General features: G+C 38.7%; 1 long non-coding RNA gene across 1 annotated transcript; it reads right to left on the bottom strand.

The window, feature by feature from the left end:
- Positions 1–53317: 53317 nt before the first annotated feature.
- On the bottom strand, positions 53318–70719 carry LOC122798876. Its single transcript, XR_006364325.1, has 3 exons — positions 70588–70719; positions 53975–54087; positions 53318–53451 (listed from the first exon to the last, which is right to left on the bottom strand). It is a non-coding gene; the product is annotated as an uncharacterized LOC122798876 (long non-coding RNA).
- Positions 70720–72089: the final 1370 nt, after the last annotated feature.

Below are 72089 nucleotides of genomic sequence, written 5' to 3'. Positions count from 1 at the left end.
ATCATAGCATTCTTTAATCTTTTTATAGTTATTATATTTCAACATTATGGCTTTTTTTCTTATCTATTTCAAAATATTTCCATGTATCAATGCAATAAAATGCTTTCATATAAGTACCATTCCTTTCTATTTCTTTCATATATATTCTTTTTTACTTTCCATAACACAATTTTGTTTTAATACTCTTTCATTTCTTCATTCTCAATGCTTTTACTTCTTTTTTTTTATTTCAATTCATTCTCACGGTTCTTTGTATTTACAATATAGTGTCATTTATATCAACTTTTTATTTTCCTTTATAAATCTTTTTAATACCTTATATAAAATTAAATATGCTGCATGTACTATTGGGTTTATTAAAACCAAACCTCCTTGCTCTTCTTTCATATATAGAATCCCTCCCATGATTGCATTCAGTCTACAACCAAATATAAAAGAAAATATAATCATCATTGGTTCCTTTTCTTACTTAATAGGAATCATATAGATGTTAACAACATAAGCAATTTTAACTATTACCATGGTGTTCAATAAGGTGCTGTTTTTCTATATGAAAATCTATATGATTTCCAAAAAAATAGTTATATCCTTAACTTCTTTTGAGTACATTATCCCATTGCTATAGTCTGTATTCATGCCTTCCAAATATTATTCCTAATATATCTATATATTGTTTATTGAACTCAATACCCTCTATCATGCCTTCAAAACCCAATCCTTTACTTTTCTCAATATACTTAAACCATTTATAATTTTAAACTTAATTTTATTGTACTTCCATTCATATTTTATATTTAACAATTATTTTATTTTTTATTTATTTATTTTACATTCGTTAACCGGGTTAGTCTGGCTGAGCTTTTGGCTCATTTTCAGCAGAGACCCGGGGAGAAAAGCTCCTCAGGACTAGAAAACAATTTATTAAATTTTAGTAACATAGTAGTAACAATCAGCTATAGGATTTTACAAGCAGAGCCCTGGAGAGAAAAAAAGCTTCTCAGGTAATTCAGTTTTACAGAGTATTAACAACTGGCAGACAAGTATGTGAGTTGTTACAAACAAGGTTTTAAACAATTAGCAGAAGAAAATGTGACTAGTTACATTATTTAAGCTGCTTAGAGCAAAATAAGTTAATAGGCAGATGCTTATTTAAAGTTGGTAGGATCTAGTTGTATAGGAGTTTGGAAACAAGAAAGGAAAGTAAGAATGGCTAGTAGGAGATGTAGGGGAAGTAGATTATAGGAGACAGACTAGACAGGTATGTTGTTTTGAGACTGTAATAATTAAGAGTGGTTGGAAATAGAGGAAGGGAAGAAGTAGAAGAGGCAGGGGAATAGTGTTAGAGATACATTAAGAGTAAGGTGGTGAAATAGGTGAAAGGATGATGGTTTCAGGGTGGTTGGCTGCAGTAGCAAGACCACTTTGTTTTTAGGTATTTCCTTGTGGTTAATTTGGAACTTTTACTATGCTGGAGTGATTTTATTTCCAAGGGGAGTTGGTTCCAAGATGTAGCTGGGTTATAGTTATAGAAAAGGCAGCCTATTTTGGTTTTGGGTTTGTAGATGTCTAATAATTCTTGATTTGAGCTGTGCAACATCCTAGCAGGGGAATATTTGGATATGATAGTGGAGAGGCTGGGGCAGAAGGAGGGTAGATAGAGGATAAAGTGGATGATTTTAGTTGGTATAGTTGGAGCAGCTGAGGGAGTTCTAGACAGCCTAGTTGCTGTAGTGCTAAGCAGTGGTGTGACTTGTAGGTTTGGTTTGCTGCAAATCTGGCAGTCTTATTAAAGGTAGTTTCAAGCTTGGAAATAAGTGTAGAATTTAGGTTTGTGAATATGTGGCAGCTGTACAGGAGTGTTGGGAGTAATAAAGCCTGGGAGAGAGCTATTCTGGCAGTGTTAGTTATTTCTTGCTACGGAAAAGGTGTCCAAGTTTCTGATGAGCTCTTTTTACAGAGTTAGTAATATGGAGATCAAACTTAGGCTGATCATCTATTGTAACAGCTGGCAATTTAGTACTAGATTCAGCTGAGATTATAGTGTTTTTGCAGGATAAGATGATAAATGTACTTTTGAGTGTGGTGATGTTTTTAGGGAGGAAGAGTAGGAGCTTAGTTTTTTTTGGATTAAGTATTAGTTTGTTATCACTAAGCCAAGTCTCAATGGTGTGGACGGATGTCTGGGTAGTTGAGTGGAGGTCAGTTGGATTGTCAGCAATGGTTATAACAGTTGAGTCATCAGCATATTGCACAAGAGATGACTGGGGACAAGAGGAGTAGAGCAAGTTGGTGAAAATATTAAAGATTAGTGGTCCAAGTATGGACCCTTGGGGGACTCCCATTTGTAAAGTGAGAGGGGAGGATAGTGCAGAGAGTCATTTAACTGATTTCTGGTGGGTAGAGAGATAGCTGGAGAACCAGGAGATAGTAGGGGGAGAGAAATGTAAGTTACTGAGTTTATTTAGAAGGAGTGGATGAAAGACTGTCAAAAGCTTTAGAAAGGTCAAGGAATAGGCATGAGACAAGTTTATTGTTATCAAGCTAGGGAAACTATGTTGATGAATGATATGAGTGCAGTAGTTGTACTATGCTTGGGACGGAACCATGCTGTGTGAGTGTGAGAAGGTTTTCCTGGTGAAGGTAATGTATTACCTGCTTGTGAATGCATTTCTCTAGGATTTTTTGAGAATGGAGAGAGTATTGCAATCAGTCTGAAGTTGGATATATCTATGGAGTTGCCCCATTTGTGAATGGGTAGAGTAAAGAAATTCTTCAATACAGTGGGAACATAGGATTCAGAAATGGATCGGTTGATTAAGATGGATACAGGATAGGCAAGAGGTTCAGAGACAATCTGCAGGAAGTAAGAGGGTAGCTTGTCAACAGATGGGGAGCAAGGTTAAGTTTAGAAAGTAATGACTTTACATAGTTAGTTGATACTGCTTTCAGAGAGAAGGAGTTAGGATGGTTTGGAAAAAGAATAGAGTTTGTGGGGGTGCTAGTGTTGTTTCTGGGGGAAGAGAATTTATTATGGAGGTTATTGAGTTTATAAAATGATTGTTAAATTTGTTGGCTATGTCTTCAGGTGTTGCACTGGGACATGGGTTAGAAGACGAAGGGTTTCCTGGATGAAGAGTCTGTTTAATAGAGCTCCAGAATTTATTTGGGTCGGATTTAAGCATAGAGGGAGGATTGGCATAGAAGTTTATTTTGTCATAATGGATGATTTATTTTATTTTATTTCTGAGTTCTTTAAATTTCTGAAGAAGAGAAGGGGTCCTAGTTTTAGTCCACATTTTCCAAATCCTATACCGGTCTTTCATGAGGGTTCTCATAGATTTAGTGAGCCAGGGAGCAGTATTAGATTTGATTCTAATTGTGCGAAGAGGAGCAAGGAAGTTAAGAATGTTTAGGAATGTAATGTTGAAGGAGTGGACTTCTTCATTTAAAGGAAGAGTGGTGAGGTAAGACCAGTTAATTTTGTAGAGTTGGTGAATAAATAAGTTAGGACAGAATTGAGAAAGTGAGCGGGTGGTAATAAATTTGTTAGGTTTGGTAAGGTGGGGAGTATGTCTGGTAACTGTTATAGGGCAGTGGTCACAGAGGGCATTTGAAATGGTTTGGGAGTTATGATAGTTTTGAGGGTGGGAGACCAATATCCAGTCAAGAAGAGAGCTAGGCAGGTGAGATTTATTAATGTAGGTTGGGGTTGTGATTAGCTGCTCAAACCCATGTAGGTTTATACAGGAAGTAGTGTTGGGAGCTTGTATTGTAAGCCAATCAATATTTACATCTCCCAGTATAATTATTTCATTGTGGATGGTATGTGAGAGGTGAGATAGGGTGTTCTCAAGTATGTTATTATTATCACCAGGGGGATTATAGATTGCTGCGACAGTTATGGTGTTGAAACTGTTAAGTTTGAAGTTTGTCAGTAGGAGTTCAGCTGGTGAGAGGGAGGGTAAGTCTAGTGTGTGACTGATTTGGAAGAGACAGTTGGAGTAGAGTATGGAGGTACCTCCTCCTTTTCTTTTAGGTCGATCTAATCTCAGGATATTATAGCCAGGAGGAATGATTTCACTGTCCAGATTGTGTGGTTTTAATCATGTTTCAGTTAGGGTAACTATGTCAGGAGTATAGTTAGCTATCCATGCATGGAGTTCTTATAGGTTCATAGGTTCATACTAGGCTATCTGCCCTAGGGCATTTATAAGCCTAGCCAGAGTGTGTTTGGCTTTCACACCCATTTTAAATTAATTTTGCTATGTCCTTTTTTGAGGTTAGTATACTGTGCCTCTGTCTAACAGTGACACAGAAGTGATACCCGGGGTAAACCTACGATCTCCCATCAACTCATCAAGATTCCTCTTGAAGAGAGTCAATGAGGGACTCTGCCTAACCTGGACTGGGATTTTATTCCAGAGTGAAGGGAGCCTCTGGGTTATGAATCTGTCCCTCCAGCATGTCCTATTTATTTCAGTGCTGAGGTTCAAGTCTCTCGAGCATGTAGCTCGATGGGATTTGGATTTTCTGAGGTGCAGCATGTCCATTAATTCCGGGTTGGACATGGCTTTATACGTCAGGCACAGATTGCCTATGAGCAGGCGGTATGCCACTGAGCAGAGCTGGATTTTGTTTAACCAGGCAGCATATGGCATCTGTTTGAGCTCTTTGATCCTCTTGGTGAGGTACTTTTGGGGTCTTTCCAGTTGCTGCAGGTGTCTGGTAAGGTACATCCCAAAAGGGGCATTGTACTCAATTATGGGCCTGATGAGGGATGAGTAAAGAGGCACGATGACCTCCCCTGATCTAGATGTGAATCCCTTCATGATTAGGTGGGCTATATAAAATGTTTTTCTAACCACTTTGGCCACGTGGTTGTCAAATGAGAGATTGCTATCAACTTGGGCCCCCAGGTCCCTTATAACTTCTTCCATACTTAATGGATTACCACCTATGTGGTAATTTGTGGGCACTTTTTTTTTGCCAAAGGGGATGACTATACACTTTTTGGCGTTTAGCTTGAGGCCATGGCTCTGGCACCAGTTGTCTGTTTGTATGAGGCCCTTTTGGGGGATGCTTGTGTCAGCTGGAGAGTCGATTATGGCACCCAGTTTGCAGTCATCTGTAAACTTGGTCAGCCACAGTTCTTCCATGTTGGCCTGTACCTCTGAGAACTATATATATCGAACAAGAGAGGTCCCAGGACTGAGACTTGTGGGACACCACTTGTAACTGGTTTGGAGTCTGACATGGCTCCAGCAATTCTAACCATGTGGGTTCTGTCCTTGATCCAGTTTGCAACCCATCTAGTGACATAGGGGTTTATATTTAAGCTGGTGAGCTTATCTATAATGCCCGAGTGGGGTATTGTATTGAAGGCTTTTGCGAGGTCCAGGTAGGCTGTGTGGACCACCTTCCCCTCATCAATGGCCTTGGTGACTGTTTCAAAGAAATCAACCAGGTTTAAGAGGCAGGATCTGCCCTTAACAAAGCTGAACTGGGTAGGATCCAGTGCCTGTAGGTCCCCAATATCTTTATTTATGAGGTCCATGATGTTCCTTTCCATAGCTTTGCAGACCAAGCTAGTCAGGCTTATGGGGCAATAGTTTCCAGGACATGTTGCGGCACCACCTTTGTGGAGAGGGACCACTGTTGCTGTACGCCACTCTTTGGGTACATATCCTGTAGTAAGGCTGAGATTGAACAGTAGTTTTATGTTTGGGTTTAGCTCTTCTTGGAGTTCATGTAGGACGCAGCCCGGGACACTGTCTGGTCCCATTGATGCTGTGTTTTTTGCTTTGGAGAGGGCGGCTCTTACCTGAGCATCTGAGATGTCAGGAGGGCAACACTCTGCTGGGATAGATATTTGCCCTTTTGGTGGGGTGGGGGGGGGAGTCTGCGCTGAACCTGTCAGCTAGGATGTTGACAATGTCTGTGGGTTTGGTGTATTTTTTGTCATTTTGGACTAATTCTGAGCATATCTGGGAATTCCCACCCAGGTTCCTAACATAACTAGAGAAAGCCTTGTGATTATCCTTAGTGTTCTGTGCAATTTTTCTCTCTAGGCTGGCCTTAGACGATTTTATGAGTTCCTGTAGCTTTTTGCTAATACTGATCAGAGATGCCTTCCCTTTTTGGGATTTTTCTCTATCATTTAGTAGCTTCCTCCTTCTATTGTATAGTTTGTTTATGGCTGGGGTCCACCAGACAGGATGTCTGCCTTTGGAAGATTGGGTCTTGGTTTTATTTGGGATTGCATGATCCATGCATTCCTGAAGGTGTTCATAGAATGCATTTAGAATGGATTCTGCAGTCTAGGCTGTATTTTCCACAGGCCTGGGGGCTTTGAAGGATTCCACCTCGGTTTTGAGGAGTGTGAAATTTGCTTTAGAGAAGTTTTTCACTGTGGTTTTCTGGGCAGGGGGTGGGGTCGGGATTTGAATATCTTGAACTTTATTTACAAGGCTCCTGACATTGATAGAGCAGAATTGTACTTGTTTTTGTGGGATGGAGGGGTTGGCAGGTTTAGATACAGGGGGTTATTGTTCAGGGTAGTGTCTGGGTTAAAATTAATGTCACCAGATAGAAGTAGAGGTTTGTAATGGAGTTTTAATTTGAGTAAGTAGACTTTGTTTTTTTGTTTTAAAAGGGAAGGTTAAATTAGTACAATATCATCCACATAATTATACATTATTAGCAAATGTACTTCCTTCATCATTTTACATCCACTGCTACTTGACATTTTATTAATTTCCTTCACTATTACATTCATAGCTAATGAGAAAATTATACTACTAGCTGGGCAACCCTGCTTTATTCCACATTCTTTTATTATTTCTTCCCCAATCCAGCCATTTACATATAGTTTCACATAGTTCCTTTCATAAACTGGTTTTACTAGTAATATTTTTGCTTGCATTATATGCCTGCAAAATTCCCCATAATGATTTATATTGAATATTATTGTAGGCTTTACTTATATCCCCTATCATAACCTTCACTTTTACATTTTTATTTATGATGTCATCAATTATTTGTCTTATTATCCATAACAACTCTTGACTTCCTTTTCTTTTTCTTCTGAATATATTTTGATCATATATTCTATCCATTTTTGTAACAGTTTTGTTATCATTCTCATGAAAATGTTATAATCTATATTTTTCAATGTTGTAGGTCCCCAATTTTTTATCTTCTCTTTATTTCCTTTTTTAAATATAAATTTTATAGCTCCGGTGCATATATCTTTCTCTTTAATTACAGTTTCTAACCATTCATGCATAACTTATATAAAAATTATTTTTTCCACTCTTTTCTTTCATTATACATACTGTTTTCAATTCTGTCCAGTCCTGTTTCAGAATTCATGTCAATATCCTTTAAAATTTCATTAATTTCTTTAATTGCTATTTTTTTTCTAAATGCTCATTATTTTCATTATTTAATTTTCACCTTTATATATTTGTTCAATGTTTTCTTCTTTTTTAACAAATAATTCCAATACATATTCTTTAATTATTTCATATATTCATGTTTGCTGCCTTATTTGCTTACCTTCCTTATCCTTCAATTATATTATTATCTGTCCTTCTTTTATTATTTTATTCAAATGGTGCTACTTCTTTCTTTCCTACTAAACAATACCTTTTATGTCACAGGTTGTTAATATTAATTTGATTAATTTATATATATTTTCCATAAAAGGACATTTTCTTCTCTAATAAATCTCTGAAGGTTTGTTGACTTATTATCTTGTATCTCTCTTTTTCTTTCATTTCTTCCTTATACATTCTAAAAACACTTTATATGTCTCTTAAAATTAAGCCACCAAACAGTTTAGATCTCATCAAAGAGAAAAGACACATAGAGGAGCTCTCTGATCATGTAGCCCAGGCCGGTATAACCCTGACCTTGAGCAGCATCTTACCCTCACCTAGAATGATGCCACAGTATAAAGACAAAATGATCGATTTTAACAATTGGCTAAAATTTTGGTGTCATTCAAAGGGGAATCCAGTGTCTGTCAGCCTGGGATGACATGCTCGACAAGCCACGTTGCTTCGCTAGGGATGGCTTGCACCTGTCACCCCTGGGCTTTCTGATATTGGCAAAGGCTCTTGCCACCCCCATAGTGCCTTTCTTAGGCAAGGCTCAAAAGACAAACCCACCTCCATAGACAACACAATGAATAAGAAACTAAGGGTAATGCTGCTAAACGCCAGAAGTCTAAACCTCAAGATGCATGCACTTGAAGCCCTCCTCAGTATGGCAAACATCGATATCTGTGCAGTGACAGAAACCTGGTTCAAGGCTCCAGAGAGCACACCAGCACTACCAGGTTATACCTCATATCATGCTTTACAGCCCCAAAACTCAGACCGATCCACAAAAGGAGGGGGAGTATCCATATTCATCAAAGATACCCACACCTCCAGGTTAGTGGTGCTGCACGAAGCATCGGAGACCATTCATGTGCAACTAACAGTGGGCAAAACTGCTTTTCAGTTTGTAGCATGTTACAGACCACCCACTCAAAATCAGGAATCCCACTTGGCTTTCCTGAGAACACTGGAGAATATGAAGATCTCTTCAAACACCATTATATTGGGTGACTTCAACTACCCAAACATAGACTGGGAGCATTACTCAAGCCCCAACACCCTAGCCCAAAGGTTCCTAGAATTTATAAACGCAAATGCTATGGAACAACTAGTCACCACTCCCACAAGAGGGGAAAACATGCTTGACCTAATCATCACCAACATGGGGACTCTATGCTCCATACCAGAGGTATACCCCTCATTGGTAAGATCGGACCATAAATTAATCTCACTGGATATCCACATCGCGTCCCCACCCCCAGCCCAGAAAACCACAGTGAAAAACTTCTCAAAAGTGAACTTCACACTTCTCAAAACTGAGGTGGAATCCTTCAAGGCCCACGGGCAAGTGGAAACTATGGCCCAAACTGCAGAATCCTATATAAATGCATTCTATGGACACCTCCAGGAATGCATGGATCATGCTATCCCAAAAAAAACCAAGACCAAATCTTCCAAAGGCAGGCGTTCAGTCTGGTGAACCCCAGTCATAAATAACCTGTACAACAAAAGGAGGAAGCTACTACATGATAGAGCAAAATCCCTAAAAGGGAAGGCACCCCTGATCAGTACTAGCAAAAATCTACGATCCCTCATAAAATCCTCCAAGGCCAGCTTTGAGAGAAAAATTGCACAGGAAACTAAAGATAATCACAAGGCCTTCTTCAGTTATGTTAGGAACCTGGCATGCAACTCCCAGATAATCTCAGAGTTGATCCAAAATGACAAAAAAATACACTGAACCTACGGACATTGCCAACATCCTGGCAGACAGGTTCAGTGCAAACTCCCCCCCCTCCCAAAAGAGCAAATATCTATAACAGCAGAGTGCTGCCTCCCTAACATCTCAGATGCTCAGGTGAAAATCGCCCTCTCCAAAGCAAAAAGCACAGCATCAATGGGACCAGACGATGTCCCGGGTTGCGTCCTACATGAACTCCAAGAAGAACTAACCCTCACGTAAAGCTGTTGTACAATCTCAGCCTTACTACAGGATATGTGCCCAAAGAATGGCGTACAGCAACAGTGGACCTACTCCACAAAGGTGGTGCTTCTACAGATCCCGGAAACTATCACCCCATAAGCCTGACTAGCCTAGCCTGCAAAGCTATGGAGAAGATCATCATGGAATTCATAAACAAAGACATTGGGGACCTACAGACACTAGATCCTACCCAGTTTGGCTTTGTTAAGAGCAGATCCTGCCTCTTGAACCTGGTCAACTTCTTTGACACTGTCACCAGGGCCATGGATGATGGGAAGGTAGTCCACACAGCCTACCTGGATCTCGCAAAAGCATTCAACACAATAACCCACTCGGGCATCATAGATAAGCTATCCAGCTTAAATATAAACCCCTATGTCACGAGATGGGTTGCAAACTGGCTCAAAGACAGAACCCACAGAGTCAGAATTGCTGAAGCCATGTCAGACTCGAAACCAGTTACAAGTGGCGTCCCACTTGAGGTACAGGCTAACACTGGAGGACTGTGGCTGACCAAGTTCGCAGATGACTGCAAACTGGGCACCATAATAGACTCTCCAGCTGACATGAGCATCCTTCAAAAGGGTCTCACAGAGACGGATAACTGGTGCCAGAGCCATGGCCTAAAGCTAAACACCAAAAAATGTATAGTCATACCCTTTGGCAAAAACAAAGTGCCCACACATTACCACATAGGTGGTAACCCATTAAGTACGGAGGAAGTAATTAGGGACCCAAGTCAATAGTAATCTCTCCTTCGACAACCACATTGCCAAAGTGGTTAGAAAGACCTTCTATATAGCCCACCTTATCATGAAAGGTTTCACATCTAGATCAAGAGAGGGCATCGTACCCCTTTATTCATCCCTCATCAGGCTCATAATAGAATACAATGCCCCATTTGGGATGTACCTTACCCGACACCTGCAGCAACTAGAAAGACCCCAAAAGTACCTCACAAAGAGGATCAAGAGACTCAAACAGATGTCATATGATGCTTGGTTAAAGAAACTCCAGCTCTACTCAGTTGCATACCGCCTACTTAGAGGCGATCTATGCCTGACGTATAAAGCTATATCCAACCCGGAATTAATGAACATGCTCCACCTCAGAAAATCCAAATCCCTTATAGCTATGCACTCGAGGGACTTGAACCTCAGACCAGAAATAAATAGGGCATGCTGGAGGGACAGATTCATAACCCAGGGGCTCCCTTCACTCTGGAATAAAATCCCAGTACATGTTAGGCAGAGCCCCTCACTGACTCTCTTCAAGAGGAATCTTGACGAGTGGATGGGAGATCATAGGTTTACCCCGGGGATTACTTCTGTGTCATTACTAGACAGAGGCACAGTAAACTAACCTTAAAAAGGGCACAGTAAGCTCAATTCAAAGGGTGGTGAAAGCCAAACACACTCTGGCTAGTCTTGTAAATGCCCTAGGGCAGAAGGCCTAGTATGATCCTATGAACCTATGAATCTATGAACTATCCCATATTCATATGATGTTTCCAAAACTCCTTGAGTTCTTTTTTCTCTTCTAAAGCTAATTCATTTTCATTAATTCACTTCATTCCCTTTCCTATTCTTATATATGCCTAATTTTCCTGTGCGTTAACCCATATAGCCATGTGACCCAAATATCCACCGTACCTAATTCCTTTTTCTTTAACTTTTAAACTATCAGATATTAAAAAAATAAATCAGTTTCTGTCCTAATTTCATTCCTTTTGTAGCTCCAGTGGTTATTCTCCCATGCACTTAACTTTCCATTTCTCATAATTTCTTTAACCATTTTAACATTACAATTGCTCTTATTTTTTTCTTAAATTACAATTAAAAATCACCCACCATTATAATGTCCATATTTACACAAATATAGTCAATAATATTTTTAAACATAAATTCTCTCTGTTGTTGTTACATATGTATATAAAGCTATATTTCTATACACGTATCTTTCCCATCTCAAGTCTATTACCTTAATTCATCCTAGTTACACTCAGGCTCACTCTGCTCCCCTACCCTACCCCTAGTTCCCACCCACCCCCACTACACCTACACTTAATTCACACTAGCCACACACACCCAGCTCTCCTAGCCAATCAAAAACACAGGACTAGACCATCTGTCATACACAGGACTACCAACACCCATCTAATTATTATACTATCTGCACTATACTCTTCTCATTTCCTCTCCTATCCACACCCCTACAACACTCCTTCTTAACTCTTACTTTCCCAGTACACTTCAACCTGCCCATTCACATTAAACTAACCATATACCATTCATTACATTCCAAGCTAGCATATCACAACATGCTACTACTACATATAGCTTCTCTAATCACGTTATCATCGCTCTCCCTGCTAACCTCATACCACACCCACCTACAAGAAGCTTTACCCTTCTATTCTGAACTCCTAAACCTATCTACACTAACCTTCACTACTTATTTATCTTCTCTGCTATTTTCAATCCCTCTCCCATCAACTACAATCCTTTTTTAATACTACCTTATCATACCCACACTCTCTCTTCAATATGACAGACATAATACTAAAGACTATTATTCACATAGCATCCAGACTAACATGTTGTGGTGACATCCATCCAAACCCCGGACCATCAACATCTTTAAACACCCCCCTCCCAAATTCCCAAACACCCTATTAACTTACTTCATCTCCCCAGGAAATCTACCAACCTACTCTTATTTAACATCAATATTAGAAGCATCTCCAATAAAATTCATACCCTTCATGCCTGACTATAACTATACTCCCCAGATATAGCTGCTATAACAGAGACATGGCTTACACCCCACATCACAGATAATGAAATTATCCCACCAGGACATAATATTTCAAGAAAAGATTGAACTAACAAGAAAGGTGGAGGTATAGCTATTTTATATAAAAATCACCTCAAAGTAGAGGCTTTAAATATAATACATCCTGACCTATACAAAGCAGAGACACTCTTTGCCCAACTAAAAATCAATCCAAACAAGTTAATCAATTTGATTGGTTGCTATATACCACCAGGAAACAATATAGCCATTCTCAAGAACCTACTCCAGTGTTCCTCCACCACACTTCAACATGAAACTTTCATCCTGGAAGACTTTAACATTGATTGGCTAACATGCAATTCTCGTGTTCCCACAAACCATATTAACCTTCATGGTTTTACAAAGACTATCTAATCTCCAACCAGATTATACAAAACAACTAACAGGGAATCAATCCATGACTGGATACTAGCAAACAGACCAGTCCACCCCTCTCATACAGGTTGCCTACCTGATGGTCTAAGTGACCATCTAACAACCTTCCTGCTCAAACAGCTTTTCCACCACAACAAGGGAACTGTCTACCAAATAATTAGAAATAAAAAGAATCTTAACCCCAACAACCTTATCACTGACCTAAAACACTGTAACTGGACACCATTAAAATATCTTGACTTAAACAAAACTTTCAATTTCTTTTTAATTCCACCTTTTTTAGCATTCTGAATCTACATGCCCGACCCAGAACTATCAGAATCAAAGTTAACAGTGCTCATTGGCTAAGAAAGGAAACCAGAGCCCTCCTCAAAACCAGGGACACAGCTTGGAACCACTGGTACAAAACCAGATCCCAAGCCACCAAACAAACCTACCTAGAGCTCAGAAATAAAGCTATAAAACTGGTAAAACTTGATAAAGCTAGCTACTCCCATACTCTACAAATAAAGTATTGACATAATCCTCAAAAGTTCTGGGCAGCCATTAACAACATTCTCTCACTGGGTAAAAGTAGTACTCCCTTCTCTACCACTGAAAACACATAAGAAACAATAGCCACACAATTTAACAAATTCTTCACTGACACATTTCTAGCCTTATCCAACCAACAAAACACCTCTAACAACCCTACCCTACTGAAACCTATATATCACCTCACAATGACAACCTCTTCCATTTCCAGCCCATCTCCACCAAAAGGATTAAAAAATACCTAAGAAAAACTTAAGCCCACAACACTAGCAACTGACAACTTACCAGCAGAATTCCTACAAACAGCAGCTGATGACATTGCCTACCCTATACTCATCCTTTTTAACAGATCCCTGTCTGAAGCCCTTGTCCCTGAAATATGGAAAATATCACATATAATCCTTCTTCATAAAGGAAGGAAATCCACAGAACTGACAAACTACCGCCCAATAGCTATCCTATCCCCCATATCCATACTCCTGGAGAGATGTATACACACACAAATTATGGACTACTTGCATACACATAAACTCCTATCAGTTACTGAACATGGCTTTCGCCCCTATCACAGCACCACCACAGCTATTATGTCTTTCACCAACACAGTTAACTACCACAGAAATAATGGCAGATTTGAATCAGCCACCTTCCTCGACCTGTCAAAAGCCTTTGACATGGTTAGACATAGTATATCAAAATTCTCTCCAGTATAGGCCTTAGTGACTCCTCCCTAGCCTGATTCCAAAGTTACCTAACCAGCCACCAACAAGCAGTGCTATGGTAGCACAAACTCTCTCCACTGCTCCTAGTCACTCTTAGCATGCCACAAAGCTCCATTCTAGGTCCATTACTGTTTTCTCTGTAGACTAACAACCTCTACTCTTCAGTCCCTCAGACATCTGTCAAACAATATGTAGATGATTCAACTCTAATCTTTTCAGCCTCTTCCTTACACGAACTGCAATTACTTACTCAACTATCCTTACTAGCAGTTGAAAACTCCTATCTGCATCCAACTTATTTTAAATCCTAACAAAACTAAACTGCTTCTTTTCAAACCAACCAGATCCACCTCCTTAGACCCCACCTTTAATATCACATCCACTAACAATACTATAACTTCCCTCATAGCTCACACAAAACTTCTCGGTGTTGAGATTGACAACAACTTGAGATTTAAGATACACATTGCCCACACTATTAAGAAAGATCACAAGAAAATGGGAACCCTCTATTGGAACAGACAGTATCTTACCAATCGAAAGCCACCATATCACATACCCACCTCCTTTCTACCCTACTATATGCCTCCCCATTCCTCACCAATCTTAGAAAGACTGATTTTACAAAAGTTGAATCCTGCTATAACAACATCACCAGGTTTGCTACTGACTCCCCATATAGAAGACATCACTGTTTGGCATTAAAATAGCTTAACTGGCTAGAATTTCCTCATCTCATGCAATACAACCAACTTACGCTAGCTCATAAAATTCCGCATTTACCCAGAGAAAACCCCTTCCCTACAAACCTTACTGCAACCATACTCAAGTAACAGGATGCTGTGCTGAAACAACAAATTCCTTCTTGAAGTAACTAAACCTCTCAGCGCAGCACAGGAATCACTCTCCTCTAGCTATGTATCCAAACTATGGAACTATTTAACTACATACATATCGTCTATCCTACCATTAACACAGTTTATAGCTATGTATCCAAACTATGGAACTCCTTAACTACACACATATCTTTTACCTACCATTAACACAGTTTATAGCTATGTATCCAAACTATGGAACTCCTTAACTACACACATATCTTCTACCTACCATTAACACAGTTTAAAAAGACACTAAGAACTCACTTTACCTCTAATTGGCACTGTTCCTGTACTGGTCCAGGGTAGCTTCCATCTCCAGTTCCGCTATACTCTGTACAGAACTGTTAACAACTCTCTGCTGTCTATAGGGCTATAACTTAAGGCTATTACATAACCAAACTAGTCAAATGTATATTATGTTTTATTTTTTAATGTATCTATTCAATTATGTTTTATCATGCTGTTAATTTCTGCTCATACTTTATATATCGTGTTTATGATAACTGTTTTGTATATAATGTACTGCATTCATTCATACTGTTGTTTATTTGTGGAACTTATTTCCTCGGGCCTCCACTGAAAACGGGCATGTGTCCAATGGACTTTCCTGGTTAACAAATGTAAAATAAAAATAAATAAATAATAGTTCCACTATGGTTACATCTAATATTTTAATGCATTCTTGACATAATGAGCACATTTCTTTCCTCCTTTTCCAAAGTACCACACCATTCCATTCAGTTTGTGTTCTTTCTTCCTTTGTTAATAATCGAATATTTTCTAAAACAATAATATGTGCATCTACTGCAGCACACCACTGTAATGGGGTCTATATCATATAAGCAAATCTCACAAATTGTGAACGCTCATAATATTGAAAGTATCGGATCTCAAACTTCCTATTGCAGGGGGCTGTGCCCCCCACACCCCCCACTAGATATATATTCCAACTCCGAGATCGCACTACAGTAAGGAAAGGGCAAATATCCCATTCTTCACTGTACCACAATCTCAGAAAAAGCACTTAAAGGTCCGGTGCTTTTGATATTATGACTGTTCACAAATTGTGCGATTCACTCATATGATATAGACCCCGTAATATACCTATTCTCCTGTTAAGATTTTCATAATGTTCACATTTAAAGCTAACATTTTCAACTTTTAAGAACAGTTAGTATAATAAAATGTCTATCCCTTTCCTTTCTTCTTTTCTCTAAGCATGATATTTTTTTAATTTTATTTTCCTTTCCTTAACTCTTTTCCCTATTGAATTTGTTTTATTTCTTACTGTACACCAGGCAGCATCTTCCTCATATGTCTACTTTGTTCTTTTTCCTTGTTACTTTCTTCAGCTTCATGTACAATCTCTTTATTAGTCACATCTTTTGTACATTTTCTTGTATAACACATTCTTCTATCTCTTTCCCCTGTATAACTTCATTTTCATTTTATTGCATACTCATTTTACATTCTAGCCATGAATGACCAGCATTTCCATATTTTTCACTTTAAATCACACTTTTTTGCATTATGCCTTGTTTTGCCACATAACTAGTATCTTTTTATCAAATTCATTGATTAAATTATCATTTTGTGCAAAAAATATGTCTTTGGCTGACTCCTGTATTACACAAACCCCTATTACCAGGATCATTAATAATACTAGGTACGTGCATAACATTATCATTTTCCATTTTCAGTATTACACCACAGTCCTATCCCCCAGTCCATAGTCCTCTTTCATCATATATTTTTTGTAGTGCTCATTACTTCTTTACATATAGTTAACAAATGTTTTTTCAGTTATTTTGCCCAGTGGCCTAATGGATAAGGCATCAGCCTCCGGAGATGTGGATTGTGGGTTCAAATCCCCCCTGGGTTGCTAATTCTTTCTACCATGTTACCACCATTGTACAGAAAGCTTTCTGCATGGGCCACTTCATTAGTAAGGGTATCTCATCCAGGGACAAAGTGTTCATAACATCCCTGTATTCTTCCCATATAAGACCCAGTATTGAGTACAATGCCCCTTTGACCATAAACCTCACAAAGCGCATGCAGCAGCTGGAGAGACCACAGAGTTCCCTCATCTGGAGAATCCAGGGCCTCAAACATCTTCCTTAAACAGATAGGATAAAAGCCCTGTCCCTCTACTCAGTCTCCTACAGACTCCTCAGAGGTAACCTCTGGCATACAAAGAAATCTCAGACCCCACCCTGATGGGACTGCTGCATATCCGCAAGTCAAGCTCCACTCAAGTAAACCACATGTGTGACCTCAGTCTGGTCTGTGACATCAATAGGGCTTGTTGGTGGGACAGATTTGTGTCCCACAGACTCCCCCTTTTGTGGAATAGACTCCCTCTCTACGTAAAGCAGATACCTCATTAGCCCTTTTTAAGCACAACCTGGATAACTTGATGGGGAACAGACACCCCTGGGATTCCACCTGTGTCCCTGCTGGACAGTGGCATATGGTGCTGACTTGTTGGAGCATGGGCTAACATTTGTCACTACTTCCGAAATATCTCTCACTGTCTTCGGAAGTCTCTCCCTCACCCTAATTCCCACAACATTTCTAGCCTGTCTTCCTCCTGAGTAACAGAGTATGCACCTCAAACCTGACATGGCAGACGTTCTGTGATCCATGTTCTCTTATATTGAGGATACTGCACATTACAGTTAATGCCCAAGCAGTTGTTCTATACAGCTCTTCCCAAATAGAGCTCCATTTTGGGGAAGTCTAAGGTGAAAACACTCAGCATATTTTTGGGACATGTTAGAAACCTTCAGAGATCAAGGGAGAACATGCAGATCACACATTTGACATGTGTAGAATGGCATACTATAATGTGATGAACATACATCTGTGACACACATAGCAGAATGTAGCTGCAAGAGGACTTGCTATGGATGTGTAATACATCTGAATGTTTTAAGCAACAATGTGACTATTTAGCCTGACAAAAAATGTCAACAGGTGCAAGTTGTGTTAAAAAAAGTTACAATGTAACTCTTGCATAATGTACTCATTATCTGGATGTGTGGAACCCTAACAGTGTACAAACCTGAGGATGTATGCAACAGTTAAGATATTCTCTATTATTGCAATCCAGCAGTGATCAATGGGGCCACAAACACACACACAGTCATGTTAAGCTGCATGCACCTGCAATATTACACTGTGCAGGCTGACAGAATGCCTAGAATTGTGGACAATGCAATCCATGGGGAAGCAAAACATAGTGTTGTGATTCAATATACAAGAACTGGAGGCTTACACAGGGGTACAAGAAAGCTGCACATACATGGTCAATATGTCATTGCTGCACATATTAGCACAACTACCACAGTAGAGCCCTTACCTCCAGTGTGCATTCGATCCAACAAAGAGACTCACTGCAGAAAAGGGAAGGAAAAATCCCATGTAAAGCATTGTCATTACTACAGACACATATGCTAGTATTACAGTATTATACAAAAAAAAGCTGTACCACACCCTATCAGCATCTCCATTCCTCAGATACATATATACTGTCAATAGGGCAGGCAGGAGTAAAGGGAGAAATTATGCTTCTGTGTTCAGCTATTACCAAATAGCACCTCAACATAAATACAGCAAGAAGCAGACACATGTGGTATTACTGTACTCTTGTTGATAAACAACACAGTACCAGTTGTTGTTCCTCTTTTGGCTTTTCCTGGTTAAGGGTCGCCACAGCGGAACTCCGATCCGCTAATGATATATATATATATATATATATATATATATATATATATATATATATATATATATATATATATATAGATGTGGGTAAACTACTTGAATAGATGTGTGCCTAACTCAAAATTGCACGAAATATGTTGACCTAAAATGCAAGTGATCGACAACACATCTGTTTGAAATTATTTGATCGTATCACATTTTAATGGACACATGGTAAGTAATGACAGATACACTCAGGAAATATGCTGCATGGAACATACTCAGGAAATATGTTATATGGAACATAACGTAGACAAATAGAATGCTTTAAGTAGTGCAACCTAGAGACATGTCTGTCCAGCACATAGTAGATATTAATAATTTTCCATTGTAAATTTCTGCTTGGATAATGTCTAAGTGTGCACTGACAGTGATTATCTGGTTTTGAGAGAGTCCCCTGTCTTAAAATTGGTGTTACCATGGATTATTTTGTGGGGTGGGGGCTTGTCCCCCACATTGAGGGGTGCAGAGTGGCTCACCCCCATGAAAAAAACGAAGTCAACTTTTTTGTTATTTCACAAACTCAGCATTTTTTCTTTTTGATTAGTCTGCTGTTGATTTTTTTTCTCCTTTCGGGCATATTGTGTTTAGAACACACTTTTTCAGTTTAGTGTACTGTCAAGAAGTTGTTTTTAGGTAAGTTTGGTTAGGTGAATATGCATCAGAAAAATGTCTAGTCAAGCAATTTATCCGTGTCCTTGTATAAGATTATATTACAATATTAGATTGACTGAGTGAGACCACAGTTTATGCATAGCAGTGTCATTGTCACATAACACTTTTATTGTGGATAATGCAGGATCAACATAGCAGTAAACAACTTTCTTGATGAAACATCAGTTAGCCTGCACAATATATTGTGTTACAAAACGGAGAGTAGAAATTGACACATATATCTAATACCTATATGTGTACTATGACATTCCACATTTAACAAATCAACAAATGCAACAAAATCATATCGATGTCTGAATAAAGGCCAATAGAATGACTAGGCAGGGCCATGAAGAACTTAGCAAAACACAAACAGCAAGAGTTTTATGTGTTGTTCAATCTAATTACAAGCAATGTCAGGATTTCACTGCACACACTATCTATTCACTGTTGATATAGTGGCTTAGCAAAACCAGTGAACAAAACAAAAAATGCAATTCACAGATACATACATACACACATATATATATATATATATATATATATATATATATATATATATATATATATATATATATATATATATATATATATATATATATATAAAACTGTAGTCGTGTTGGTCAAATGTTTGAAATAATAAACATTCCTTTTCAGATTTAAGAGAGTGCATTCTCTTGATGCCAGCTTTTGTTTGCTTAAGATCACGGTTCAGCAAGGAGAGGGAATATCTCTCCCTCCACTGTTGTGTGATCTCAGATATGGTATACATAAGTAACAATGGGCATGGGGGAGCCCAGACCTTATGTGGTGTCTGCAGGGAGGTTTGTCTCCATGCATAAAATAGTTTATTAGTTTTTTGCTAACTTTTGTTTCAGACTTTCGTGATAACTTTTTTCATTGCTTTGTCTTTTCAGTATCTCATTATACACTGATATATCTATCTATCTCTCTTTATATATATATATAACCCATACATATTTGTAACAAAACTACACATATACACCCCTATATATATTTTTTTATTTTTTGATTTCTTTTGTTTTAGTCTTTTATGATCACTTTTTTCATTATTTTGTCTTTTCAATGTTTAATTATACACTAATATATATGAGAGAGAGTGTGAAAGAGAGATAGAGAGAGAAAGAGAAAATGGGGTGTAAATTCATACATACTTGTAGCAAAACTACACATATACACCCCTATAGATATATATATATATTTGGGAAAAAACATGTACCCGTGAATTACCACATAGGTGGCAGTACACTAAACACTGAAAGTGTGATAAGAGACTTAGGGACACAGGTGGACAGTGGTCTCACTTTCGATAACCACATCACCACAACAGTCAGGAAATCCTTCTATGTGGCACACCTCATCACTAAGGGCTTTTCATCCAGAAAAAAGAGGTCATTGTCCCACTGTACTCATCCCTCATTTGGCCCATTATAGAATATAATGCCCCATTTGATATGTACCTCTTAAGACATCTGCAACAACTGGATAGGCTGCAGAAATACCTCACTAAAAGAATCACAGGCCTAAAGCAGATGCCGTATGCTGACCATCTAAAAAAACTCCAGCTATACTCTGTCACATATCATCAACTCAGAGGCGATCTCTGCTTAACATACAAGGCCATGTCAATCCCAGAGCTGTTGGATATGCTACATTTAAAGAAATCCCAGTCCCTCAGAACCACATGCTCCAGAGATCTAAACCTTGTCATCACAATGAACAAAACATGCTGGAGGGATAGGTTCCTGACCCAGAGACTCCCCAGGCTCTGGAATAGACTGGCCATACATGTCAAGCAGAACGCCTCTTTGGCCTTCTTCAAAAGGAACTATGGGGATTGGATGGGAGATAGGAAATTCACCCCTGGGGATCATGTCAGTCACCCTGCTAGACAGGGGTTTAGGGAAGTAAATATATTGTGGGAAGAAATAGCCAGGAAATTGCTATGTCTAGGCTTGTACAGGCCCTAGGGCCAATAGCCTAGTACCAGCCTATGTACCTTATAAAGGTAGTTGTTTAGCAATTTCTTTAATTGTATTGGGTTGGTAATGTTAGAATATGTTGGGGAACTATGTTCCAAATTTTGGAGACATAGTGGGAGTAGAGGGTGTTACCACCTTTGTTGTAGCTTTTGGAAAAGCTACAACAAGATGTTGTGTAATTTTATGTAGTTATTACCACATGCTATGTGCATGCTGCATCAAGACGCAATGTACATACTTCTGTAGCATAGAATGTCACTTCTGGTGTACTGTATGCCTTGTATATTTTTTGTATAATTTTTTGTATAATTTCTTGTATAATTTCTTGTATAAGTTTTTGTATAATCTCTGTATGTAGTTTTCTCCCCGGGCCACTGCTGAAAATGGGTCTTATCCCAGTCAGACTTTCCTGGTAAACAAATGTAAAATAAATAAATAAATAAATATAATAAATATTGGATGTATTATGTTACCCATGTACAAATCACTGGTGGAATACTATGGCTGTCAAAAGTGGTATTGGTGTTCAGTCATCAATAGGGTACACACTGCATGTTTGTGTGTATGCATGTGTTCATCTTGCATGTCAAGACTCCAAGTGCTGAGCCAGATGTTATATTTTGTCTGAGCCAGCATACATAGTAAAGTCTTCATCACCCATACCTGAAAGCCCTTTCTGTTATGCCATCCTGACCATCTTATGAAGCAGCTGATAGCTCCTCTTCACATATCTAAGGTTCATAGGGTAAATCTCCAACACTTTGGACTGGCAGGCCACCATGCATGGAAGCACTCATCTTGTGTAACATGGCACACACAGTGAACATTTGAAAGTCTTTTCTGATATGTACTGCAGTGCACCCTGGATGTGTCCATACTTCTAAATTGTGGTTTTAGCATGCCAATCACTCAGAGGTGTTTCATGTTGTGATGTGAGAGTTCATGCAACTTTAAAGATGTTAGTATTTAATGAGAAATCATTTTAAGCCATGCATTGAAGAAGATTGTGAGAAAAACACCCTTGTAGCCTGAGTGTTAAAATAAAGTAATAGTATTTGTGAGTGTGAGATATTAACTATAAAGGTTGGAAAAAAATATTGTTTGAACTAAGCACAGAGAAACAGGAAAAAAGGAAATGCTGTGATGTTTATCAAGTTATAAACACAGTTCTGACAGCTCATATATAAGAGAAACAAAGGAGTCAGTCTGTTCCAGATGAGAACAAAAACACAGTAACTGTATTATGTGAGAAAAACTGGCAGAGATAAATTTATCCTGACTCTGGGTTGTAGTATCCAGTATCTACTTGCACTATTATGCTGTGGTTGTTGTTTAAAAAAAATGTTAATAAAGTTCTACAGGATAACTAAACTGAAGAGAATTTCACAGAGAAGCATCTTGACACCTATAGCATTAAATTCTGACAGAAAAATATCAGAATTGCATATTACTCAGTTCCCACTTTGCTGAGCTCTGTTAAAGTCATAATATCAATTAATATAACTTCACATGGTGGAATATGTGACAATATCTGTCTCTTGTTGCTTGCTTGCCTTTGTTTGCTAGTCATACAGTATCATCATGGTCATCTAGTGGAATAAACTTTGGGTTCTAACATGGATCTTCATCTTGAAATTGTAAACAGACACTTTGTGGGGAGTAGGATGCTGTTGGCCTTTTTTCCAGTATCTTTAACTTGAATAGTTTGAGAGAAAAGTCATAATCCAACATGAAATATCATACAAATGGATGTTCCCTGCCTAAGTGAGGTACCTCAGGTATTGAATCAATGACTTCACCTTTAGGTAGGACTTGTACTCCTTTGGCCTTTGCTAGAACTTTCTTATGTTGTTATTTAGTGCTAAGACCATATGGAACAAGTGTCCACTTGGAAGATATTATGTTGACCTCACTAAATAAGAGCTTTGAATTGCATGTAAAACTACATTTAAAAGTTCCATGTTTTCAGTCCTTCATGGAATGTAAAGCTCTCCAGTCCTTCATGGAATGTAAAGCCCTAAAGACTGTTATACCAATAGTGGATGTTCAGTATGCTTTAAAGTGCAGCTTGAAATGATCCAAGTAGATTGTGGATATACCACTTATTTGGAGTATGGCCTTGTAGCAAGACTAAATTGCAAAATCCCTGTGTTATATCATACTATAGGTACTTAGTGAGATGTCTACATGTCTTTGCAGATCTCCTCATCAGCATGATGCAGAATCATACTCGATGGGCAGGGTCTTGAGTGAGCTCAATTCGTATGTTAAGATAAACATACAGAACTTGCTGTAGAACTTCTCTGGGTTATGGAAAGCTTCAGATTTACTCAAGTTGTTTCTTCTAATGTTTATATTTGAAGGCAGTCTTTGGATTCAGTCTTTTCTCTTTGTCATGTTGCCATGGATTTTTGTTAGAACTTTCTCCTGAACCATTACTTGGTTCAGTTCAAGCTCTTACTCCAACCAATCTTGCTCCATTATAATGATTTGAGAAATACCCCTAGTGAGATTGTGATGCCTTTGATGAAGAAGCAGTAATCGGAGGCATGTTCTAATGATTGCATTTCATTATCTGAGAACTACAACCAGGCTACTTCTTGTTGCAATAAAGCAGGTATGTCCCATGCTTTTTTGGGGATCATGAACCCTGGCTTGACTATGCAATCTAAGATCAATGCAGTGAGAGGCACAGGCAAAAACACACATGGAGAGCATGAATGGATGAAAATAAGCTTTGGCTGAGTACACACAATGATGTTTACAACTTAAAAATCTCATGTACGAAAGTAATGATCTTGACAGTAAGGTTTCTGTGATATCAAATTGTGTACCTCTGCATTTTTGTGTTTGAAAGCTTTTACTACCTAGTATGTGTTAAACCCTGAAATGGTCTTTTACACTCAGGATACAAGGAAGGTGAAATATTTTTAATCAATAAAGTTGCCAATATCAGGTCAATCCTCCTCCTATTTGCATTCGAAATCTCTGGCGACATCTACATGACTACATTTTTCTGTATCGACTAAGAAATCCTCATCAATGTATTTCAGTTTTGTGAACTGCCTTCTGAATTCTCGAATGACCAAGGTAGTGAAATCTTCAATAAACTCCTTGCTATCCAGGCAAATACTAAACTGGGCATTTGTCCTTGTGGATAGTTTTTCCATCTACTCTTAAAAAGATTTGCTGAATGCTATTCTCAGAAAGCCTTTGTTTGATATGTGCAGTCTGGTTAAATTCCACCAACTCCCTCTCTTAACATTCATAACTGAAGTTCTGGACAAAGGGAAAGATTCCAAAACACCTGCTCTAAGTCAGACCTCAGTGAAAGTGATAATTTTCACAGAGAGCAGGTCTTTTGGAATTCGGGCAAAGTGTTTTCTTTAATCCCATTTTTCCTAGCTTACATTGTATTATATGTTTGACACATTTCATTCTGTTTTCATATCATGACATAGTACTGAAATTCCACTTTTTTTGAGTGGTCAGTGGCTATGTAACATTGGGAGATTGCTGGCACTATTTGAGCTTTACACACTTTAATCACTTAGCTGCATTTGACACAATGTCTTGGTCAGCTTCCTGTACCTTTACTGTGGCATTGATTCCACATTTTTTAAGCATACCTCTCAACCTCCTGGAGCAAGAAATCAGGAGAAATCCTTAAACAATGGGGGAATAAGGGACAAAATAATAGTGATAGACTTTAAATATTGGTCTAATAAACTTAGGACATTGTTAGACTAACAGGATTTGTGTTGGCATGCATTTTCTAAACGATATGAAATCCGAAACTGAAATGTACGTTATTATTTAGTGACTTCAATCCTCAGTGATTTGCCAGAAAAGCACACATTTTATGATGAACAGACCAAAAATGTGAGGCAAAATGTAAACATTCTGTAAAAATCTAACACTTGAGAGGTATGCTTTTGAGCACTTTTTTTTCTTACTACCCTGGTTTCACTTGGTGGGTTAGTACTGCAGGGATCAGTCTTAGTAACTTGTAATTAATTATATATATATATATATATATATATATATATATATATATATATATATATATATATATATATATGTATACATATGTGTATATATATATATATATATATATATATATATATATATATATACAGAGAGAGAGACATATGTACATTGGTATATATACACACATAAACACACACACACACTCACACACACACGCACACACACATACCCCATTACAAGACATTACTAGAACTGCGGTGGTGGTGCTGTGATAGCGTTGTCGCCTCACAGTAAGACGTTGTCCTGTTCAATTCTCAGCTAGAGCGTCTTCTGTGTGGAGACATGTGTGAATGGGCATACTTTCATTGAAGGTTTTGCGTCAGAGCCGGCAACTCGGTACATAAAAATCTACTGCCAATCATTAGCGGACCTGAGTTCCGCTGTGGCGACCCCTAACCGGGAAAAACCGAATGACACAACAACAACTAAAGGTAGTTATTACCATTGCTGTACTGATGACATTCAGCTTTTACCTGTCCTTTTTAAAGAAACACACATATGATTTTACTCCCAGAAGGAATGCTGGCACCTCCTACAATGTATCCTACTCCCTCACCTTTCTTCTGTCATTTTTTTACAGTGAGAATTAATTGGAGTTTGTGTCTCTGTGCAAAATCTGAAGGAGATTTTGAACAAATTTTTAACACTCAAGGATCAGATGCATGCAGTTTCCACACCAACATATTATTATCTAAGTGTATTCCCCAGATTAAGTATTTACTGACAGCTCTGATCCTTGACCTGGTGATGTATGCCCTTATATCTTCCCATTTCAGTTACAGCATCGTGCTGTATCTCAGGGTTATAGACAATGAACTCACACACCTGCACACAATACAGACTTCTACAGAAAGTGTATCTGCTTACTGCCTCTCTTACCACACACCTTGGTGCTTTAATGGGTGTCTACTCTTCTTTTGCTGTCATACAAAGCTTAGCTTTAAGGTATTGGTTTTAATTTTCTATTACCTACACAGTCTGAGTCCTGCTTATATACAAGAGGTCTTTTTAATTTAATGCCATGCTTGCCTCAAACAACTCATATTATCAGTAGAGGAATGCCAACATTTCCTAAGACTGGATATATGTTCACAGGCAGGAATTGATTTCAATAAATGTGACCAGTCCTTTGGAATCAGTTATTTCCCATCACTTGAGTGAGACTTAGGTCTCATTCAGAAGGCCCCTTAAGGAGTAGAGCAGTTCTTCTAAATCCCAATGGAAAGCCTTTACATTAATCAGCTTATCTGTTTTTAATATGTTTTTCATGATAAATGTTTTGTTGGATGTATTTATTGTACAGTGCTTATACTTTTGACCACCATAATAATCTATGGTTAAATATTAATGATTTAACTAAAAATGTTTACATCTGCTGAGAATAGCATGTATAGTTCGGAGTCCCCTACAGTTTCACAGGTGCAGATAATAAAGCAGTATAGTAACTCCATGGTGAACATCCTGAAAACCTGTAAGGACTATGGCACACACAAATGCATGCGCAGTCGGTTCAAAACTAGATACCCTCAATTTGTCAAAAACTAAGCAACATGTCAAATACACTACAACACACACCCTAAAGTTACTCCTGCTGCCAGCAAGTAAGAACTAAGGGAACAAAACGTATCCAAATTTAAAATCGATGTCTTTTTCATTGCTACTGACCATGCGCTTAAACGAGATCAGAACAATGAAAAGCTAGATAAAGGAATAACTACAGAAGGGGAGGAATTATATCACTCATCATTTACCTGTTGCTTAGATAAAGGATGACTGGAAAAAAAACATAAAAGCAGATGGACTATCAGATAGACAGAATCTGCATCAACATATGCGTGCTTTTCTTTTACATGTAAATTGTAGGATTAAGAACTGCTTTAAAATAGCATTGGGTTAGGCATTTGATAGCTACAGATTCCTTACAAGTCTTCCTCATAGATCATTTTCCTGGTCAAGATATCTTTTTATCTTAGACAGGGAATGGAATCTAGTGTAGAAAATGCAAGCAGCTCTAGACATGAATTGTTTGGCTTGATGTCAGAATACTAATGCATCATGGTGACCCAAAATAGCCATGTATGGTACACAAGTACAAAACAGGCCCTTAAAGACAACTCATATGATCTGCTCATTCGGAGGTGTGCTAGACAATGTAATGTGAATATTAGATAAAAGCAAGCAAAACACCAGAAACTAGTTGCTATGTTTTGCATCTTACAGGATTATTTAATTTGACAAACTGCACCAGGAAGTTTCCATAGCTTGGATTAATTATATGACATGCTGCAAATAAGAATTCTGAACCCAGATGATTTTCTTGCTCAGCTCTCATATGTTAACTGAAGAAGTTGCAGTTTTGAAATTCTTGCCTTAAATCTCTTACTGTCAGTGTAAATGACAAGTGCTGACAGCCTGAAAGAGTTGAGTTTAGTGGAAGAGAATACAGACAGTGTGCTGCCTAATATGTTATATTTGCAGTATGACCTAATCTGAAACAAAGTCTTTAGGCTGAAGTCTATATGAAGTGTACACCATTCAAAGCAGGTTTCTCAGATTTTATGCCTTACTCAAACTGGAATGTAAGGGCTATGGATACACTTTCAAATAGAGCAACAGAGAAAATAAGCTTAAAAATACTTAGAATGTAGTATCTTCATGAAAATAGCCAGTGAGATTTAATAACTTAATTAAAGACTAAATTTATTCGCTCATCACTCAAGAGTGCACTCTTAATGAAAGTGACCTAATCAGATGCACTACTCATCATACGGGATACAAAATTAAATCAAAGTGTAAGGAAAAATAAATGATTGCTTAAGCACCATCCCCCTTTCTATCCATAGGCATGTTTGTGCCTTGTGTAACCTTTTGTTAGGAATTCCAATTATGTACCCTGAATTACTGATGTCAGTGGTGATGAGGAATCTATTTATGTCACTCACATTTCAATCTTTTATTTCTAAGAAGTGGTCTCTTAACATGAAGATTTTATTTGCTTGACTGCAGAATAAATGCATTGATGATAATGGACCACTTATCCGAATAATAAAGGACTCTTCATCTGGAATACCAGCATGATCATTTTGCTTGAAAAAACATTCCGCATTATTTCTTTTTTCAAGCACCGAACTGTGATGTGAGGTGAAAATGAAATGTTATGATTATGCACAATGAAGTTGTCACTAAATGCTGTGGGGAACAGATATGAAATGTCATATGTAGTATGCATGATCCATCACACACAGTTTTTTGTACAAAGCCTTTTGAAGTCAAGGATCCATAGTTACCTCAGTTTTCTGCATCTTTTTAATGTCATACTAAGGCTCTAACAGACATTATTCCATTTTGCATTCTAAGAGAAAGACAGGAAATGTATTTCCACCATCTAGGCACAGCATTGCGGATTTACCATTCCAAGTTTCTGACAGTGCTATAAACATTGACTTATAATTTAAAGTTATTAAGTATGCAATTCACAAGTTTCTTGTTGAGGTCTTGTCTCCTGACTGCAATGATAGAGGTCATTCCTGTATGTATGAGATGATACAATGCACAGACTATTCCGCCTAATGCCAACAATGCTCATCTAACGTGTTGCAGCTATACCCACCTGGGACTTTAATATGAGTGGATATTGTGCAATGACTGCACAGACAATTAGTTTTGGCTACCATCTCAAGAAAGAGAGAAGATATTCAGAAGATGATGTCATGTTACCACTACCAATATGGAGTGCGACAAGATAGTGATGATAACAGTATGACAAATAAAGCATGTCATGAAAATCTTACTTGTAATTCCTACAGGTTTTAAACATTATCTTAAGTATAGTGAATAAATGCAGAGGATACTGTTCCTACTGACCAAAGCATGGCCCAGTTATGAAGTCAAATCCAGATCTTAAGTGCCTTTGCTCTAATTTCAAAACCTCCTTTAGAGCAAGTCACTTTTCTATCAAATAGCACAAAGTTGCCTACAAATGCAGGAACATGGATAACAGTGACATAGGGATATAGCTGGGCATATTCTGTCAGCTTTTTAGGTCACAGTACTCATTAAATTTTATACACTGATAGTACTGTGTGAACATGGGCTTGGGCATGTTTTCAGGTGAGTGTGCAGGCACTTTTAAAATAGAAGAGTTCTGTGTTTGCTTGAGAGAAAAGGCATCAGATTCCAGAGTTTAGCCACATTATATGAGAAGAGTATGTCTCCATGACAGTTAGGATACTTGTTTTGATAGTCAAAGGGAGAGTTCCTATATCTCAGATGGGGAGTTCCATTTGTGGACTATTGTTAAGGCTGGGCATTTTAACTGCTGGTAAAGAATAAAGTGGACAGATTTTAGTTGTGCATATTTAAAGTAATTTGGAAACTTCATCCAGTTCTGGCTTTTTTTTTTCAAAACAGGTTTATTGTTTTAACATATAAGAGAAATATCATAACAATTTTATACAAGTAATTAAAAATAGGTATTATTATAATATTCAACAAAACAACTAAAGTATTTGCAAAGACATCCACTACAATCAGATCAATTAATTAAACTAAAATACCATGCTATTGAAATTAAAATTTTTTAACAAATTTTGTAAATTATCCCATACAATATAATAAGATGTTTTTCTATTTGTTCTTGTCCTAATTGTGTTTATTTCCATATGGCACACTATATTCATAACATTTTTAAATTCATTGAACGAAGGAGGTGTATCTGAAATCCAATTTCTAGTTATTATTTTCCTAGCCACTGCTAGAATAGACCATAACAAGGGAAGCTTAACCTTTTTAACACTTTGAGGTACAGGTGTGTTGAATAATATAAGAGATTTAGAAATAATGAAATTATCTGTAAAAAGAGCCTGCAAAAATTCATTAATTGACTTCCAGTATTCTTTCAATTTTATACAGTCATAAAAGATATGAGCCCAGTCAGCATTAATTTCTACATTACATCTCTTACATAAATTATCTTTAATCCCGTTCTGGCTTTTGACTGCAGTGCAATGGTGTGCCGTATTGGAGTGGACAGTAACAAATGTTGCTATTTTGTAAGAGCATGGAGTGGAGTATTAACTGGCGAATACTGGAACTGCATAAAGTAGGTTAGGAAGCACGTTGGCAGTGACATGGTTGGTCAAGTCATATATGGCTTTGCATGTGGCCTCTAGTTTTACATGTGCTCATTTTAATACTGATATGTGGCACAAATAAAGATTATTGTTGATGGTGACACTTAGTAAACTGGCATTTGAGATTATATCTAGAATTATTGTCCCTGAGGATAGTGCAGCAACATTAGATTGATCAGGAGATACGGTTTTGGGCAGATGAAGCCAGAGTAATTGACTGAAGCTCAATTAGAGAATGGACTAAGAAAATGTATGTAAAATTATTGGCATACTGAATGATGGTAGATATGCCTGCTGCAATGTGCATGTCATTAGTGAATATATTGAATAATAAAAGTCTAAGTATATATATATATATATATATATATATATATATATATATATATATATATATATATATATCCTAAAGGAAAACTTATTTTCATGAGGAGAAAGGTTGAGTACATGATTTGCCATCAGATGCATTGAATTCTTTCCCTAGCATATCTTTTGAATGACAAATTGATCTCATCAGACTGGTGGAGGTATTTGATGATTTGAAGCAATAATGCATGGAAAACTGTCAAATACTTTGGAAACATCTTGGAAGGTTGTTGAGTCTAGTTGGTTGTTGTCACAATGTGAGTTAATAGTGATTAGAAAGGAGAGGAAAATGGCTGTTGCACTAAAGTTTGTTCAGTGCCCCTATTTTGTGGCATTTACATCTTGGAAATTAAAGCCAATACTAAAGGGGCTCTGGCTAATCAAGTTTGCAGATGACTATAGGCTTGGTGCAGTTATCGAATCTGCAAGAGAATTACCCATCCTGCACCAATGGCTAGGAGTAAATGTTCAACCACCACTGGCAAGGTCACCACATCTACACACACAAGTAAGGACTCAGAGGGGGAACCTTCAGCTGCTATGGGTGCATGGAGACATAGGTGGGCAAAATATGTCCTCTCCCTTGCCAAGAGGCAACAGATAGCATGGATGCTGACCACCTAAGAAGTACATATTTCATCCTATCACATGCATACAGTAAAACTGATGCCAGGCAATGCTCACAAATTTTACTTAACATGTAATGGCTGTGTACTGCTAGCATCAGACAGAGTCAGCTCCAAATGACAAAAGCTGTAAAATCTGTAACTGAAGGACTATCAAGTTAAGTGTTGAACCTGTAAAAGAAAAATAAATGTGTAAGAACATGAATGGATGGCAGATACCTGCATACTGTTACTTATGTGTACCTAAGTAGAATGAATGTACATGTGTTGCCCAGCAATGACATCAATATGTGATGTGACTAACTTCAGTAATATATATTTATGCAGTTTAACAACTAACATGCCTCATCCGCCTAAAATACCCAGTGTAGAAAAGGCAATATAAACTCTACTTATCCCGACATTCTCACAAGTGGAGAAATAAGTATGAATGCTGTATCTATGATTTCAAGGTAGGAATCGCAAAAATAAATGCTGTAATAATTCTGAAAAAAATATCATTGATATATATCCTAAGCACTCAGCTATCCCACTTGTGCATCAGACATATAACATATGCAACCCTGTATCCAAAAGACAGAAACAAAGTGATGGTGCAGTTATCATCATTTACACAGGTTGGGGGGTAGGAAGCCAATGCTGACACCAAGGTAGTGAGTGAATCCGAATATGAAACACAGGCAGACAGGCAGAAATGTAGATAATATCAAATGGCCACTGAGAGGGGATGACCTACAACCCTCAATAATGTCAAATGTAGCTTTTATATGTGGGGGTCGGTATGGGTACTCTATGTGAAATGTATGTGTGAGTGTCTGCATGAACATAGCCAAGCTCTGTGCTAGCATTACATCCTGGCATGCTGGACAGACACAAGCCGTGTATTGCAGAAGTATCAGTTCAATGTTGTCACCCCCGACCATGAGAACTGGCCCTGCCAGAAGTTGGACAGACACATCAACGGCCATAGTCAGATGTGTTGGTACTACCTGAATGTGAGCAATGTCTGCTGGACAAGATGTCCTCACAACTGCACCATGACATGCATGCATTCATGATAGCTTATTTCACCTAGGTTGCTAGGATGTACAGTATTTATATGTCTTTTTCCAAACTGCACTCACACAGTCATATCACAAGTTCTGGAACAAGGCTCATAACAATATATGTTATCTGTGATATTATAATGATAATGTAATTCCCAATAGAGTGCACTCTAAGAGCATTAGGTCCAACTTCTATGGTGGCATGAACATTAAGTGCTGTGTTCTACAAATTATGTAATTAGATCGGTAGTGGTTCTATGCTCACAACAGCCAATTTGTGTGTGTAGTCAGACCAGCATGAGTCCAGGTGCTGCCTCCCTTACTCAAGTAGCATTCACAAGATATTTTTACACTGGGGCATGATTCCACAGCAATGTCATATAGCCCTCCCAACATCCTATTTTCAACAGACACTGATGATATCATCTCCTCTAAAGTGCACTGTGACAGCTTTAAAATCAGACTTCTGTAGTGGTGCAAGCATTAAATGCTGTGTTATATCTCTTGTGTAATTCGAGACATATGGGATTCTAATCTTACACAGTCAACTTGTGTGTGTAATCAGAGTAGCATGAGTCCAGGTCCTACCACACTCACTCAAGTAACATTCAGAATATATCTTTACACTGTTACATGACTCCATAGCATTTTCATATAGCCCTCCCAACATCCTCTTCTCAACCTACACTGATGGTGTCATTCTCTGACATTGTTAAAGTAAGACTTCTGCAATGGTGTGAGTGTTAAGTATTGTGTTCTCTAGATTATGTAATTAGATAGGTAGGGGTTCTGTTTTTGCAACAATAAACTTGAGTGTGTGTGTGTTTTCCTTCAACTATCAGTCTCAAGACCATTTTACACCAGGATGTGAGTCCACAGATATGTCAGTCACTCCTGCAAACATCTCTGCATACAATGATGATGTCTTCTTCTATGACATGTAATCTGATAATCTTAAAGATATACCTGTGTGATGGTGCTAGTGTTACATACTGTGTTATCTAGATTTTGTAATTAGATAGGTAGGGGCTCTGTTTTCACAGCAATCAACTTGACTGTGTGTGTGTGTGTGTGTGTGTGTGTGTGTGTGTGTGTGTGTGTGTGTGTGTGTGTGTGTGTGTGTGTGTGTGTGTTTTCCTTCAACTATCAGTCTCAAGACCATTTTACACAAGGATGTGCATCCACAGATATGTCAGACACTCATGCAAACATCTTCTCTGCGTACACTGATGATGTCTTATTCTATGACATGGAATCTGACAATGAGACTTGTGTGATGATGCTAGTGTTAAGTACTGTGCTCGATAGGTAATGTAATTAGATAGGTAGTTGTTCTAATCTCACAGCAATCATCTTGAGTGTATGAGTTCATTCAAGTGTTAGTTTGGAGGCAATTTTACACCAGGATGCGAGTCCACAACTATGTCAGATACTCCTGTCCAAACATCTTCTACTCACCATACAGTGATATGTTATCCTCTATAAAGTGCAGTCTGATAGTGTTACAATCAGACATCTGTGGTGGTGCTAGTCTTATGTTGTACAGAATACAGCTTCTATACCTATACAGGTGTAGTCTTCAAATTTGACCTCAGTCAGCTGGTGTATGTGTGCAGTTGGTGTTACATTATGGCTATTGTAAATTGTTTTAATCTGTTTTTATTTTACTCACACTCAGGAGAACCTTTTACATAGATCCCTGAATCAAACATCCCATTTTCCCTCTGTTGTCCACATAAAATTCATTCTGTGGAATACTGTGAATGTCATCTTCACAAAAATGCATGCACACATCTTGAAGCAGAGTCACTCCATGACCGTCTGCAAGCCACCTCCAGACTACTGGAGTTGTGGTTGCTAATTCTGTCATGTGGTCATGCACATGTCACATATGAACAGAGGCAGTCTGTATTAAATCGAAAACATGCACACATACACACATACCCATACTATCTTCTATCCCATACATATAGCATTTTTGTTTAAATGGTATAATAATGGCTAGGATTTTATTTGCTCTTGGCCAGTAGCCTAGTAATGTCCTATGGCCCACTGAACATTATAATTGTCAATGTTGTTGTCATCCACATATGCTATGTTGAGGTATAGATGTACTGCATCCCTACAACAGTGTATTCCAATAAGTGATTTGAGTGATCATACTGATGACCATTGCTGCCATTTGGTTACATGTTCCTTCCAAAACAGCTGTAATGTGCCTCTTGAAGACTGTTGACAATGGATGATGCTTTATGTTTATTGTTAGCTTACTAATACATGTGATCATGTACTGCAGTATGTCAACATTCTACACAGTTGACATGCAACATTCACAGTGACAGATGCAGTATGGCATAGGTGTGCATGTGTGTACCTAGCATCTGGAAATGCTATCTGACATACAGCAGTATTGTGTCATATTGATTACATAGGCACATACACCTGGGTTCATCCATACGTTGTAATGCTGTTATATAGAAAAACATATAACATGTTGGGGTTCACTTGCAACCATTGTATGAAGTATTGTGCTGTTATTCTTGAGGATTATACAGGTGTTTCCCAGCATCATTGTGTGACTGTCAACATTTGTGTCATTAACTGTTCTGCATGAGCTGCATCCATCTCATTTGTAATGTGTCCATATATGTTGTCAGGGCCCTCACCTACACATGTCCATTGAAAAACAGATAGGAATATGATGTACAGTTGATGTAATGACATGAAATGGGCAGACTTGTATGACTGTGTTAAGAGTTCCACTGTGTCTCATGCGATTCAGATTAAATATTATATTTGGAGGTGATAACTGTAGCAAAGGTACAGCTGTAGTATGACTGTACTGCATCATGGATATACCATTGCATCGCATCAGTATTATCACTTGATAGTTTTCATGAACACATATGAATGTATGTCATGACTTTATGGCAGTATAACATTTTCACTGGCAATATCAGGGAGATAGTGATCATGTGACACATGTGCTGAGTGTTGACAAACGTATAGAGGATTCTCCATGTATTGTTTGGTGTGAGTACAATATCACAGTGATGGCTTCTTCACTCATTGACACTAGACTTTGCACTGCTGTACTTTCTGTGCACATTAGCATGGTTGATGCATGACAATGAATCTCACATTCTGCTGTACCATTCATTCTAGTGAACCACTTCTTAATTCACACATCAATTTCAGATGCTTCAGATAATCTCCATTTCCATTACATGTGGCAGATGCATGCAATACACAGCTGTGTGCAGGGAATCCAATCATAACAGTGCATTGTTTGCAAGTGTTGTTATCCGTATGGCTGATACCTATGTCGGCCGGGGATGCTTCAGTCATCACATTTGTCACAGTGAGCTCACACACATTTTGTCAGCCATAAAGAACTATCCTTTGGGATGCATACTTATTATGATCTGACAGTGCAGACTTAACTTCAAGGTGTTCTACTAGATGCATGTGTGATATGTCTTTCTGTGTTGTACCCAGTAAATACATTGGTCAGTGGCAACATTGATGACATGAGTTTCATTCTTGCAGGTGTGGATTGTGGTTCTTGTGTCAGCAAACCTCTCAAATATCCAGAATTTCCACCAATATCCACTCCAGGTTTAACACTCTCCCTTGTAACCCCTCCAAAATAAGTGGTCATTTTTGGGAAGGGGTGGTGAATTCCCCTTATAGAATATTGACAACAATTGTAGTTTTACACTTATGGTTTTTGCAGAACATTTACAATAAGTTACACTGAGATAGACTGTCAGTGCCACAGATTAGTGGTCATAATATTTTAAAACTGTCCATGACTATGCCTGTTATTGTCTACATTTGTCCATGAGTCTGTTGCTATGTGTCCATGATCATTTCAGAGGTATGCTGACATGTCAGTCATATTCCAGTAAGTCATTTTGCAGATCTTCACCCTATGCATATACCCCCTGTTGTGCATACCATTCTTACTAAATATCCTCTCCAGTGAGCATGTTACTAATGTTTATATCACAACCATTCATCTCCACAGACATGTAACCTTGTGTGATCGCCACACACACACACACACACACACACACACACACACACATATATACAATCATGTGTGAAGATATAATATACTCACTTGTGATGTGTAGACAGCAGTACATACTGTGCTATCTGCATATGTGCTTATTCTAATGCTACTGACTTATCTTGGAAGTGTACATACATTACCATAGCTTATCTTGTGGACATTGCCATATTTACAATACCCTCTTCCTTTTTCCTCATGCCTATCATTCATGTCCATGCCCAGAATAATCAAGACAATTTCCCTGCCTAGTGCGCATTTCATTTCATTTGCCATTGCTGTTGCCTCCCTCAATTATTTCATTTTGCAAATAATTGTTGTAATGTACTTTGCACTCAGTACACTTTTCTTTACTATGTTAATACTGCTGTCAGTGCAGTATTTTCACCTCTGATATTCATTGTGGCTATCCACGCAATCTCACCAAGCAGGTTTGCTCAAACAAACTTGAGTATCACTTGTTTCTGTGGCCATGCTGCTCTACATGGTTTCCTAGCAACAGCGCTGTTGTTGGCCAGAAACTGTGCTTGTATATTTGTAAGCGATGAGCAGCATGAATATGTGATTAACTCTGCTGCTCATCATGCTAAAATGTGAACTCTGTGTAGGCTTTGCGCAAAGCCTACATGGAGTTTATTGAATTCCTGGGATAGTGGGGAGACAAGATCAAGTTGATGAAATTTTTTTAAAGCTATTGAGCATAATAGAAAAAAATATATAGATACATAAGATGTGACAGTGTAAATACATAGAAATTGATAAACTGTGCAGTTTCTAATTTTTTTTCTCAGCAAAACAGATTATAGATATATTTACAAAATCTTATGCAGAGCAGTTTGGCTCCACAAAGGAGTTGTGACAAATTGTCCTACTAATGTCCAGGTAATCTTAGATACTGAAATCAAATTGGATTACCTGAAAATTGGTAAACTGATTACATGTGTTACAGATGGGTGTGTCTGCAAAAGAATTTGAAGAACTTGGCCATTTGGGCACAGAAGAATAATATGCTGATAAATGCATCAAAAACCAAGCATATGAATTTTGGGAGATCTAAACTGAAACATGAATAATTAATCCAGCACACAGTGATTGAAACTGTAGATTCATTTAAGAGCCTGGCTATATGGGTATATGGGTATTTCTAGATTTAAGCTGTTCTTATCATTTCAATCAATTGGATAATGATAGTTGTAGAACTGTAGACTATAATATTACAGTTGAGTAGAGTTTTTGCTTTCTTTCATTTCAGAGCTTGTAGTCACTGCATCTGACCTTGAAACTGCGGAAGCTCTGCCACAAGGTGCTACTCCTACAAGATTATTGAGAGTTATCTCATTGTATAATGTAAGCACATTTACCAAGAAGAAGCTTGCTGTATATTAACTTTAATCAGTCAAATGCATGCCTGCTCTATGACTGAAAGTCTCCATGAAATAATCCATACACTCTTAGGACCTCTTACTAAATTGGCCACTGTCCCCTGTTTCTTGACAGTAGACTAAAATGCATATGCCAGTTATTTAGCCTCAGGAAATTACAGAAAACCTGTTTTACTTTGTATCTCTTTGTTAATTGTTTTATATTGGCTATAAACTAATTGCTGTCAATTATAATTTGACCTGAGGGCAGGAAGCTGCCTCGCTATGCTCTTCTTTGCTTTACTTCCCTACACTACCCCAAATTCTTACCCACCCCTTCTTACTCTAACAATATACTTCTTACATACACATTTCACTTATGACTCTTATTCTAAGACCTACTACTTTTAAACATACACGTCTGTTTATTGTTTCTTACTTCCCTATCTCCATTTAAATTTCAGTCCCATTCCCAACTATCTTTCTCCCTTCCATATTGCTTTGCACTATATACATTCATAATCACAACCCTCCCTATTAGAACCTACCCATTCCACACTGTATGTTTTACTTTTCCAAAATAAACCCTCATTTCTTATTATTTTGACTGCATCATTATACATTAGCCTTTCATACCCCTCTATTTCTTACATCCCAGAGAAGATACTAGGACAACCTAACTCTCTTCTTTTATAGAAAATACTTCTCTCCTTACATATCATCTCCCAACTTTCAGAATCCACCATCACTGAATCTCCTCCTGTTCTGCAACTTCTTGCTTACTTCTTCATTGTTACCTGACAGCTATAAAATACAGATTTCTGTACTTAATTATGTTACTCTTCAGCTTATCCTCTACTCTTATTCTCTTACTTGGCCAGCTTCATCTAACCATTTCTCAATAATATGTCTCAACATCTCTCCATCACTGTCCCAACCACCTACCCATACTTCCTCTTTACATTCAGCACACATTGTCCCTCACCTTTATTCCAAATATAGACTGATTAACTGCACCTCAACTCAAACCAAAACAAAATTAATTGCAAGAATCCAAAAACAAGTATGTATAATTCCCCAATATACTAAAATCCTTCTAGGAGGAGATATACACCCTAATCATGGCTACACCTATCAAAATGAACACAAAGATAATTCTCTCACACACACTTCTGTATATTAACAACAGCCAATCCCCAAATCTAATTTTTGTTGCAGTAAATGTTAGAAGCAAAAGAAATAAAACTGCTAAACTACATGCCTGGATTATCATATGCTCTTGCTGTAACTGAAATTTGGTTTTAACCCAGCATAAACGACTCTGAAGTTATACCTCCTTGCTACATCATCTGTAATGCCCATATAAAGAGGAAAGGTGGTAGTATTGCTTTAATATTTCACACCACCTATCACATTTCTCCTTACAGCAAACGAATACTAAAATTCAGGTCAGCAGAGCTTCTTATTGCTTTCCTCAAAAAAAAATTATAAATAAATATGTATTACTGTCCTTTGCATCCCTCCTGGTGACAATACAGCTATTCTGGAAGACATCCTACGTTGGATATCCATAACATTTCCACAAGAAAAATACTACCAGGCAATGCCAGTCTCAGTTGGTTGGACATAAACTCTACTCCCCTACATCTAGCTTGAACTTATATTGTTTCACACAACTAAATAATATCGCCGCACATTATGGCAAAACATAAAATTCCCTATTAGACTGGATCTCAGTATCAGACCCTCGCAAATACACCACCATAAGTTCAATATCAGACTCACTCAATGATCGTCTCCCAATCTATATCACCAAACATCTCACACATCCAGTTAAACAGCATATTTGTAAAAACAACATACAACCTTTCCAAGTTTAACCCAGAAATGTTCATTACTATGCTATCATATATTGACTGGAACTTCCTAAAAATCCTCCCCTTAGATGATGCTGTACATTAATTCAGTACAACTTTTCTAAATTTCCTAAATAGCATTGCTTCTTCTAAAAGAAAGAGACTGAAAACAAATACAATTGGCTATCCTAAAAGAAGACTATGCTTATGCATGGTAGAGAAAAATTGTGGAAAGAATGGCAAAAATATAAAACACCTCAATATCTTGAAAACTTTAGAATGCTTCACAATCATGGTAAAAAGCAAATACATGAACATATGCTGTACTATAATAACTTTCAGAATAATACTAAACACAACCTCAAAAGATTTGGACATCTATTAAAGAAATCTTACACCCTGGCCAAAAATTCAACCCAAACCCCTCTCCTGATATCTAATCACTCGAAACTGCAACACATTTCAACTCTTTTTTTTAGATAGTATAGCATTTCTAATCAAGGATTCCTCAACATGTAATTCGAACCCTACCCAATAGCCACACATCACCACATCCACTTTCACTTTCAAACCAGTGCTCACATCCTGTATAAAACTTCTCTTAAACAGACTTAAACCATGCTCATCTTCAGCTGATGACCTGCCAAGTGAGTACCTAAAATTAACAGCCAATAGAATTACCTATCTGTCTCAATCTTTATAAATAAGTCAATCCAGAAATCCCACATTCCCTGTCTCTGGAAAAAAGTCTCACGTTATCCCTCTACACAAAGGATGAAATTCAACAGGCATTAATATCTTAAGACCTACAGCAATCTTTTCTCCCCTCACCAAAATACTTGAAAAATGTATTAAGAAAACAATTGCAAGACTATCTCATGCAGGAAGAATCCCTGTCCCCTACATGACATGGCTTCTGTCCATCCCATAGTACTAGTGCTGCCCTTCTAACCTATATAGATACTGTCAATAAAGTTAGAGATAATGACAAACTAATCTCCTCCTTATTTCTGGATTTGTCTAAAGTCTTTGACACAATTCATCACAGCAAACTTCTACTTTAAATGTCTTTACTAGGTCTCTCTCAGCCCACCCTTCTGTGGTTCAAAAGCTACCTGTCCAATAAGTATCAGTCAGTAAAATGACATTCCACACTCTTCTTACATTTCAGTCTCTAATGGTGTACCACAAGGATCTATCCTTGGTGTCCTCTTCTTTAACATTTTCACCAACACCCCCTATGCATTCACACAACAGGCCACCCTACTATGATACACAGATGATTCCACTCTCATTTGCTTATCTGACAGCATCCAAAAAATTACTCAGGAAGCTTTAGTAGGTACTGAAACATGGCTTCATAACTCACAAATCATGATCAACCCAAAAAAAGACCAAACTACTACTTTTTTCCTACAAACCCCTCTCTCATAAAAAATAAAATTTGAAGTCCTCTCTCGATAATACAACCATTGAAGTCACTTCTCATAGCAAATTATTAGGAATGATAGTGTATGAAAATCTTACAGTTGACCTACATATACAAAATTGCATAAGAAAAATACATAAAAAACTAGGGATGCTTTACAGAGCCAAAGATTTCTAAATTCACACTGGACCCCTCCTATGTATAATTTTCATGTGAAACATGCTCTATAGACATGAACAAGGAGGCTGGAAATATTATAAATGGCCTTTGGCTGTGCCTGTGCAGTGTCTGCACATGGAGTGTCTATTATTGCATGTCACCCAATCAGCAATCAGCCTAACAGCAGAGTGTGCTCAAAATTATAGTAAGTTAATGAATTTTCCACTATAATCCTGGAATCTTATTTTATTTGACAGAACCAGAATTAAGCAGCATTCACACTATGACTGACAGAATCAAAGCCTAAATCTGAGGATGGAGTAGTCCAATTCTCTTTGCCATACTGGACACTATTATCTGTTATCCATCTCTGCATCTTCTGGTGCATGGGGCCATACATAAGTGGTAAAAGTGTTGGGCAAATCAGATTTATGATTCACTTTACTTGTAGACCTAGTAAAAAAGTAATGATCACATTAAATGTATGTGCCTGTTCACTGTGTTAGTGGATATGGTGGCTTATTATTAATTTCTTGAATAAATATTAGGCTATGAAAATAATTTTCTAAGAAAAGGCTTTACGTAGGTTGCATATTCTTATTGTTGAAGATCATGTATCAATTAGTTTGCATAAAACATGGACATACAGCCATGGCAGGGCTAGCCACCGAGTGGTATAAACCTTGGTTCTAGATGATTGTCACTGTTGAAGTGACACCCCAACCCCATGTGCAGAAATGAGAAAAAGGGGTTGTGGTTGGATGGATGGATAGACATAAGGCATCAGCTATGGTAGGACTTTGTAATACTAAACAGAACACAGTTTAGATAAAATACTACACTTATTTATCTGTCTGTTTCAGTTTTTGTTTGTTTTTTGCTTGCTTATTGAAAATTCTTCTTTATTGATCTTTCAGCCAACTTTTAGCAAACATTTACACAAAACATCAAGATAGGATCCATAGCTCTTAAACAAACGAAAGAACATAATTTATCTTTTGAAAATAACATAATTTTATTTCTTATAATCAGTAGTTTTGACACACAATGTAATCCTGAATCCTAAGTGCAGCTGTATGCTTTATGCAGCCTCTGTAGAGTACATAATCTTTTAATCGAAATAGCATCATGTTGTACTTTCTTTCTCACCTCTGTAATAATAAGTTATATTATAATACCTACTTTCTTTGATGGAACATTTTCTGATAATCTCATCTCAGTTTTACCTAGCCTGATTTGTATCCCATAACCTTTTGAACAGTTATATCTTCATATTAAATATCACTCATAATCTTGAATAATTACTGTAAGTTTACTGATTTCTGCCATCTCCCTTTAAAACCCTCAATTAGCCTCTGATAATGGTACCTGGGTTGATCTGTCAGGGGATGAAGAGTGTGCCCCACATAGGTTCATAGGTTCATAGGTTCATACTAGGCTATCTGCCCTAGGGCATTTATAAGCCTAGCCAGAATGTGTTTGGTTTTCGCCACCCATTTTAAATTTATTTTGCTATGCCCTTTTTCGAGGTTAGTATACTGTGCCTCTGTCTAACAGTGACACAGAAGTGATACCCGGGGTAAACCTATGATCTCCCATCCACTCATCAAGATTCCTCTTGAAGAGAGCCAATGAGGGACTCTGCCTAACCTGGACTGGGATTTTATTCCAGAGTGAAGGGAGCCTCTGGGTTATGAATCTGTCCCTCCAGCATGTCCTATTTATTTCAGTGCTGAGGTTCAAGTCTCTCGAGCACGTAGCTCGATGGGATTTGGATTTTCTGAGGTGCAGCATGTCCATTAATTCCGGGTTGGACATGGCTTTATACGTCAGGCACAGATCGCCTCTGAACAGGCGGTATGCCACTGAGTAGACCTGGAGTTTCTTTAACCGGGCAGCATATGGCATCTGTTTGAGCCCTTTGATCTTCTTGGTGAGGTACTTTTGGGGTCTTTCCAGTTGCTGCAGGTGTCTGGTAAGGTACATCCCAAAAGGGCATTGTACTCAATTATGGGCCTGATGAGGGATGAGTAAAGAGTCACGATGACGCCCCTGATCTAGATGTGAATCCTTCATGATTAGGTGGGCTATATAAAATGTTTTTCTAACCACTTTGGCCACGTGGTTGTCAAATGAGAGATTGTTATCAACTTGGGTCCCCAGGTCCCTAATTACTTCTTCTGTACTTAATGGATTACCACCTATGTGGTAATTTGTGGGCACTTTGTTTTTGCCAAAGGGGATGACTATACACTTTTGGCATTTAGCTTGAGGCCATGGCTCTGGCACCAGTTGTCTGTTTCTATGAGGCCCTTTGGAGGATGCTTGTGTCGGCTGGAGGTCCCCAATATCTTTATTTATGAGGTCCCTGATGATCCTTTCCATAGCTTTGCAGACCAAGCTAGTCAGGCTTATGGGGCGATAGTTTCCAGGATCCATTGAGGCACCACCTTTATGGAGAGGGACCACTGTTGCTGTATGCCTCTCTTTGGGTACATATCCTGTAGTAAGGCTGAGATTGAACAGTAGTTTTATGTTTGGGTTTAGCTCTTCTTGGAGTTCATGTAGGACGCAGCCCGGGACACCGTCCTGGTCCCATTGATGCTGTGTTTTTGCTTTGGAGAGGCGGCTCTTACCTAAGCATCTGAGATGTCAGGGGGGCAGCACTCTGCTGGGATAGATATTTGCCCTTTTGGTAGGTTGGGGGGGAGAAGTTTGCACTGAACCTGTCAGCTAGGATGTTGGCAATGTCTGTGGGTTCAGTGTATTTTTGTCATTTTGGACTAATTCTGAGCATATCTGGGAATTACCACCCAGGTTCCTAACATAACTAAAGAAAGCCTTGTGATTATCCTTAGTGTCCTGTGCAATTTTTCTTTCGAAGCTGGCCTTAGACAATTTTATGTGTGCTCGTAGTTTTTTGCTAATACTGATCAGTGATGCCTTCCCTTTTTGGGATTTTGCATAATTTAGTAGCTTCCTCCTGCTATTGTGTAGTTTGTTTATGGCTGGGGTCCACCAGACAGGACGTCTGCCTTTGGAGGATTGGGTCTTGGTTTTATTTGGGATCGCATGATTCATGCATTCCTGAAGGTGTTCATAGAATGCGTTTATAAAGGATTCTGTGGTCTGGGCCGTATTTTCCACAGGCCCGGGGGCTTTGAAGGATTCCACCTCAGTTTTGAGGAGTGTAAAATTTGTTTTAGAGAAGTTTTTCACTGTGGTTTTCTGGGCAGGGGGTGGGGTCAGGATGTGACTATCCAGTGAGATTAGTTTATGGTCTGATCTTACCATTGAGGGATACACTTCTGGTCTGGAGCATAGAATCCCCATGTTGGTGATGATCAGGTCCAGTATGTTTTCCCCTCTTGTGGGAGTGGTAACAAGTTGTTCCAAAGCATTTGAGTTTATAAATTCAAGGAACCTTTGGGATAGGGTGTTGGAGCTAGAGTAATGCTCCCAGTCTATGTTTGGGTAGTTGAAGTCGCCCAATATAATGGTGTTTGGAGAGACCTTCATATTTTCCAGTGTTCTCAGGAAGGCCGAGTGGGGTTCCTGGGTCTGGGAGGGTGGTCTGTAGCAGGCTATAAACTGGAAGGCAGTTTTACCCACTGTTAGTTGCACATGGATAGTCTCTGATGCTTCTTGCTTTGCCACCAACCTGGAGGTGTGGGTATCTTTGATGAATATCGATACTCCCCCTCCTTTTGTGGTTCGGTCCAGGTTTTGGGGCCGAAAAGCATGGTATGAGGTATAACCTGGTAGTGGTGGGGTGCTCTCAGGAGCCCTGAACCAGGTTTCTGTTACTGCACAGATATCGATGTTCTCCATGCTAAGGAGAGTTTAGAGTGTGTGCATCTTGAGGTTTAGACTTCTGGCGTTGAGTAGCATTACTCTTAGTTTCTTATCCCTTGTGATACCTATGGAGGTGGGTTTGTCTTTTGAGCCTTGCCTAAAAAAGGCACTATGGGGGTAGCAAGAGCCTTTGCCAATATCCGAAAGCCCAGGGGTGACAGGTGCAAGCCGTCCCTAGTGAAGCATCGTGGCTTGTCGAGCATATCATCCCAAGCTGACAGGCATTGGATCCCCTTTGAATGACACCAGTACTTAAGCCAATTGTTGAAATTGATCATCTTGTCTTCATATTGTGGCATCATTCTTGGTGAGGGTAAGATGCTACTCAAGGTCAGGGTCATACCGGCCTGGGCTACATGCTCAGAGAGCTCCTTTATGTCTCTTTTCATGTAGTCCAGGGAGGTACATCTCAGGTCATTCACACCAGCATGGACAATGACTGAGTCATATTTGTACTTGCCTTGGAGTGTCCTGAGTGCCTCTGTTATGTGGCGGATCCTAGCACCCAACAGGCTGCTCACCATGACCCCCTCCTTGTTCAGCCTGGTGAGCGGGACGTCAGTGTGCCTGACGATAGAGTCACCTATTACAAGTGTATCAAGTGTGTTGTTTAGTTTTAAGGGCTGTAACTGTTTGGCACACTGGCTTTGTGAGATATGTGTTGCATGTGTTTTGTCCCCTTCACACAGTATGTATGCAGTTTCTATGCCTGTGCATACCCAGGGTACACTACCATCTAATAGTGGGCAGGTTGATGGTGATATTGTTGATCACAGAAGTGTGCCTGCCCCAGTAGAGAGATGTCTGAATCTGACCCTATTACTTGTGGGAAAGGAGGGTCTACACAGATGGTAGGAAGTAATGCTTATTGTCAGAAATATGGCTACTGCCCCCACTAAGATTGTATCAATAGCTACCACCCAGTGCAGGTGTAGGGCAATCATGGAAGCACAGCATAGTTCCACTAGAGCCATGACAGATGTAGTTAGAGTGACCCAATCTCTGCGTGCTGGCCTACAAAAGTGCATGGTCTTTGTGTGTGTGTGTGTGTGTGCGTGTGTGTGTGTGTGTGTGTGTGTGTGTGTGTGTGTGTGTGTGTGTGTGTGTGTGTGTGTGTGTGTGTGTGTGATTCATTTGGCAGACTAAGTAATACATTGGACCACACAGTGTCTTCTCTGGGACATCTCTCAAATGTGAGGGGCCATTGTTGAGGCTGGTCATCTAAGCCCTGAGATGTTAGCCAACCTGGCTGTTGATGATGAAGATCTTGAGACCACAATGCTATTTCTTCAGCAGTAACATCAATTGTGGATGTGCCTACACCCAGGAGAGTTGGTCTTGGCCTTGTTGGCACATCTTCCAGCAGATGTTGATCATGGTCAAGTAGCATACCAGTATCTAGCCTTGGTCCATAATACAGTCAGTGCAACTCATGGCATAGTCAGCTCTTTAGGGTGGCGGCTTGCGTGGGAAGCTGAACCTGCATGGTCTGGACCTCTCTAGTAAGCCAAGGTTCAGTACTAAACCACATGTTGAGGATGCATCCCTGCACACACACACACACACACACACACACACACACACACACACACACACACACACACACACACACACACACACACACACAGACATACACAGTACACCCACAGGCCTTACACACATCCATCAAGCCTGGCCCTTCTACACATTTACCATTTTAATCTAGTTATTATAAAACCTATAGGCACTTTTTATTTCACTACAGCTAAGCTGACATATACACATTTCCCTGTGAAAGAGTGCTCTCCTATATTGCCTTGCCTAGCTGTGCAAGTAGATCCATAGGTGTTTACTAAGTTAATGATCACAAGGGCCTTTTTAAGCCTAGTCTTGCATCCCAAATACCCTTGATAAGTGTAAGCATGGGTTTGGGAGAAGAAACATTTACAAGCAGGGCCCTGGAGATGAACCATTTACAGTCTCCCTGTGTCCATTAAAGACATAGGTGCCAAACCAGGATGAATTTCCTGTTCCTCATCAAAGTGTTCACGTTACCCTTGAATTTGGTTAGGGAGGAACTCTGTCTCACATCGAGGAGGACCGTGACTTCAACAGCCTAAACACACATTCTGTAAAGCTTCTGGTTTGTGATAGTGCACGATTATACCCATGGTCGGTTTTATTATATGGATTTCTAATTGGTGTCATGAGCCAGGGTTCTAGGACATATCCAGCATGATGTACAAGATTCTCTTGTAGGAAGTCACCCTTCAAAAAACATTGTTAGAGATCATGTTGAAGATGGATGGATGGATGGATGGATGGATGGATGGATGGATGGATGGATGTGTCCTAAATGTGGCAGTCATGAAAACTGCATTGGTGGCATCCACACGCATTGCAGAGGATACCCTGTGCATTACAGACAACCTAAACCAACAGAAAACATGGCACTTGATCTGGCTCCAGATGTCCATTAAAAAGATAAAAAACAAACCACGCTACTATAACATACTCAAACTCTACTAGATAAATAAATTAAAAGTAAGTGCTTTGTTTTGTTTAATACAAAACTTTCTCAGACAATGACTATACAGTGAAATCATTATTTAAATCCCCCATGATCACATGACTGATTAGGGAACAATGAGATATTCATAATAATACACCCCCCCCCAAGAAAATGCATTAAAACATTCAAAAAAACCTGCATTTAATCAAATATAAAAGCAATGTTTGATTCCATAACACCCAACTAGTAAATATTTCAACACAACCCTGAACATAGTAGGGGTCCTAGGTGCCTCTTTCATAATTTTTTATTTGTTTTGACTTAAATAACAGTCAGGAGACAATTACTAGCAGTTTCTGAGTAGTTTTCTTAAACTTTTTATTCATTACTTATCCTGGACTATTCCTGTCTTGTAAACTTCTGTGTCCCTTTTTTAAGAAGGCCACTGTCTTGTACTGTTATTGATGCAATTGTTAACATGTTTTAGAATGATAAGGCTTCTGGATTCCAAAAATGTAAACAGTATAGTCACAAGATCCCTCCCTAATACCCCCATGAGTTTGCATAGTATGTCATGGGGTTAGGCATCTCGACTCAAGAGTATCCAATATATAACAATTTTACATCTAGGACTCTGCTTGAAAGGAGAAGTATGCTGGGCTTAAAAGGTTTCCTTAAGGGTTAGTCTACACAAGAAAAGGAAAAGGAAAGAAGAAAAGTAGAGTGACAAGGACAAAATGGACTGTCCAGAAAAAAAGAAAGAAAAGAAGAATAGAGGACACAGGTTCTTCACTTTTGGAGAAGATTTACCCACCAAAGATCCTAAGGATATTGGTCAGTTACTCACCTCATCCAGGGCTGTCCTCTATTCCTTTGCATCCTTTTCTACTCCAAGAAGAATCAAGACAACAAGACACACAGGTTCCTATCCAAGGAGAAGAACAGGAAGCTTCTTCTCAGAGCAGGAACTATCAATGTTTCTTTCATCCCATCCTGTTTCATCTGCATCCTTCCACTTTCCTAGTGCCCCTTGGAGTACCATGCAGTTGGACTGGGACACGATGATGATTATCTTTGTGAAGGCTAACTTTACCTTGTTGTTCTTTTGGTAACCTTGGTGTCTAAGATGGTAAGCAAAGATGCACAGGCCTCTTTCACTGATGTTCCTGCCCCAGGCACAGTTTAGATACCAAGAGTATCAGAACTGTGATCAGTCCTGTGCCTGTGCTTTTGGCACCCAAGGATTATACTTCCTCATCATTGATGCTCAGAAACAGTGTAGGTGTTGGCCCCAACTGTGTAGGCAACAAACTTCACTAGGTCCAAAATAGTTGTCTCTGAGGACCTGGTGCTGACTCTGGTACTGATGTTTCTGGGGCTGCTTCTCATGTTGACATTCCTGATGTTCAGATCTTTGACAATGAAGACCTTCTTGGTTGTCTCAGAACCAGAGTAATCGGACCAGTGGTCAGTACCAGTGTTTATCCCCCACTGCATCAACATCAACATCAGTCTGGTCAGAATTGTTGGCTTTACCCCTATGTACATCAGTGGAATGTTCAGTGCAAAGGTGATCAGCCTGATTACCCAGTACAAACATGCAGGTTTCACCCTTAAGCACCCATTGAAGCAGAGCCTTCTCAGGAAAGAGGATGTCAGAGAGATAGATACCCCAAATCCTGACTACCTTCTTAACAGGATAACTCAGATGAGTCACCCCAAGCCCAGTTGGAAAAAGGCAGTGAAAGAGGAAGCACATAGATTTCTCTTCAGTGTTCCTCTCTGCACATGGATCAGGACAAGGAGGAAGCCTCAGACTTAGCCATTCCAGAGGACACAAAATTCAATAAAATCCTTTAAATTTTGATGGTGTGAAGATGGCAGCGGCCTCTCCTGCTCCTGTGTGCACTTTTTTGTTTTTATAGTGTAGTGCAGTGTTTCTTCATGATTTATTACTTGGTGGTCTGTTGGTCTATCGAGTGCATGGTTGACTATAGCGATGGTGCCTGTGGAGTCTTTGTTGGAATTTTGCTTGTTTTTTTTTTTTTTGCTGGAAAGCTGGATTATGGAAGTTTGGACCTGCAGTGATAACTGTTAGAAAAATATGTATTAATGTGTGTATGCTTAATGCTAATTAGTAGTTAAAAGAGTTAACATGTTTTTCATTCTATTTTATATGAACTGTTTTATATACAAATTAAGTTTCATATGAGAACTGAAAAAGATGCTTTTTGAAACTGCAGTGTGCTTTCTGAAACTTGCAAGATGCCCTCTGACCTAGTAATTGCTAGCACAGCAATATTCATGTTTATGCCTTTTGGAAATGTACTTGAGAAGCAGGTGCTTATCTGCTAGGTCAGGAACAAATGAAGGAACAATGCTATATTCTGTAAATGTAATGATTCTAAACAATCAGCTCTGTTTGAAGTATGAGAACATGTACAGCTGCAGAAGGTTAGAGATAATGTAGACAAAGGATTATTAGAGAAATGAACTGCTAGCTTTGTGCTTGAATTAGCCATAGTACCTTGAATGGTAACATAACATGTATCTAACCGGTGGTAACCAAGGCCACATTGTTTTCCTTAGGAAGTTTCTCATAAAAATTGATAAATCAGCAGAAATTCATGAGACTGTTGGTCAACAAGTGATGATGAAAAGACTTGTAATTTGCTATGTCAGCTTGGTAGGCAATGTCTTATTAGAAAGTGTATAAAAATGAAAGTACTTCCTGTTTCTAGTTAGACAAACTCTGTAATAGCATGTTTTTGTCTCCTTGCTGCAAGATTAAAGTGCCTTAACCTGAACATACCGTGTTTTGATCATTTTTAAAGTATATTTTTCCTTTGACAGTTTGGTCCTTCGGACCGGAAAGTAAATCTCGCTCTAGGCCTAGGTCAGAATTGGGCCCCGGTGGCATGTATCCGTATGGAGAAGAGGCCAAATCGGCTCTTCTGTTTTGAAAGACCGCCGACTGAATTGTCGTTCGAAAGAGGCCAGCCACTGTTTCTGATCTGGGATTGGAGGACGAGTCAACGATCCAGTGGATCAATTCATGGAGGGTCAGGTAAGGAGGAATTTACCTTCTTCTGTTTTAGATCAGGGACTAGTTGCAGAACTGTTTTTTGTCAGGAGGATTTGCATGTGCAGATCAGGGACAAAAAGGTTACTGTCTTGTCATAGATCAGGGAAACAGAATAGGTAGACAGTTATTCTAGATAAATTGTAAAAAGGTGTACAACTGTGGTACCACGTGATAAGAAGGGTTACATAACAATTTACAGCTTAGCTAAGGCAACATGGGAAATCAGTGCACAAAAAGTTCCCGAGACACGCCCCTAACCGAAGATGCGAAACATATGCAATTACAGCGTGCCGATAATGTTAAGTACTATACGAAATGGGTTGATAAATACAAATTTGATGGTAATTTAGATAAACCTGCACTTATCAGTTGTCACTCGGGGACATTCATAAACAGTAAGCTACCCAGGGAATCACTATCAGCTCCATCTTCTTGCTGTTCATGCATAAGTTAATCAACACAGTAGAAAGAGCAGCCAGACTGACTGGATCAGACTTTGCAATGCAGCATCTGGTCTGGCTACACCTTACAGGTTTTGTCGAACACTTCAGTGTAACTTCCATCAATGTCCCTTTTGATGTACTCTCTTTTTTTCTGTGCAGAAGGTAAAGAATAAACTGTTGCAACTTAGAGGGTAAGATATTCACAGCTGTTGCAGTCACATTCTTGGCACCTCTGACATCATTTCAAAGAAATCCGAAGGGTGCCAAGAAAATATAGTTACTGAAATCTCAACAGCCTCAGCATCACAGCAGTATGGTAGATGTTTCCAAGGTCGATGAAATTTGTTTGTTAACAACTTCTAAAGAAGCAGAGGTTGACCACACCAACAAGGGTTCCAAGGGCCTTCTTCAGGTTTCCAGTGGTATGAACCCTGAATGGCTGTCTGACTGTTCCACTTTGAAGACCATTGGAAGATAACCTTCAATGTATCTGCTTGTGTGGCTAGCCCTCATGCAATACAAATGGAAAAGGGAAATCCAATGGATACTAATTACCATTTTCAGAACTGCCAGGTCAACTACCCCTTCCACTCACCCTTAGTGTCACTTTGTTACAGGAGAGCAACCAAGCAGGAAATATAAATCTGCTGTTTGAAATAGCCATCCAAGAGGTTCTATCAGACCAGAGAGTGCCCAAATTTTACTCATGATTCTTCTCGGTGCTTAAGAAAACTCAGGACATCAGAATGATTCTAGACCTTAGTTGGTTGAATCAATGCATGAAGAAGGAGTAAAGTAAAATTCAACGCACCACGTTCACAGGCAGGAAATTGAATGTGTTCTTTGGATATCCAGGACATATATCTCCACATCAAAATATCAAAACCATATAGGATAGTCTTACATTTTCAGGTGAGAACCCAATAATTTCTGGTTCTGAGCCCTGCTTTTTGATCTTACCACAGCCTGCTCCTGATGTTCACTAAGTGCATGACTCCATTTACAGCCCACATGTGTCTTCTTGGGATAATGATTTTTTCCTATGTAGATGAATAGCTTATAACTGCATCTACATGAGAAGAAGTCTAAGATGACATAGTTACTTAGTTTAGCAGAAGCATTTTTGCATCAGGCAGGAAGGAATGTCAAACAAAGTAGATAAAAATCAGACAGCAACCGAATGTGCCAAAACAAACAAAAAATACGATATAAGGAAATGGATCAGATGAGAAGGATAGAAAATTGCAAAGGCCACTAATATAGTGATAAGTACAGAGACTTCATATGGACCAAGATTTGATGCAGGAATGGTTAAGGAGATGTGAAAAAAAAAACAAAATGAAAGGCTAATAATGGTGACCCAAGACAGAGGATTATGTACATTTTAATTAAAAAAAAAAACAATATATATATATATATATATATATATATAGATATAGATATAGATATCGGTAAGACAATGTTTACTCCAGCTATGTGTGTCCTTCGGGATCCCAGGCAGACTTGCAAAATCTCAGCTTGAACCCTTCAATTTTTTGACTTTCACTGGATGCCAGTTGGTCACAGTGAGACTTTTTACCCCTGGACATGATATATGCAATAATTAAAGCTGTACTAAACTTCACACAACACCCAAAGAACAATGCAGCTTCAGCTGTCAGCAGTGCAGTTAAGTTACCACAGTCATAATCACTTATGTCAATAAAACAAGCTCTGAATGTCTAATCCACAAATGTATATGTTATTATATTGTTTAAAAACATGACAATGCACAAATATAATTTACAATTCAATGTATGTAGTTAATTATTTTAGGTCATATATGCCAGTCCCATTAATGTACATACTCAGATTTAACAGTTTTGAACAATTGTTTTTATTGAGAACAACATTCTCTAATTATAAAAGTAGTTTATATTTGCAGATGCACTCATGAATGAATGTGCTATCCTAGTTGTAGAAATGCAAAATTATTGCTATGTGAGAAACCAATAGCTGTAGTATTATTTGCGGTTACTTAATTTGATATTGATTCTATGAGAAAGGCTGCTGAAATATAAAATCCTGAGTGGTTTTGCTTCTCTGTTCAGTTTTCAAGTGGAATGCTGTAAAAAAAAGAAAAAAAATTACATTAGCAGTCCAAATGGAGAGGTAAAGCAGAATTTCTAATAAGACTGGTATTTCTCCCCTCTAGCATTTATATGTCACTGGCCCCCAGCCATAATGAATGCACGCTTCAGTGGTAAGGAACATTATTCACTAACCAGTCCCTAATTTGAGATACACATGGAAATCAATATAGGCCATGTCCATTAACATGCAGAGTTTGACTTTTTGTCTTGTGAATGCAATTAGCACTTCTGATAAATATTGGTACAGCAGTTCACATCAGTGTTTGACAGTAAATCATTAAAGTTCAGAAACTAGAACACAAGCTACAGACTTTGGCCTTGCTGCAGGAAGGTTTCAGAGTAGTTAGAAGATGGCCTACAGAATGTCAGCCTGTCTGCTAACAGCAGTTTTGAGGAATGAGAATAGCATGTAATTTAACATTTCCTTTGCAAATTTTTTGCTGCCTTTAGGTGTTATTGAATTATTCACATGCACATTTAAATTGTTTAGCCATACCTGTTAGAAACTGGCAGAACTGTAGTTAATGGCAGTGCTTTGTTGTTCTGAGGTTCAGTAGCCTTTGCTGCCTATTTTGGTGCTAAACAGTTTTGGTGGACTAACCCTGTCACCTGTTAAACAAATAAATACAGAAAATATAATGTTAATAATTAAGTATATTTTAGTTTGTTTTTGCAGCTGATCATTTATTTTTAAATAGATCACAAAACAGAACTGAAAAAGTGACCAGTTTTCCAGCATACACCTAGAAAACATGTGCCTGACAGTGTTACTTGGTAAGGAAATCTGTATAAAAATAGAGGATGCTCATAAAGCGTGTGTACCACTATCAAGGAAAGCCATTCTTTCATGCAATGGCTTTGCCAATACTTTCCATTTAAATATGTGTGGCATCTGAGTTACTCCAAGTAGATTTTTTTTTTCAGCAGAAAGCAAATAAGGAAGTTTAATACAAAATGATGTTCTGCATATTGATTCCCAGCAAATGCTCAAGGGGAAATTGCTCGAGTGTCAGTAGCTCGCAGAAAAAACAAGATGGACGGCATAATTCTAAGAACTGTTTCCCAAAGGAAATCATTGCAGGTGATCACACCAGCAATGATTCACTTTGTTAGGGAGGTTTCTCCATACTTCAAGTTAATGAGTCCAAGGGGCTGGTATGAAGCATGAGGGACTTGCCATCCACATTGGGGAGTGCACCCCTAACCCTCCTGCAAAAAGAATGTATTTTTTTGGCCATTGTTTTTTTTTTTTTTTGGGAATGTTGACTTTCAGGAAGTTGGAGTTTTATAAAAGAGCTGCTGAATACCTTGTCTGTTGCATATTGTCTCCGGGAGGAGAGGAATTTTGTCTTGACTCAGGCTTATGTCTCAGCAGTTGGAGCTGCTTCAGTTCCTGTGAGCAATTTTCTCATTGTTGTAGATAAAGATGTGTGATGGAAAAGTGACGAATAGCTATGTATCATGGAATGATAACTTAGCTTTAAGGTTTCTGAAATCAGGAATCTAATTTAATTCTGCAATAAGCCTTTTGGTGATATAAGATTTGAAATCCATGGTTTATTCTTAACGTTTATAGATTTATTGAATGATAAATAGGGCATAGTATACTATTACTTCAGTGACCTTGCACATGAGTTGAGGGATGAATTTGCAATCTAAGATTGCTGATTTGACTGGAAACAGCATTATTTGTTATTATTTGTTATTTAAAATGTGTGTGTGCTCCTGTTTTCATGTTAACATTTTTGATGAAGCAGATGTAATTAAAAATTACAAGGGTGTCCTTTGCTACTGCAGGCAACCTAGTTTTTTCTTTTCTTAGGAAGTTGGATCATCTTATGCAAGGCTGTCTTGTGTTTGTTATGGGAAAAGTGGCATATCGGCAGGGAAGGTATTTTAAAATGCTCTAATTACCTTAGGGTCACTTGTGGTGTGACTGTAACCACTTCTGGTGGGGGGAGAACAGTGCAAGTTGCATTACCGTTATGAGTGATATAATGTGTTGCTTGTGATTCTTCTGCTTTACCGATTATATAGGCCCTTGTTGTGGATAATGCTCTTTCTATCAGTTCAGTGCAGATGTTAGTTGCAGCTTTGTCAGGTACCGTTCATCTGTCTGCAGAGTTTAACATGGGTATTAGTGATAATTTAACTGTTTTTAAAGAGGAAGGAAAGGAATTGGATACCATGAATTACTGCAATATGGAGGACAGGCTGAAGGGTGATCTACGAGTAAAAACATAAGGAGGATCTGAGAAAGCAGGTATGAGTTAAAAATTAGGGGCAATGACCATTCTCCATGCTTTTCTTGAATGTCAGATTTACATAATGGTGTTGGAAGGCTAGTGCTTTATCAGTGTTGCAAGGATAGGACTGAAGATATATTTTATGAAAAGAAAATGCTTGATATATTTTATTGGTTCAGCTGATCAGTCTGAGATATTGAGCAATGGTAAGGTGCTTTGATATTTTGGAGGAGATAGGTATTAAGGAAATGTAGTACTTTTTCATAACAGGCAGGTACTGGTTTTGGATGTTCATAGGTTCATATGTTCATAGGTTCATACTAGGCTATCTTCCCTAGGGCATTGATAAGCCTAGCCAGAGTGTGTTTGGCTTTCGCCACCCATTTTAAATTAATTTTGCTATGCCCTTTTTCGAGGTTAGTATACTGTGCCTCTGTCTAACAGTGACACAGAAGTGATACCTGGGGTAACCCTACAATCTCCCATCCAATCATCAAGATTCCTCTTGAAGAGAGTCAATGAGGGACTCTGTCTAACCTGGACTGGGATTTTATTCCAGAGTGAAGGGAGCCTCTGGGTTATGAATCTGTCCCTCCAGCATATCCTATTTATTTCAGTGCTGAGGTTCAAGTCTCTCGAGCACGTAGCTCGATGGGATATGGATTTTCTGAGGTGCAGCATATCCATTAATTCCGGGTTGGACATGGCTTTATACGTCAGGCACAGATCACCTCTGAGCAGGCAGTATGACACGGAGTAGAGCTGGAGTTTCTTTAACCGGGCAGCATATCGCATCTGTTTGAGTCCTTTGATCCTCTTGGTGAGGTACTTTTGGGGTCTTTCCAGTTGCTACAGGTGTCTTGTAAGGTACTTCCCAAAAGGGGCATTGTACTCAATTATGGGCCTGATGGGGGATGAGTAAAGAGGTACGATGACCTCCCCTGATCTAGATGTGAATCCCTTCATGATTAGGTGGGCTATATAAAATGTTTTTCTAACCACTTTGGCCACGTGGTTGTCAAATGAGAGATTGCTATCAACTTGGGTCCCCAGGTCCCTAATTACTTCTTCTGTACTTAATGGATTACCACCTATGTGGTAATTTGTGGGCACTTTGTTTTGCCAAAGGGATGACTATACACTTTTTGGCATTTAGCTTGAAGCCATGGCTCTGGCACCAGTTGTCTGTTTCTATGAGGCCCTTTTGGAGGATGCTTGTGTCGGCTGGAGAGTCAATTATGGCACCCAGTTTGCAGTCATCTGCGAACTTGGTCAGCCACAGTCCTTCCGTGTTGGCCTGTACCTCAGAGAAATATATACAGAACAAGAGAGGTCCCAGGACTGAGCCTTGTGGGATGCCACTTGTAACTGGTTTGGAGTCTGACATGGCTCAAGCAATTACAACCATGTGGGTTCTGCCTTGTGCCAGTTTGCAACCCATCTAGTGACATAGGGGTTTATATTTAAGCTTGTGAGCTTATCTATAATGCCCAAATGGGGTATTGTATCTAAAGCTTTTGTGAGGTGCAGGTAGGCTGTGTGGACCACTTTCCCCTCGGCAATGGCCTTGGTGACTGTTTCAAAGAAATCAACCAGGTTTAAGAGGCAGGATCTGCCCTTAACAAAGCTGAACTGGGTAGGATCCAGTGTCTGTAGGTCCCCAATATCTTTATTTATGAGGTCCATGATGACCCTTTCCATAGCTTTGCAGACCAAGCTAGTCAGGCTTATGGGGCGATAGTTTCCAGGATCCATTGAGGCACCACCTTTGTGGAGAGGGACCACTGTTGCTGTACACCAATCTTTGGGTACATATCCTGTAGTAAGGCTGAGATTGAACAGTAGTTTTATGTTTGGGTTTAGCTCTTCTTGGAGTTCATGTAGGATGCAGCCCGGGACACCATCTGGTCCCATTGACGCTGTGTTTTTTGCTTTGGAGAAGGCGGCTCTTACCTGAGCATCTGAGATGTCAGGGGGGCAGCACTCTGCTGGGATAGATATTTGCCCTTTTGGTGGGGAGGGGGGGGGAAGAAGTTTGCGCTGAACCTGTCAGCTAGGATGTTGGCAATGTCTGTGGGTTCTGTGTATTTTTTGTTATTTTGGACTAATTCTGAGCATATCTGGGAATTCCCACAAAGGTTCCTAACATAACTAAAGAAAGCCTTGTGATTATCCTTAGTGTCCTGTGCAATTTTTCTCTCGAAGCTGGCCTTAGACGGTTTTATGAGTGCCCATAGTTTTTTGCTAATACTGATCAGAGATGCCTTCCCTTTTTGGGATTTTGCTCTACAATGTACTAGCTTCCTCCTTCTGTTGTATAGTTTGTTTATGGCTGGGGTCCACCAGACAGGACGTCTGCCTTTGGAGGATTGGGTCTTGGTTTTATTTGGGATTGCATGATCCATGCATTCCTGAAGGTGTTCATAGAATGCGTTTATAAAGGATTTTGCGGTCTGGGCCGTATTTTCCACAGGCCCGGGGGCTTTGAAGGATTCCACCTCAGTTTTGAGAGGTGTGAAATTTGCTTTAGAGAAGTTTTTCACTATGGTTTTCTGGGCAGGGGGTGGGGGACGGGATGTGAATATCCAGTGAGATTAGTTTATGGTCTGATCTTACCAGTGAGGGATACACTTCTGGTCTGGAGCATAGAGTCCCCATGTTGGTGATGATCAGGTCCAGTATGTGTTCCCCTCTTGTGGGAGTGGTAACAAGTTGTTCCATAGCATTTGAGTTTATAAATTCTAGGAACCTTTGGGCTAGTGTGTTGGAGCTAGAGTAATGCTCCCAGTCTATGTTTGGGAAGTTGAAGTCACCCAATAAAATGGTGTTTGGAGAGACCTTCATATTTTCCAGTGTTCTCAGGAAGGTCGAGTGGGTTTCCTGGGTTTGGGAGGGTGGTCTGTAGCAGGTTATATAAACTGGAAGGCAGTTTTACCCACTTTTAGTTGCACATGGAGAGTCTCTGATGCTTCGTGCTGTGCCACCAACCTGGAGGTGTGGGTATCTTTGATGAATATTGATACTCTCTCTCCTTTTGTGGTTCGGTCCAAGCTTTGGGGCTGAAAAGCATGGTATGAGGTATAACCTGGTAGTGCTGGGGTGCTCTCGGGAGCCTTGAACCAGGTTTCTGTTACTGCACAGATATCGATGTTCTCCATGCTAAGGAGAGCTTTGAGTGCGTGCATCTTGAGGTTTAGACTTCTGGCGTTGAGTAGCATTACTCTTAGTTTCTTATCCCTTGTGATACCTATGGAGGTGGGTTTCTCTTTTGAACCTTGCCTAAAAAAGGCACTATGGGGGTAGCAAGAGCCTTTGCCAATATCCAAAAGCCCAGGGGTGACAGGTGCAAGCCGTCCCTAGCGAAGCATCGTGGCTTGTCGGGCATGTCATCCCAGGCTGACAGGCATTGGATCCCCTTTGAATGACACCAATACTTAAGCCAATTGCTGAAATTGATCATCTTGTCTTCATATTGTTGCATCATTCTTGGTGAGGGTAAGATGCTACTCAAGGTCAGGGTCATACCGGCCTGGGCTACATGCTTTGCCAGGTAGCGGTATGGTAGAAGCTGATTAATTAAATGTCTTGGGTCCTCTCCTAGTTGGCGCATATTTCTCAGACCTTCAGGCAAGCACTTCTGGCCCCCTGGTTATCTAAGTTTGCAGATGATTATAAATTGGGTGTTGTTATTAGATCTTCAACTGAATCACAATTGCTCTAACATGGCTTAGACCACGTTAACAACTGGTAAAAGGACAATGGTCTGAAATTAAATATACAAAAATGTGGCAGAGTTTATTTTGGTAAACAAAACTGTTTCACTTACCATGTAGGTGATGTACCCCTGCACTCAGACACTGTCATAAGGGACCCAGGGACTCTTGTTGATATCATTTGACCATCATGTCTCCACAGCAGTTTGGAAAGTTTTTATCTGGCCCTATAAAAAATTTCCAAAGGCATCTCTACTACATACAAAGAAGTCTTAATTCCACCTTACTTATACCTTATCAGACCAATTTTTAAATATGATACACCTTTTGACATGTATTTAATAAAGCATATCACATAACTTGAGCAGTTGCAAACATTCATAACTAAAACGTGCAGTGACCTTAAAATTCTTAGTTATCAGGAGAGACTGGCAGCCCCTTTTCTGTACTCAGTCTCTTACAGACTCCTTCATGGAGATCTATGTCTAGTCTTTTGTGCCTTGGATAATCCAACCCTATTTGATGTCCTCTTCCTTCACAGAGCTAATGGTACATCAAATACTCAGTTAAAAGAACTAAACTTGCATCAGCAGATAAATAAGACAGATTGGAATGATAGAACCATATCCCAATGTACCTCACCTCTGGAACAAATACCCACTACATGTCAAGCAGAATAGCACCCTTGTTACTTTTAGGGAAACTTAGATAACTATATGGACAGCCTCAAATTTTCTGCTGGTGTGTCTTGTCTTGCCCTCCTCGGGGGAAATTTTGATTTTTTTTTTTTTGGCTAGGTTTGAAATGGTCTGCAAATGGATTGCCTACTACTTGCCTTTTATAGGATCATAAGAGGTTACTAGGCTAATAGCCCCAGGGCCCTTACAAGCAAAGCCAAGTTGAAACTTGTCCCCAACTTGCTGGTTCAAGCAGACATTAAATCAGCACCAATTGCCCCTGTACACCAGAGACACAGAAGGAACCTCCAGGGTGAATTTCTGGTTACCTATCCAATAATCTAAATTGATCTTAAATATGGACAATGAGGGGCTTTGTTTAACATGAACATGAAGCTTGTTCCAAAGGTGTGGCAACCTCTGTGAGACAAATCTGTCTCTCCAGCAAGTTCTGTTGATGTCACATACCAGGTTAAGGTCCTTCGAGCGAGTGACCTGTGTGCATTTGACTTGTGAATGTGCAGCATTTCCATTAAAGCTGGGTCAGAGATTGCTCTATATGCAAGACACAGGTCACCTATGAGTATTATGTATTATACAGAGTAAAGTGGGAATGATTTCAGTCTATCTGCATAAGACAGACCTTGAAGACCTTGAATTTTCTTTATAAGGAACCTTTGCAGTCTCTCCAGTTGCTGCAGGTGTTTGGAAAGGGACATACCAAAGGGAGCATTGCACTCTATTATTGGCCTGATGAGGTAAGAGTAAAGGGGAGTTATAACCTCTTTTTTTTCTGGAGGAGATGCCCTATTATGAGATGAGCAATATGAAATGCCCTTCTTACCATTCTGGAGAAATAGTGATCGGAGTTAAGGTTGCTGTCCAACTGTGTGCCCAGATCTCTCACCAGTGATTGTGTGCTTACGGTATTGCTATTGATGTGTTAGTTTGCTAGAACATCACTCTTGCAGAAGGGAATGATAATGCATTTTTGTCTGTTAAGTTTAAGACCATGACTTTGCACCAGTCATTAGTCTGCGTAACACCTTCTTGCAGGATGTTGACATAGCTAGGTGTTTCAATGATCGCTCTCAGTTTGCAGTCATCAGCAAACTTTGTCAGCTAAAGTTCTTTAGTTTTAGCCTGTACTTTGAAGAAGTAGATTCAGAACAGTATGGGTCCCAGAAGCGATCTCTGTGGAACACCACTGGTTACAGGTCTGCTGGGTGAGGTAGAGTCCCCTATTTTGACTGTATGAGTTCTATCAGTGAGCCAGTTTGCAACCCACCTGACAATATATGGGTTGATACCCAGCTAAGTGAGTTTATCAATGATGCCTTAATGGGGGATTGTGTCAAAGGTCTTGGCTAAGTTTAGGTAGGCCATATGCAGAGGTTTACCCTCATCTAGGGCTTTGGTGACTAAGTCGAAGATGTCCACCAAGTTTAACAGGCATGATTTCCCCTTGACAAAGCCAAACTGAGTGGGGTTGAGCATTTGGAGATTTCTTATATCTTTGTTAATAAGGTCCATGATGATTCGTTCCATGGCCTTACAAATAAATCTGGTCAATGGGTCTATAGTTCCCGGGGTCCGTGGATGCACCCCCTTTGTGCAAAGGGATGACGGTAGCTATTTTCCATTCCACAGGGACGAAGTCAGTGCTTAGGCTGTGATTTAAAAGCCTGCTCAATAAGGAATGTCTTTACAGCTTTACCCGGTTAGAGGTCGCCACAGCAGATCACCGGTTCGCTAATGATTGGCAGTGGATTTTTACGGTGCCGAGGTGCCAGCCCGATGCCCAACCTTCAGTGAAGGCAAACCCACATGCACCTACCTGCATGTCTTTATTGTTTATGCAGCCGCAGGGAGGCCATGCAGACTCCATACGGAAGGAACTCCACCTGAGAATCGAACAGAAGAACCTCTTGCTGTGAGGCAGCAATGCTAACTGCTGCAAAACCACGGCCTGGTATTGAAAAGCCTGCTCAATGGTGATGCTAACTCCTGTTTTAACCCATGCAGAACTCAGCCTGGATGTTGTCTGGTCCCATAGAGGCTGTGTTTTTGGCCTTGGAGAGAGCAATTATGACCTGCTTCTCGGAGATACTAGCCAGGGGACAGGTGTTAGGGATGCTTTGGGGTATATGTGACAGGGACAGGGGAGTGAAGTTTTCCCTGAACCTGTCAGCCAGCAGATTTGCTATATCCACAAGTTCTGTATGTGTAGAGTTCAGCACAAATCTGGGCCTTACATTTGAGGTTATGGATGTAATTAAAGAATGCCTTGTGGTTATCCTTAGTTAGGGAAGCTAATTTGGATTCAAAGTGAGCTTTGGAGGACTTCACTAGGAGTCTTATTTGTTTGTTTAAAGTTGAGGAGGGAGTGTTTCCAGTTTTGAAACCATTCCTTCCTACTCTTAGATAGCAATTTCTTTCTCCTTTTGTTTAACCTATTAATGGCAGTTTTCCACCAGGCAAGTTTATTTTTCCTTGAAAATCTTGCTTTGGTTCTATCAGGTATGGCAGAGTAAATGCAATTGTACAGGTGCTTGTATAAAGCATAGGTGTATAATTCAGCACAGGTGTCTGTTCCATCAGTGGGGGGAGGGGCTTCAAGCTATTTATGTCATCACGTAAGGGGTTGTAATTGGCCTTGGAGAAGGTTATTAGTCTAGTTGTTGCTAAAGGGGAAGGGGGTGTGTTACAGTAACTTCTAGTGAGTCTGATTTGTGGTCAGATCTCACCAGGGATGGCCACACACTGGGGGTGGTGCAGTGGCCCGCCATGTTGGTGAGCACCAGGTCCAGGATGTTTGAGTGCCTTGTGGGTGTGTCAACCAGCTAGTCTAGGGCATTGGAGTTAACAAAGTCCAGGAACCTTTCAGTAAGTGAGTTAGAACACATATAATTTACCTAGTGTATGGGCAGGTAATTAAAGTCTCCCAAAACCAGGGTGTTTGGTTTTATCTTGACTGACTCAAGTAAATCCCAGTAGTGGATGTGCTGATTCATGAAGAGGGTTCTATAGCTGGCAATGACCTGAAGAGGGATCTTATCCTCAGTCAATTGCACCTGAAGAAATTCAAGGGAATCGCGCTGTTTAACCAACCTAAGGGTAGCACGAACCTAAAGATAGCATGTAGGGATTCAAAGTTATGTAGACATTTTACAAAATGTGCAGTTGTATGACCTTTTTGCTTGTTAATATGAATAGTAATGTACCTGGGTTGTGAGGTTGCTCTGCTATATATATATATATATATATATATATATATATATATATATATATTTGTAGAGGCATAACAGGTAGGATCATAACATTTGTAAAGAATTGTAATCTGTTAGGGATTTGCAGCTGGGTCACAGGTGCGATTTCACATATACAAATTCATTGCATATCAAGACTGATTATATTATCCTTTCTTAATTGCTTATAGAGGTGGATGGTGTGAGACTTTTAATTGGCTTTTCTGATCTTTTCACCACATGAGACATGGATAGTCCTGGTCTGACATCAATTTGAATAGGTAAAGTCAAAGTCCAGCTTTATGGGTAAATGTAGATGACCGTAAGAAGTCAATGAAACAACTATGGTAAGATTATAGAAATACAAAGCCACTTTTGTTATTCTAGTGCTAGATGGAGGGTTGCTTTTAAATCTAAGTAAAGGTAAGAGTAACAGGCTTTGCTCAGAATATGTCATTATGTATCTTACTATTCAGTTCATCAAACCTATAATCCTTACTCCTTAATTTTAGTATTATTAGGTGTTCATTTCATCAAAACCATAATCCTTAAGCATGACAGTTTAGCATTCTCTGTGTTGTGCATTGTATTAAAACACTGTTGTCTGTAAAGATATTGGACATACAGAAAAGAATACCTCCAATAAGCTCAGAATGATCCAAAGTAGTATGGTAAAACATGTGCCCAAACATTGTTTCTCCTCTCTGCAACAGAGGCAAAGCAGAAAGGTTTCCCACGCAATGCACATGTCTTTTTATAGCAGCTGCTGGCATCATCAAGACAGAGAACTGCCCATGTCTATTGTGGGTGGTACCTGACATCTAAAAATGAAAGATTTTTCCTTTGTCTATGCTATGTTAAGCAGATGCAGACAAATTTCTCTGCCAAAGCATATGTGAAGTTTAGATTTGAAAATGTGTTTCTGCTTTTTCTTTCCTTTGCTTTGATTTTAGGACAAGGAAATGAAAGTTTTATAAAGTGCAGGTAGGTTTCGAGCAATTAAGCCATACTGGAACTATAGGGAGAAATGAAATTTAAGGTTGCTTAAAACTGCAGGTGACGGTGGACTATTCCTTTATCTTCCTTCTCTGTCTCTTTGCTGGTATAATATCAATTATATACCACTTATAGAAATAGCTCTTAAACATGGCTGTTTTAATCCTAAAGCAACTCAACTGCAATTACTACTTCACAAACTAAAAAACATTTTATCTTGCTGCTGCATTAAAATGTTAACAGCTGGATTTTTAAACATATAAATGTAAAAAATATACTTCTAATTTGAGACCAGAAGCAGTCTATATATATAAAGAAGCAAACTAAGATCTGGTTTTCTCAGTTTTTAAGGAAGTTCAGTCATGTCTATGTAATACTTTGGTATTAATGGCATAACTTACAAATTCATCCAATACAGATGATATCTCAACTTCCTGATATTTGCCAGTTCATCCATCAAGGTAAAAAGGGCTGTTAAACAATGGAGATATTTAATAAAGGTAAAAAAAATGCATTGTTAAAAATTTCTAGTATATAAACGCAAAAGTCACTGGGAGATTGTGAATGAAGCAGGATTTACTCTGCACAGCAAAATTTACACTCTCAGTCTTCACCCTGGTGAGCAAACTATACCAGTTACTGTAAATCTTGTTTCATCCATGGTTGGGTGGTGATTATTAGTAAAATATCTGTTGCTTACCTCTGTTTTTTGCCTCTTCATTTCATTTAAAGGCATGGCGTTTTGCCGTTGAATGCTGAACAGTAGAATAAATAAGGTTCAATCCTCAGTTTCAGTGATAGAATGTACTTGGCTGAGAACACGTGCTTTTCTACAAGCTGAGGGCTCAGTTAATAGGGAGAAAGGATTCAATGAGCAAAAAGGCAATGATTTTCAAGTATCAGTAAAGAAATTGCTGTGCTAAAATTTCTAAACAGTGTGCCGTTTCTTATTCATCTGTGCATCCAGGAAAAGAGAGGCTTCAGCAAAACATGCACGGTTAAGCATTACATTTTATGCAAGGAAATATTTTAGGGTGTGCCTAAAGATTTTATTTTGCTGCAAAAGTATAGGATGCATGTTTTTGTGTATGAGCAGTTCTCTGAAAGGCATAATATCAGTTTGTAGCAAAAGTCTGTGACAGAAACTTATTTTTCTTTTTTATCTATGCATTTGACAAATCTGATGTACAACGTAAAACACTCTAAAATCAGCTGGAACTGATCCATAATGGCAACAATACTATTAAACTATAGCCAATGCTCGGACGAGTGAAAAAAAAAAACGTTTATTCAGTAATACATTAACAATACGTTAAGCGCTTTCATCCACTGGACAGTGGACTTCATCAGTCTGATATATATATATATGTATTGTATATATAGCTTGCTAAGAGAAATAGCTAGGCATGGTTTAATGAGTGAATTATAATGTGGAGAAGGTAATCATGGTATTTTACAGTATACATAATTACTTTCTATAATTTGTTTTCCCATAAATGGAAAATATATAGTGCAAACTAGGGTAACATATCACTGCATTACTTGTACTATGATATAATTTTATGTACTGCATCTAAATACTTTGGGTCTAAGTTGTAATAGTTGTTATTCATTGAAACAGGGCTGATATGCAATTTATCTCCATAACAAAATCCAGAGAAATTAATAAAGATATGGACACAATGGGACACCGCCATGTGCACTATATTAGTATTGCTCACCATGCATGAAGTACATATGAAAACAACCCTACCCCCGGTTATATGCAATTCATGAAGCCAGCACAATTCCAGCAAAGGCTGGTCCTAAAAGGGTAGGTAACCTGCAGGACAGCAGCTGCTTGCAGGACAATGATCCTGTGCTTCCACAAAGGGATCTCCCTCTGTTGCTAATACTTTCCTCAGGAGGCAGTGCCACCAAAGAGATCAGAATTAAGCAATTTTTTTCATAATGCCAGTATGAATAATGATATAAAACTTGAAAGAAAATCTGGATGAGAACTCTTGAGCAGCAGTCAGACTGCTGGCTCAATTTTAATTATAACTTTTGGAAACTGCTCAAATGAAGCCATCAAACTCAGGGACAAATGTGTCTTCTGCACATGAGAGAGACATCAAAATACTCTTGTTGCATGGCAGGTCAAATCTGGGTGAGCAGCATAGTTCCCCTACTTTCAACCAAACCTTCTATCTCACAAGCCCTTGTCCCTCCTCACCCAATGATGCCGGTGAGGTCACACCAATAGAAGCTTGCACAGCAGCAAACCCTCTTTAACATAATATGGCAATGACCTCCACTCTTCCATCAGGCATAATGGCTGTAATTTCTTTATAAATTATAGTCAGTCATGATGTGAAAGAACAGTGCAGCAACACACTGCCTTGCATACTTTACTACATTGTAGTGCTCTGTGTACAATACTCTTCTGTATGTAGTTTATAAAGTACAGGGACTACAGTACACGGCCAATATGGACCAGGTGAAATTGCAATTAAGAATGGCAGCAAAGGCTAGATATAATGATTAGTGGGCTCATACACTCCTGCACACTATGTCTGTGTATAGAACAGTTTGTCTTCAAACCCAGTAATTTAAATAGCTACATGTGTGCCCATCCACTTCTGCCAGTATTGTAGGCACAAGGAGTCAGTTCCAGCAACCTCTTAGATTTCAGCCAAACAACAGTAACTGAAATAGACAGATGGATAGGCAGACAGATAAGTAAGTGAATAAAGAAATGAACAAACAGAGAAATAAATAAACAAATAAATAAATAAATACATCCATATGTACATGCATAAATACAACTTAAAATCCAGGCTTAAGAAAACTAAAGATATATACAAAGAATTCATTCTGGCAGAGTTGCTAACAAGATAAATCTGTCTGCAAGAACTCTGCTTTGAATCTTGTTTTTGTTTCCACAAAATGGGGTATAAACATTTTTAACCTGTAAGGTATGTTGAGCAGTTTTAAAAGGTACTAGCCATTATTTGCCACATGCGGTTATCTGGAAACACTGGAAATGATGATAATTTTCTGGTATTTTCCCTGTGAATTGCAGCTTTGTAAACAAATTAGTCCTCAGATTTGGTGGCATATATCCTGCATGTCACAGGTTAAGTACAGAAGTGCAATACAATGAATGTAATATATTCTGTAAAGCTTATTGAACAGACAAAGGCAGATACATGATTTAAAATTCCTCAGCTGTGCACTCTGGAGTATGTCATCCAATTCTCAGAATAAACAAGTTATTTTATTTATCTTTAAAGGAGGCAATGGAAGTCTCTTTTATGAATGAATTCTACACTGTTTGAAAAAATGCCTCCAAGGCCCAAACCTCATAATTTAATACACTGCCATCTGCAACATACTATTGTCTTTTGTAGCAGTTTGTAAAACTTTCTGGGTCTAATTTAGACTGTGATGTGCCCCAGAGGTCCATGTTCTATCATTTTATTACTGAGTGACAGTTTCCTATGCCATCTCTGCACCATAATGAAATCATTTTACAGCTGTATTGCATTGTTTCTTTGGTTGCCCTAAGGCCTGAGCCCTGTCATTTATTACTATAACTAGTGAGTACCTCTGTCTGTCTCTGCAGGATGGAGAAATCCATTTACAGCTATATTGTTCAGTTTGGCTAGTTCACAAAGTCCTGAACACCACTATACAGTTATTTATTTGGTTCTTAGTATATCTTTCTTTTACAGTAGGTATGGACTACAGAGTTATTCCTTTTCATATATGAACCACAGGAATGCTACAAAGCAATTCAGAGAAGGATCATATCCACTTTGTACTGCAACACAGGGATATTACACATTTTACCAGTATATAATGCTGCCAATTAATAGTAACAAAGGTAGCACTGGGAAACAAAATAGAATGTAAACCCTGACATCATGAAAATTAAGAAAAACATATATTGCTGTGTATATTGAACCACAAACCAAATAATCTGATTATAGCTCTCAGCTGTCCCAGTTTTTATGAATGCTTCTAATTAGTCTGGAAAAAGCTTAAAACTGTGAGTTATACTTTCTGTGGCACTGGGTTTGATTCCTTCAGCCCTCATTTTCATACTGGGTGGCCCTGAGCAAGTCACTTAACCAGACATCACTCCTAGATTGCATCTGAAAAGGGACTGAGTATCTAATGGGCCTAATTCTGCATTAAATTTTACCCTTGAGGCCTTTTTCCTTAATTATTTTTAGATTTGTCTCTAATTCTGATGGCAAAAGTTGAGAGCAGTAGCCATTATGTGTATATGTGTAAATAAGTAAAATGGCATGCATCTCACAGTTCTGTGTGGAATGAAAAAAAAATAAACTGTACAACAGGGCATTCGCATTTGTTCATCTTTGCTTCTATAAGCACCTAAGAAAGTCAGAAAAAACATGAATATTTGTCTTACAAAACTTCTGTACTTCTGATTTCTTTTTTCTGTACTTTTTTTAATTCAAGGTGTAAACCACACCTTCATCTGTTAATGTGTTGCAGAAGTAAAATATTGAACAGGGTCATAGAGGCAGTAGGAATAACTGACCTATAGGGATCAACATTAACCCTTAAAACATCCAAGCTTGTATCACAATTGCCAAGCAGCAAATGCACACAATTCATGCAAAAAGTATATACGTGTTTATGGCACGTGTGCTTTGTATGGACTTATACGCCAATGATACAGCCTAACAAGCTTTAAAAGACATTTTTATGGAATGGGAGGTGGAATGGGCAGAGGGCAAAACTCGCTGTAGTCATAATTACCCATTTCTTTGTTATTTTTGATCATAGATCACTCCTTCTTGATAAGGGCCGTGGTGGTGCAGCAGTTAGCATTGTCGCCTCACAGCAAGAGGGTCTGGTTCGATTCTCGGCTGGAGTGTCTTCTGTGTGGAGTCTGGATATCCTCCCCACAGTCGTGACATTTCAAGACATACAGGTAGGTGCGTGCATGAATGGGTATGCCTTCTTTGAAGGTTGAGCATCAGGCTCGCACCTCAGCACTGCAAAAATCCACTGCCAGTTGTTAGTGGACTGGATTTCCACTGCAGTGACCCCAAACTGAGAAAAGCCAAAGACATTAGCTTTAGATCACTCTATTCTTGATCAGTAATAGGCAAGTAAAAATCTGCCTTATTCTTTCTCTGGGATGCTGCAAGACTTGAGAAAACAAAACACACTACTATTTAAGAAGTAAGACATCACTCTTATGTGCATGTGCAACAGTACAGGAGTGGCTTCCATCTTGTGGTATTGTGATTGAGGAACTCAGACACGGATACAAGCGACACACTATAAGTAGTCTGTTGCTACATTCCTTAGTATAGATGTGAATAAGATGAAAAGGAAGTTGCTGATGTTTTTCCAGGAATCTTGCATGGACGGGAAACACCTTGGTGGAGATCTGGGGTCATGCCACACCTTGGTGGAGATCTGGAGTCATGCCACTCTAGACAAATGAGAAAGTTACATATGCATTTGCCTGATAACACCTGAAGATGGAAGCTGTCATGTTGTGCAGTGCAGCTTTATTACAGTAACATCATAGTGCACTATGTTATACTGTGAATTTGGACAACAGCTAGATGTATTTTTTTTCTTATAAGTTGGGGTTTCACTGTATATCTAGTACTTATTAGGTCTGAGTTACAGCACTGAAATGTGCACTACCTTTCAGAAGCCATGTACTTAACTGTGTTGCATGTAATAAATAGCTTGCAAAATATTAATTGATGAGACAGTACACTAACAGCTTCCACAATTCTTATTGTTAGTTTAAGGTAAAAGAGTGTTATAAATATGCAGAATCTAGCCTCTCTAACATTTTTTTCATTATATTACTATTACCTTACTATAACAGAATGTAATTCAGTGGTAACTGAAATGGCACAACACATTATTAGGACTACTGCATGTAATAAAAAAATCATATGGTGATAAATTAAATGTTACAGTTTCAAGGATCTGGTATTGACATATTACTTTATGTAAATTATATTTCACCTATAGTGCCTAATGACAACCTCTAGACAATTTAATGGTTGCATACTTTCTTCTGAAAATATTCCCTCTTCTGATATGTCAGTGTTTAAAGATTTACATTCTCCAATAAGTAAAGATGAACATACACATTTCCCAACAGTTTGACAGTTAAAAAATAATGTCTTTGTCCTATCATCCTCTGTAGCCAGTGAAACGTAAGGTGAAAAGGGTTACTCACTACTGTATTTCAGAATGTAAAAGACCATTTCCCATTTCTGCAGAATTTCAGCACCCATCTGATAAATCTGTCTGCTGCTGATACTGAGAAGCCTTCCTATTATCCACACTCTTAATCCTATTGCGTCTCTAATCTTTGTCTGGCAAATGTTGGCAGGATTGGAACATGTACTTTGTGTACTAGGGAATAGGCTGAGGCCATCTGAAAGTGCTGTGTCTGGAAAAAGTATTATCTATCCCTAATGTTTGACCTTGATTTTGAAAACCTAGAGTGAAATATTGAAAATGAAGTTTGAGGCAACATCTCCATCTAGTGGAAAATTCTTGTACTGCACCCTCCTGTGACTTTTGTCTGAGGAGTGTGTGTAATAAAATTATAACACTAGCAGAAATATTAAGATAATCTTAACAGTGCCCTTATATTTGTAAGGAATATTCTACTTGCAATATATTATTATTATTATCAGTAGTAGTAGCAGTAGTATCCAGTTCATTTTTTTAAATATTTTTATGGACTGATACTACCATTAGTTTTTATACTTAAGGATTAGATATCTGATTATGACATGAGTAACTTTGGGATGCAGTAAACAGCAAATAAAGCAATTGGCATGTGTTGCATAGCTGAAACTGAAAGTCAAACAATAGTTATTTTGAGAAAATTATTGTAAAACAGATAGTAAAATAATAAATGCAGAAGTTTTCCAGTATTGTGTGGTGCAGCAAAAGGTAATTACAGTCTGTTACATGATTCAGAATAACGTTCATTCCTTGCACCCAAGTTAATTCTTGTAGTGTTGTACTGAAATACTTTTAATGGAGTGATGCAGATAATAAAATGCATGCACCAAATAACAGAATCAACAACAGCTATTGTGTTAAACAATAAATGTGTTACTCTTTCAGCTGTATCTTATGGTTTCTTAAGTGGCCCTAAAGCCTGAGCTCTTTCTATTGAATTTACAGTCAGAAATTGTTTTAATTTAAGTCTAAACAAAGTACAAAGAAAAAGTCTATTGAAGAGGTATGGTTCTGAATATTCTGAATATTCCTTTTCAGTCTCGTGTCTCTACTCAACAATGTGACTTAATCTTCTGATGTAATAAAACATAATGATTTGGTCTTGCTTCTCAGTCAAAAGTATAATAAGTATTGTTTTCTGTTAAACATGAATGAATATGTTTGGCACAGGAAATGCAACCTTGCTAACTAGACGAGGGTTGCTGTAAAGAAACCTGAACTTCTATGTGATTTTCTCTTGTTAGCACATTTAGGGGATGGTGGCATAATGGTTAAGGTATTTACCTTACAGATCCAAGCTGCAGGGTTTGATTCTCACATGGACTAATTAGCTCAGCTTAAAATGGTCCATTAGGGCAATTAGCCTAGAACTATAAATGTGTACTGGGAATTGTGAAAACATACTAGGAATTTTCAAACTTGGGTGACATATCTGACCTAAAAGTATTACTTTTTGCAATTTAAAATTATGTAGGCATTAAC

The sequence above is a fragment of the Protopterus annectens genome, chromosome 3.part1 (genome assembly GCF_019279795.1).
Source record: "Protopterus annectens isolate FY-2018-M chromosome 3.part1, PAN1.0, whole genome shotgun sequence".
NCBI lineage: Eukaryota > Metazoa > Chordata > Ceratodontiformes > Protopteridae > Protopterus > Protopterus annectens.
Note: the sequence above shows the minus strand (reverse complement) of the source record. Positions and strands in the feature narration are given on the sequence as shown.